The sequence below is a fragment of the Solanum pennellii genome, chromosome 3, assembly GCF_001406875.1.
Source record: "Solanum pennellii chromosome 3, SPENNV200".
Classification (NCBI taxonomy): domain Eukaryota; kingdom Viridiplantae; phylum Streptophyta; class Magnoliopsida; order Solanales; family Solanaceae; genus Solanum; species Solanum pennellii.
In genome coordinates, this window is record NC_028639.1 from 30,995,591 (window position 1) to 31,067,679 (window position 72,089).

Below are 72,089 nucleotides of genomic sequence, written 5' to 3' on the forward strand. Positions count from 1 at the left end.
ACAGATCGATAATGGTGATGTCGAGATGCTTGTTTTGTGAGAAGGGCCTACCAAAAAAGTTATGGATAGAAGAACCTAGCACTGTTGTTTTTTCTTGCTAATTTGGTTACCTACAAAAGTCGTGAAGTAATAGACACCTTTTGAGGTATGTCATACATCCTTAAAAAAAGTTAATAATGTTTGGTTGTTTGTGCTTCTTACATATTCCACGGGTTAAGAGGGACAAGTTAGATAAAAAAGTTGAACATGGAGTGTTTATTGGTTACAGTGCAATCTCCAAAGCTTACAGAATTTTTCAGCCTCATACAGAAAAAGTATTGGTAAGCAAAGATGTATTTTTTATGGAAAATAAGTAACGGGACTGGGAAGAAGTTAACCAGAAGAAGATCACAAGCAATCTAATAGATTCAGATGAGAATATTGATGATCAATATGTGAGAGGAACAAGGTGCACTCTGACATATACCCGAGATGCAATATGTCCATTTTGGAGCCTTCTAGATTTTAAGAAGTTGTTTCCGATTTCAAGTGGAAAGCTGTAACGGAAGAGGACATCGCTATTATTGAGAAGAGTGTGACCTGGCAGCTTCTGGAAAAACCATAACATAGGCAGATCATTGGTGTGAAGTGGGTTTATTGCACGAAATTTAATGTTAATGGATCTGTTAACAAGCTCAAAGCAAGACTTGTTGTGAAAAGTTACTCACAAATTTTTGGAGTTGATTATTCGGAAACCTTTTGTCCAGTTGCTAGGATTGATACTATAAGGTTGTCACTACCTATTGCTTCTCAAAAAGGTTGTAAAGTCTTTCAAGCAGATGTCAAGTCCGTGATTTTAAAAATGGTTTTCTATATGAGAAAATTTTTATGGAGCAGCCATAAGGTTTTTCTGTAAAGGGACATGACGACAAAGTGTATCTACTCAAGAAAGCCCTTTATGGTGTTAAAACAAGATCCAAGGGCTTGATACAGTCAAATTGATGATAACTTGCAAGGAATAGGTTTTAAGAAAATCCTAAGTGAATCAACTCTCTTTATTTAAAAAAGAGATTCTAATATTATGGTTGTATCACTTTATGTTGATGATCTTCTTGTAATAGGCAACAACCTTGAAATGAATGATGAATTCATGGAAGAGATGAAGAAAGAGTTCGAAATGACAGACTAGGGAGCAATGCCTTACTTTCTTGGAATGCAGATTTGTCAAACCCATAATAAAGTGTTCACTTTTACAAAGAAATATGCAAGGGAGACAACGGAGAAATTCTAAATGGAAGATTTTTAACCTATGAACACTCTAATGAATCAACAAGAAAAGTTATATCTTAGGAAGATTATGTTAGATATTGATCTGGAGCAACAAGAAGGCACAAAAGTGTTTGTGGATAATCAGAAAGCAATGGAAATTTCTCGTAATCTAGTTTTTCAAAGAAAAAAAACATTTGAATATCAAATGAAGTGCAAGCCGATAGAAAGGTGAAGTTTTTTGTTGCAAGTCGGAAGATTAAAATTCTGATGTTCACTAAGTCATTTCATGTTAATAAGATTGAATCCTTTAGAATGAAGATTGGTGTAATGCCCCGAGCATACACCCTAGACATGACTGGTACTTGAGAACAATTGTGGTCCACAAGCGAACCCTTGGTCTGGTTGACTACTTAGGAGAAGACTTACTCAAGAAAAATTGGGACTCCAAGTACCAACAATTAACTGAAAGCATCTCAACAATAGTCCAACTTAGTAAATATCTGAAATATTTAATTAAAAAAGTGACTCAAAGTCTCAAAACATCAACAACTAAAATAGGAAGAGACTCGTAAACTTCTAAACATATAGGAAACCGTTAAATCCTGCGAAAGCTATCGGGATAGGATCCTTGACAACTCAATAAAAAAGTAATAATAGTGTGAAGTCCTCCTGAAAGTATGGAGGCTTACCAAAACTAGTTGGAATTCAAATGGTATAAACAGAGCGTGTGTTGGTGACCCCGAACAACTGTATCTGCATCATTAAATGATGCATATCGAATGAAATTAGTAATGTGTTGGTGACCCTGAACACCTGTATCTGCATCATTAAATGATGCATATTGAATGACATTAGTAAATTGAATGTATGAGTATATAAGGGGAAATATGAAACATATATAAACTAACTAATAACATGGCAAGGCAATACTCACCTTAAACTCAAATACAATATGAAATAAATAATAATAAAGCCAATATTTAAAGCTTTTAAAACAGAAGATATAAACTAAAATGTATAAAAATACAATACCATACTCTTTACTTTGATTTGGGATATTCTTTAACGGGCAACCATCACTATGAGCTATGTGATGATACATTATCTTGTCCACGCTTCCAAAACTGTCATATACCTTGTTGCGGTATAAAACACCTCAACTAAGTGGATCAACTAAGTTATGCTTAAATCAATACGGAGTTGTCCAAAAGTACGGTCCCTTACCCATGTTGGTGAATTGTCTTATGAGAAATGTGAGTTGTCTGAGCTTATCCCCATATCAGTGCTCACTACTACTCCCAATAATGTATGACTCTTACTCAAATGTATAAAACATAACTCTTTTTCAATTGGAGGTAGTTACTCAACGATCCTCTTAAAAGAGGTAATGCTCTAAAGCTTCTCTAAACTCATAAACTCATTTTGAAATTGATGTTTCTCTATTTTAAAGGTAAAAGCATTACACTTGGGAATACTTAGTTGTCTTATACTCATTTTGAAATATTATGTAACACCCAGTAGCCAAAACAAATCAAAAACCAGCTTTACAGAAAAATTTGTACGTGCAACCAACGATGGCATCGATGGACCGTAGCCTGACCCACCGTCCGTCCTGCACAACCGTCGATGGGATCAAAAACTCCCAAAAATTTCAGCCCAGAAAAATTGGTTAAGTCTTGGACGACGGACGGGCTTACGGTCGTAGGTCAGACGACGGTCCGTAGTCCGTGACCGTCGATCAACACCCCCATTCACCCACTCTCTGGCAAGAGCTACGGATGACCAGCAGGTCCGTAGGTGGAAAATTTGCAGACAGTTAATGGGAAATGCAGTTGGGTCAACTTCAAATTTTCATAACTCTTAGCACAAAATAAATTAGGTGTCACATGACCTACCCACAGATTTATAATTTAATTATCTTTCCATAGCCACCAACCTTGCTAAAATTAGACCTCCAAGTAAAAAGTTATGCCCATTTTAGTAAAGGCCTGTCGAACAGGCCCAGTCGACGAACCCAAAGATGAGGCGTCGGTCAGACGACGGACCATCAGTCCTGACCGTTGTTTGGTCCAACAACAACTTTTCCAGGGGTCTTTTGACGTTTCCCACTTCGTTTAAACCTTAAGTTACGTCGTTTTGACCCTAAATAATCAGATTTTAGTCAGTTTAAGCCTAGAAACATATTTAAAACATCTAAGTCAAATAATTAAATCAAAAGTAGAAAATTAGAAACAAGAAAGGAGAAAAAGCTCAAGAACCCTAGTTCAAGAACACAATAAGTTCCAATAGTTCCAGCCCTGAAACCTAAGTATTTTTTCGTGGATTTCATCACCAGTTATGTGGGATTTTACTAGTGGGTTCCTTTCAGCCACGGGCTCCCTATTTTTTAGTCAGATTCTTGATTTCCATATCATGATTAGATCTAGGGTTTCTAGAACTTCAAGAGAACTTATTATTTATATGTTCCAAATCAAATTATCATGTTATTATTCAGTTTATTGCATGAATTTCAGAACCCTAGCTATGTATTTCTTTAGTTTTTGAATTACAGATGTTAGGTTTGATATTTCAGACATTTCAGATATACATGCCTCAGTTATAAATGCACAATTACCAGATTAATTTTTGCATTCTCAGTTTGCATGTTCAGTTTCGAGCTAGCTTGTATTTACAAAAACTCAGACATAATCAATTAATTTACAAAATTCGTTGGGAGTAGCATAATACCGAGTTGGACTGGGGTTTAGCTTACCCAAATAGTCCCAGAACTACCAGCCAAGTAGGTTGTAAGTCCCCTCTGTGGGCAATAAGTTTAGTGATCACGCCAGCATGCCTTTATACCTTTGACAGGGTATATTGGTTCCTCTCGATGGGGCGTATACATCGGACTCCACATTTAGCTCATGTGGTTTTATTATCGGTTATTAGTAGCTCCCACAGATCCGTCAGACTCTCTGTGTTGACCATTTATCACTATGTTCAGTATTCAGTTTTAGCATGTTATAAATTGGTCATTGCATCCAGTTAGCTCAGAATTCAGTTTATCATGTCAGATTATTGTACTTGCTTTTATGCTTGTTCATTTATGTTTTATTTCAGCTTTACTCTATCCTACATGCTCAGTACCTTTCAAGTACCGATGCGTACGTGCTCTACATTTTCTCGTGATGTAGGTTCAGGTTCTCAGCATCCAGATCGCGTAAATATTGATTTTCGATCTCCAGTTCAGTGGTGAGTCCTCATTTTCCGAGGACAACTGTTATGAGTTCATTTCAGTCTTTATTCATTTAGTTTCAGTTTTTGCTAGATTTAGCTGGGGCTTGTCCCAGTATTTCTAGTCCTGTTTAGAGTCTTATTTCAGACATAGTTAGATTCAGCTTAGTATTGTTAATATTTCCTTTGTATTAAACTCATTGTTTTCAAATATCTCAGTTATAGAATATTGGTGTTCCCCATCTTTTCAGATTTAATTATGATTTAGCTTCCGCATCAGTTTATTATCTTTAGTATGCTCATGATCATGCCAGCAGGGTTAGCTTGGGATCACTTGTGGTCCTAGGTTCCGTGTCCGTGTCTCAGGGTTAGCTCGGGGCATGAAATATTAAATATAACTACTCTCATTCTCATACTCATTTACTAAAGTTCAAAACTACAGTTAATTGCAAAAGAGTTCTCAAATATGACTCAAAAGAACCTCTTACTTTTGTCTTAACTTTACTTAAATTTTGAACTATAAATTAAATCAAGAGATGTGATAAGGATATGCAGGATCTCGCAAAGATTGAAAATATATTAAGAGTTAGTATAAGGAAGAGAGGAAGACACGATTTGAAAGAACACATACTAGATGAAGAATGGAGAAGAAAATGGTTAGGCGACTGAGGCCTAGTAGTGGTGCATCGCGCCAACCTCAACAGTCCTTGGGCTGCTTGGCGGAACACTATAGGCACAGGGTGCCACAAAGCTGAAGCGTCAAGTTACTGGCGCTTTAGTGGGGCTCTGCCCCACCCCGAAACTAGATTTTTGATGAATTTTCTTGTTTAATTTCTAACTCAAATAGAATCAATTGTTTTCTTCCAAATTCACTTTGATTCAGAAACCCAACGCAAATTCATTGATATACCACCCAAATACTAACAAGAAACACCACTTATTCGCAAGATCCTCACCTCAAGAACGCGAAACATCCAATAATAAAGAATGAGGCAACAAATCAAGAACTACTCAATAATCTTTACACATATGATGTCATAGACTAATTATTGGAAGAATTACATGTTTGGAGTGAGTATAAACAAGTCAATTACTATGGAGAACCTCACATACTGGAAAAAAATGATTGTTCTTGGAAACATTCCTCAACCCTTGAATGAACGCTTGAAACCCTCTTTTCCACTTCTTGAAACTTCGCCCTAAAGTTTTAAGTATTTAGGAATGTGAAAAATAATTTCGCATCTGATTAGAGCCTAAATTGGGTGGGAAAAATTCCCCTTTCTCAATTGAATGAAATGCCTTAATTAAGGAGGCTTCACTTAAACAATTATAACATTTAACCTGGATCTTGAAATTTATCAAACTTCGTGGTGTTTGAAAGAAGACTCAAAGACCTTCCATTTGACATTTACTGGGACACCTAGCTTTTTATGTTCTAAAAAATATAGTCATTTGAAGTTGGTCAAAAACTAAAACTAATGGAAATGTGAGTCTTCAAACGCAGGTCTTTGAGTCCTCTTTCCAACGCCAGCCATAGCGCCCATACTATTGGCCTGTAGTTTGGGGCCTGGAGCACTGTGCCATCAGTTCACCACAAACACTGCTCGGTGATTTGGGGGATGCGGCCCTGTGCCAATCAATAAGCCATGGTCGCCAGGTCATTACTCTTCCGTCGTTCTTTTTGTATGTGTTTATTCAAACTATGTGTATGTTTTCTTCTTAACATGAACTCTTAAAGTTTTCTGTAATTCTTGAGAGATCTTATATGTCATAATCACATGTCTTAATTCACATTTCGAATTAAAGTAAAGTCAAGAGGTCCGTTTGAGTCACTTTGAGAATTCTTTAAATTGATTATAGTTTTGAACGAAATCTTGAGTAAATGAGTATGATAATGAGAATAGCTTTATTTCATGTTTCAAAATGAGTATAAGGTAGCTATGATTTCCAAAATTATAATACTTTTATATTTAAAAGAGATAAACATATGAGCTACGAGTTCACAGAAATTTTAGAGTATTACCTCTTTTAAGAGTGTCTTTTGAATAATTACCTCAAATTGAGAAAGAGTTATGTTTAAAACATTTGCACATGACTCATATATTATTGGTAGTAGTATTAAGCACCGATATAGGGATGTGTTCAAATAACTGAAAATCTTCATAAACCATGTATGTCAACATGAGTAAAGGATCATACTTTTAAATGATTCCTTATTGCTTTTAACAATAGCTTAGTGGATGGATCAACTTCGTTGAAGTATTCTATACCCCAAAAAAGTATAGGACAATTCTAGTAGTGTAGGAAAGACACTGTATCACAACATAGCTCATAACGATGGTTTTCGCTTAGAGAATCTCTCAAATAAGAGTAAAGAGTGTGTTATTGTATTTTTATACATTTGAGTTGATATCGATTGTATTAAAATATTTAAATATTGGATTTCCCACTGTTTATTTCATATTAGAGTTGTGTTTGAGGTGTGTCACGCACCGAGATACCCTCGAGACCTGAACACGGAACCTAGGACCACAACTGATCCCAAGCTAACCCTGTTGGCAGATCATGAGCATACTAAAGATAATAAACTGACGCGGAAGCTAAATCATAGTTAAAATTAAAGTAGGGAATAACCATATATTATAACTGAGACATTTGAAAACTGTTGAGTTTAATACAATGAAAATATTAACTCAATATTGAGCTGAAACTAACTATGTCTTAAAATAGCCTCTAACTGACTAGAAATGTTAGGACAAGCCCCAACTAAGTCTAGCGAAAACTGAAACTAAATGAGTAAAAATACTGAATTTTAGACTCATGAATATTTTGCTCGGAGAATGACGACTCACTATTAATTCTACTAAAGAGGATATCAGAAATTGATCTAAGCGTGATCTGGATGTTGAGAACCTGAATTTACATCACGAGAAGATGTAACGCACGTATGTGTCAGTACTTGAAAGGTAATGAGCATGTAGGAGAGAGTAAAGCTGAAAAAAAACATATCTGAACAAGCACAAAAACAAGTATAATATTCTAAACATGATATACTAAATTTTGAGCTAAATGGATGCAATGACCAAATTTATAACATGTTGGAGACTAAATACTAACTTCGCTATAAATATGGTCAATGCAATAGAGTCTGATTGAGTGGAAGCTACTAATAACCGATAATAAATCCACATGAGCTAAATGTGGAGTCTAATGTATATGATCCATCGAGAGGACCCACTATACCCTGCCAGAGGTATAAAGGCATGCTGGCATGATCACTAAACGGATACCAGTAGAATGGACTTACAACCTACTTGGTTAGTAATTCTGGACAATTTAGGTGCGCTAAACCCTAGTTCAACTCGGTATTATGCTACTCCCATGTAATTTAGTGATTAACATCTTATTATTGAATTTTCGTAAATATTGGATAGCTCAAAACTGAACATGCAAACCAAGAATGCAAGAATTAATCTGATAATGATGCATTAATAATTGAGGGATGTATATCTGAAGTAACTGAAATATTTGACTTAGTATGTGTAATTCAAGAACTAAAGAAATACATAGGGTTCTCAAATTCATGCAATAAACTGAGTAATAACATGGTAATATTATTTGGAACATATAACTAACTAATTCATGGTAATCTGCTAAAGTTCTAAAAATCCTAAGTCTAATCATTATAAGGGAATCAAGAATCTGACTGAAAATTAGGAATCTAATGGGTGAAAGGAACCCACTGGTGAAATCCCACATACTTGGTGATGAATTCCACAGATAAAGCTTTAGATTTTGGTGCTGGAACTGATGGAAACTTACTGTGTTCTTGAACTAGGGTTCTTCACATTTTTTCTCTTCTCTTGCTTCTAATTTTCTATGTTTTGATTAAACAATTGACTTAGGTAAGTTCTAGTTATGTTTCTAGGCTTAAAGTGTCTAAAACCTCTTCATTTAGGGTTTAAATGACGTAGCTTAGGGGTCCAACAAAGTAGAAAAAGACCAAAAGACCCCTAACTTATCTATTGTCCGAGTGATCGATGGACCTGGTCCTAACTACGGTTCGTAGGTCTTATGTGTCGTCTGTGGACCAAAATTGACGGACCTGGTCCACGGGCCGTGGTTCTACCTATGGTCCATAAGTCATGGACATTGTTTTATTCTAATACTGGGTTTGTGGACCAATACCTGTTCTTGCCTCTCCATAATAAAACTGCTCTCCTTTTTCCCGTGGATGTAGCCAATTTATTGGTGAACCACGTAAATCTGTTGTCTTATTTTTCGCGTTTATATTTTCTCGTATTATATGAAATTCCGCACAACAAATTGGTATCAGAGCCTCTCGGTTAATCGGTGTTCTTGGAGAATTCGAGATGTCTGCTTTGAACGTGAAAATCGACAAATTCACAGGGAGGAACAGTTTCAGTTTATGGCAGATCAAGATGCGGGCTTTGTTGAAACAGCAAGGCTTCTGGGCGCCGTTGTCGAAAGACAAGAACGCCGTCGTTACTCCTGAGATGGCGATTCTGGAGAAAAAGGCGCACTCGACGATCATGCTGTGTCTCGCGGATGACGTCATCACGGAGGTCTCGGATGAAGACTGTTGCTGGTCTGTGGTTGAAGCTGGAGAGTTTGTACATGACAAAATCTCTAACCAACAAGCTGCTTCTGAAACAACGTCTATTCGGTTTACGAATGGCTGAAGGTACACAACTCAGGGAACATTTAGAGCAATTGAATACTTTGTTATTAGAATTGCGTAATATCGATGTGAAGATCGAGGATGAAGATGCTGCCCTAATTCTGTTAGTATCTCTCCCAATGTCGTTTGAGAATTTTGTTCAATCGTTCATTGTTGGGAAAGATACTGTGTCGCTGGAAGAAGTCAGATCGGCCCTTCATAGCAGGGAATTACGGCATAAGGCTAACGGCACAAGTACGGACATACAGCCTTCCGGTCTGTTCACCAGTAGCGGAAAGGGAAGGAAAAACGGCGGAAAGAAAAATAAGCCGATGTCGAAGGGTGCAAAGCCAGATGATGTTTGTAATTACTGCAAGGAGAAGGGACATTGGAAATTTGATTGTCCGAAGAAGAAGAAGCAATCGGAAAAACAATCAGTTTCTGCTGCTGTTGCTGAAGAAGACACCAATTCTGAAGAAGACATTGCCCTAGTTGCGGATGAGCACACTCATCATTCAGATGTGTGGGTTCTCGATTCTGGGGCATCCTATCACATCTGTCCTAGGAGAGAGTGGTTCACGACTTATGAGCAGATAGACGGAGGCAGCATCTCGATGGCCAACAGTTCTGTCTGCAAGGTGGTTGGGACAGGCTCGATCAAGATAAGGACACATGACGGTAGCTTCTGCACATTGAACGAGGTCAGGCACGTTCCATTGATGACGAAAAATCTGATATCTCTCAGTTCTTTGGACAGCAAGGGATTCAGCTGGTCGGGAAAAGATGGAGTCTTGCGGGTCTGGAAGGGTTCAAATCTGATTCTGAAAGGTGTCATGCGTGGTACTTTGTATTTTCTACAAGGTTCCACGGTTACAGGTTCAGCCCATGTTGCATCGTCAGAAGTTCACCAGGAGGATATGACTAAGTTATGGCACATGAGACTTGGTCATATGGGTGAAAGAGGGATGCAAATTCTGTCAAAGGAGGATCTTCTTGCTGGTCATAAGGTTAAAAGCCTAGAGTTTTGTGAACATTGTGTCTTTGGAAAACTACATCGCAACAAGTTTCCAAAGGCCATTCACAGAACAAAAGGCACTCTTGATTATATCCATTCTGATTGCTGGGGTCCATGCCGTGTTGAGTCTTTGGGAGGCTGCAGATTTTTTGTGTCCATGATTGATGACTACTCAAGGATGACTTGGGTGTACATGATGAAGCATAAAAGTGAAGCTTTCCAGAAGTTCAAGGAGTGGAAAATTTTGATGGAAAATCAAACAGGGAAGAAGATCAAGAGGTTGCGAACTGATAATGGGCTGGAATTCTGCTGGTCTGAATTTGATCAATTCTGTAAGGATGAAGGGATTGCTCGACATCGTACAGTCAGAAATACACCACAGCAGAACGGTGTAGCTGAGCGGATGAATCAAACACTTCTGGAGAGAGCAAGGTGCATGCTCTCTAATGCTGGGCTAGATAGAAGATTCTGGGCAGAAGCGGTTAGTACAGCTTGCTACTTGATTAACCGCGGACCACATACAGGCATACAGTGCAAAACACCTATGGAGATGTGGTCAGGAAAAGTTGCTGATTATTCAAATCTGAAAGCTTTTGGTTGTACGGCTTACTATCACGTCAGTGAAGGTAAGTTAGAACCAAGAGCTAAAAAGGGAGTATTTGTGGGCTACGGAGATGGAGTGAAAGGTTTCAGAATCTGGTCTCCAGCAGAAAAGAGGGTTATTATGAGCAGGAACGTTGTCTTTGATGAAAGTTCTCTGCTTAGAACCATTGTGAAGCCTACAACTACGTCAGAAACTGGGAGTCTTGATAAACAGGTGGAGTTTCAAGTCATTCAGAACGAGAGCGATTTGAAAGAACCTGAAGAGGAGGATCAAGAGCCACAGACAGAAACTGATATTCCAGAATCTATGCCATCAGATATCCATCGGAGTATAGCTCAAGATCGGCCAAGGAGGGTTGGAGTTCGGCCACCTACGAGGTATGGTTTTGAGGACATGGTGGGTTATGCACTGCAGGTTGCTGAAGAGGTAGATACATCTGAGCCGTCTACTTACAAAGAAGCCATTTTAAGTTCTGATTCTGAAAAATGGTTTGCCGCTATGGGAGATGAGATGGAGTCCCTACACAAGAATCAGACATGGGATCTGGTCATACAGCCTTCGGGGAGAAAGATTATTACTTGCAAATGGGTTTTCAAGAAGAAGGAAGGGATATCACCAGCAGAAGGAGTCAAGTATAAAGCCAGGGTTGTTGCCAGAGGTTTCAACCAAAGAGAGGGAGTGGACTACAATGAGATCTTCTCACCAGTGGTCAGACATACTTCCATCCGAGTGTTACTAGCGATTGTTACACATCAGAATCTGGAGCTTGAACAACTTGATGTGAAGACAGCGTTTCTACATGGAGAGTTGGAGGAAGAGATATACATGACTCAGCCGGATGGTTTCCAAGTTCCAGGGAAGGAAAATCACGTCTGCAAGTTGAAGAAGTCCTTATATGGACTTAAGCAGTCTCCAAGGCAGTGGTACAAAAGGTTTGACAGCTATATGGTGAAGTTGGGCTATACTCGGAGCTCATATGATTGTTGTGTCTACTACAATAGGCTCAAGGATGATTCATTCATCTATCTGGTGCTTTATGTAGATGATATGCTGATAGCTGCAAAGAAGAAGTATGACATTCAGAAGCTGAAGGGTTTACTTAGTGCTGAGTTTGAGATGAAGGATCTGGGAGCCGCTCGGAAGATTCTAGGGATGGAGATCATTAGAGACAGAGAGAGAAGGAAACTTTTCTTGTCACAGAGAAGCTACATTCAGAAGGTCTTGGCGAGGTTTGGCATGTCTTCATCTAAGCCTATTGATACCCCCAGTGCTGCCAATATCCATCTCACTGCCATGTTCGCTCCACAGTCAGAAGAAGAGAAGGAGTATATGTCACGAGTCCCTTATGCCAGTGCCGTAGGAAGTTTGATGTATGCTATGGTCTGTACAAGGCCAGATTTAGCACATGCAGTCAGTGTAGTGAGCAGATTCATGGGACAACCAGGGAGAGAACATTGGCAGGCTGTGAAGAGAATTTTCCGGTACCTTAGAGGTACATCTGACGTTGGTCTCATTTATGGAGGTGATACTCAGTGCTTGGTTACTGGCTATTCTGATTCTGACTATGCTGGAGATGTTGACACAAGAAGATCGATGACTGGCTATGTGTTTACCCTTGGAGGATCTGTCGTCAGTTGGAAGGCAACTTTGCAACCTACAGTGACTTTGTCTACTACGGAAGCGGAGTACATGGCCTTGACAGAGGCTGCAAAAGAAGGGATTTGGCTGAAAGGGCTGGTTAGTGATCTTGGTCTGCATCATGATCAGGCTACGGTGTATTGTGACAGTTTGAGCGCAATTTGTCTAGCCAAGGATCAAGTCCATCATGAGAGAACCAAGCATATTGACGTAAGGTATCATTTTCTGAGAAGTGAGAAGAGAATCAAGGTGAAGAAAGTAGGAACTGCTGATAATCCTGCTGATATGTTCACAAAGCCGGTTCCACAGAGCAAGTTTCAAAACTGTTTGGACTTGCTCAACATCAGAAGCTGTTAATTGCCCTGCGGGCCAACTCTGAGGAAGAGGGGGAGGCCTGGCACTATCATAGTGCGTCTGAAGAATCTGTTCGGAGAATTCAAGTCAAGGTGGAGATTTGTTGAATGCCTTGAATCGGACCCGTTACAAACAGAAAGGACGGGGGTCTCGCTGTATGTTGGGCCCAAGCCTGTTAGGGCGTAGCTTAGCACTATATATAGACGCTATGGCAAACCCTATTCTGTAATTCTGTTCTTGCCTCTCCATAATAAAACTGCTCTCCTTCTTCCCGTGGACGTAGCCAATTTATTGGTGAACCACGTAAATCTGTTGTCTTATTTTTCGCGTTTATATTTTCTCGTATTATATCGAATTCCGCACAACAATATCGATGCTCCTGGTCCACAGACCATGGTCCAACCTATGGTTCATACTGTTCCTTTGTCGTTTGATTCAGAGAATGGGTTTTGAGGACCAAGGTCGACAGACCTGGTCTATGGATCATGGTCCAATACACGGTCTGTCCTATTCCGTTTGATTGATAGAATGGGTTTTGAGGACCAAGGTCGATGGACCTGGTCCACGGTTCATAGTTCCTGGCCGTCATTTGGGATCTTTGGAATTTCTGTGGACCAAGATCGACGGACTTGGTCCACGGACCATGATTCCACCTACATTCCGTATATGGCACCTGCATTTATGAAAAAATCTAAATTTTGGTCTATTTAGGATATGGGTTGTTACATTATATCTCCATTGAGAACAATCATCCCCGAATTAAGACTAAACTAGCTTAAATGGAGGGAGAGGGATTCAATCCCTACAACTAAACACCAATAACTAAATTTCTGACTGAACTGAGTTCCAAGAACATGCAATAAACAGCAAGTACAATCTGCAGGAACATGATTCTAAGGTTGAATTCACTCATGCATGATTGAAACTGAAGATGAACTATTACCTCAAGCTGTAGTTGAATCGGAAGAAAAAAGATGAGGATACTTGGCTTTCATGGCTGCTTCTGCTTCCCAAGTAGCTCCCTCTACGTACTGACTCCTCCGCAAAACTGTGACTGAAAAGACTTATTTGTTTCTCAACCATCTAACTTGATGGTCAAGAATCTCAACTCGTACATCTTCATAAGAAAGACTATCTTTCATAGTTACACTCTCTAATGGAACCACAGAGTCTGGATAATCCACACACTTCTTTAAGAGCGAGATGTGAAAAATTGGATGCACTGCTGCAATTTTGTTGGCAACTCTAACTCATATGCCACTTTGCCAACCCTTTTCAAGATCTTGTAATGGCTTACATATCTAGGACTAAGCTTACCTTTATTTCCAAATCTCATTACCCTTCATAGGTAACACTTTCAGGAAAACCCAATCATCAACTTAGAACTGTAGTTCCCTTCTTCTTACATCTACATATGATTTCTGATGGCTCTGGGTTGTCTTAAGTCGATCTCTAATGATTTGCAGTTTCTTCGTAACATAAAGGACTCAATCTGGCCCTCTTAAAGCTGCTTCGCTAACTTCAAACAAACCAAAAGAAGATCTACATTTATGACCATACAGTGCCTCATAAAGGGCCATCTAAATGCTGGAATGGTAGTTATTGTTGTAGGAGAACTCAATTAGAGAATTATTATCATCCCAACTACCCTTGAAATCGATCACACAAGCTCTTAATATGTCCTCTAGGGTCTGAATGGTACACTCTTCCTGTCCATCCATCTATGGATGTAATGTTGTGTTAAAGTTAACTTGAGTACGAAGACCCTTTTGAAATGACTTCCAGAAATGAGAGGTAAACTAAGTACCTCTATCTAAGATGATAGAAAAAAAACCCCATGCACCTCACAATTTCATTAATGTAAAGGTTGGCATAGTCCTCCGCCGAATCTGTAGTCTTGACCGCCAAAAAGCGAGAAGACTTAGTCATCCTGTCAACTTTCACCCAAATGGAGTCATGTTGTCTGTGAGTTCGAGGTAACCCTGTGATGAAAATCATATTGATAACCCACTTCCACATAGGAATGTCGATCTCTTAAGTCATACCCCTTAGTTTTTAATGTTCTACCTTGACTTGCTGGCAATTGGGGAACTAACTCACGAATATGCTATATCCCTCTTCATGCCATTCCACCAATAGACTGCCTGCAGATTGTAGTACATCTTAGCAAAACCTGGATGAATAGAATATCTGGATTTATGGGCTTCTGCAAGAATATGTTGTCTCAACTCACCCACCTTAGAAACACACAATCTACCCTGGTAGCGAAGTACACCATATTCCCCTTGGGAGAAAAACTCCACTATCTGATTATGGACTGCACTGTTAAGTTCAAGAAAGATTGGATCACTGTCGTGCTTTTCCTCAACCTCCACTACCAAAGAAGATTTTGCCCCATTCGGAATTGTTACACCACTGTCTGATATGCTCGAAAGGCGAACTCCCAAGAGAGCATAACTCTGAACATTCTTCACTAGTTCCTTCCTTTCTTCCTTAACATGGGCTACACTACCCATAGATAATCTGCTAAGAGGATTTGCTACTACATTCTCCTTACTAGGATGGTAATGCACACTCATATCATAATCCTTAAGGAACTCAAGCCATCTCTCTGGCGAAGATTCAACTCTTTTTGGGTGAACACATATTGAAAGCTCTTATGGTTAGTGAAGACATCTACATGAACCATACAAGTAGTGTCTATAGATCTTGAGTGCAAACACCACTGCTGCAAGCTCGAGGTCATGAGTTGGATAGTTCTTCTCAATCTCCTTAAGCTGTCTAGAAGCATAAGCTATAACTTTATCTCGCTGCATCAACACACAACCTAGGCCAACTCTTGATGCATCACCATATATCACATAACCATCTAAACCCTCTGGTAGAGTCAATACAGAAGGTGTAGTCAATCTAGTTTCCAATTTTGGAAAGCTTTTGTCACAATCATCTGACCATTGAAACTTGACCATCTTCTAAGTCAACCTATTCAATGGTGAGGCTATGGATGAAAATCCTTCCACAAACCTTTTGTAATAACTCGCTAGACCTAAGAAACTTCTGATATCTACAGCAGAGGTAGGTCTAGGACATTGTTTCATTGCCTCTATCTTCTGCGTATCCACCAGGATCCCCTCACTAGATACAATGTGACCAAGGAAAGCAACAGATTGCATCTTGAACTCACATTTTCTAAACTTAACGAATAAATGGTTATCTTTGAGAGTCTGTAAAACAACTCTCAAATGACTCGCACATTCTTCCTCATTCCTAGAGTAAATGAGGATATCATCAATAAAGATGATAACAAACAAGTATATGTACTGTTTAAACTCTATGTTCATCAAATCTATAAAAGGTGCAGGAGCATTAATTAGTCCAAATGACATAACTACAAATTCATAATGACTATACTGAGTACTGAAGGCTATTTTTTGAATGTCTTTATCTCTGACTCTTAGCTAATGATAATCCAATCTTAGTTCTATTTTTCAGAAATGACTAGCACCCTGAAGTTGGTCAAACAAGTCACCAATCCTGGGGATGAGATATATATTCTTGATTGTGACCTTGTTCAACTGTCTATAGTCAATGAAAATTCTGAGAGAACTATATTTCTTATTTACAAACAACAATGGTGCACTCCATGGAAAAATACAAGGTCTGATGAAGCCTTTGTCAAAAAGTTCTTTCAACTGATCTTTCAATTTTTAAGCTCTTCTGGAGCCATTCTTTCAGGAGGAATAGAAATAGGATGAGTATCTAGAAAGAGATCAATTCCAAAGTCGATTTCTCTTTTGGGATGGACTCTGAGAAGATTTTCTGGGAACACTTCTAGAAACTCATTACCTATAGGAACTGACTCAAGAGTTGGGGTTTCAGATCTGGAATCCTTAACCCGAATTAAATTATAGAGATAACCCTTGGAGATCATCTTTCAGGACTTAAGCTAAGAAATGAATCATCCCATACGCGCTAAGCTACTACCCTTCCATTCTAAGATTTGTTCGTTTGGAAACTGAAAACAAAAGATCCTAGATTTATAATTGACTGAGGCATAACAGGAATTTAACAAATCCATACCTAGAATGACATTAAAGTCTACCATTTATAACTCTACAAGATCTGCTGACGTTACTTTCTGAGATACTCTGACAGGGCAATTTCTATATGGTTGTCTAGCTATAAATGGATCACCGACTGGAGTACAAACTGAGAAAGGTTCTGAGAGAGTTTATGGACTAACATTGAATTTGACTGCTATGTAAGGAGTTACAAAAGAAAGATTAGCCCCTAGATCTAACAATGCATAAACATCAACGTCAAAGACTCGTAACGTACCATTGCCTATATTAGAAGAGCCTTCCTGATTTTGGTGAGCCTGAAGAGTATACAACCTATTCTGGCGTTAACCGCCACCTATACCAGATGAGTTAGCCTGCTGAGTCGGGAGACTTGCTAGTGCTGCTAAAGTTGTAGATTTATCTCCACCATTATTACTTCCCTTGCCCTGTCTAGAAGGAAAATCCCTCAACATTTGACCAGACTGACCGAACCCAAAGCATCCTTCCTTTCTTGTGATACACTCGCCTGGATGGTTCTTACTACACTTAGGGAAAGTGTGGTAAGTCTTTGTTCCTGAAACACTTCCTTGAGACTTAGAGCCTGGTTCCCTAACCTTCTGATCATACATGTTCGTGGAGGAAGGAATACTAGCTGATGAAGGGCTGGGGTTGAAAATTTCTGCTGACTTTGTGAGCGGTTTCCACCACCCGATTTCTGCTAAGAGTAGTCATAGTTCCAAGTCCTAGCCTTCTTATTCTCCTTGGCCTGTTCCCTAAGCTTATTACCCTCAACCTGCTGACCATTAGTCATAATCATTGAGATGTTAATATCTCCTAGTAACATTGCATTTTTGCACTCCTTTTCCACCAAATCTGACACTCCATACAAGAACTTATTCATCTGAGCCGTGGAGTCAGCAACCCTGTGAGGAGCATAACTAAAGAGTTGGTTAATCTTGAGCCCATCTCTTGGACCTTCATGTTACCCTACCTTAAGTTCATGAATTTCTGGGCCTTTGCTTTTATCAACTATATTGGGAAAAACCTATCGAAAAAGGTCTCACTAAAGAAATCCCAATAATAGGAGTTGCATTTGCACTATTATTTTTCTTCCACTGAGTGTACCAGATATAATCAATATCTTTCAGCTGGTATGATTCCCACTCAACTGGATCATTTCCAATGACCTACATCACCTCAAAGATCTTCTTGATCTCATCCAAGAAATTCTGAGCATCTTCACTAGTTTGCGATCCTAAGAACTCAGGCGGATTCATCCTAACAATGTCGCAGACCCTTGTTGTTGTTGATCCACCATTAACATTCATAGCATCTTGAACCCGCTGATTATTCTAGTTAGCAACATGATGTACCGGGATATCCGAGTACAATTTAACACTTAAAAACAAAGAACTTATACTAGAATCGAGTGTATCTGGTATGATTTGATGTGTTTGTTAATGATGCAGGAAGAATGAGAAAGAGAAGAGAAAAAGTAGTAAATCACAACAATCCTGACGGTCCGTAGCTCACTTCACGGACCGTGTAAGTGACCATGAAGTGTGATGACAGTAGAGGAATTTTGAAGACCTATATTTGAGAAAATTAAGTAAAGATTAGGGAAGTCTTCATAGACCATAATCTCTTTTACGGTTCGTGGTGCAGTATGTGTACCAAATCCAGAGAGCAGTGCGAAGTGCTCAAAGTTTGAGAAAATTCAAGTGAAGACTAGAAACATCTTCACAGACCGTGATAATTTTGACAGGTCCATGATTCTACCCATCAACAAGATTCCAGAAGGCAGTGCAAAGTGTCTGGAGTTTGATAAAGTTGAACTAAAAACTACGTAGTCTTCACAGACCGTGGTAATTTTGATGGTCTATGATTCTTTCCATGAACAAGATTCAAGAAAGCAGTGAAGTGTTCGGAGTTTGAGAAAGTTGAAGTGAAGCTTACGGACGTCTTCACGGACAGTGATAATTTTTGTAGTTCGTGACTCTATCCATGAACCAGATTACAGATGCCAAGTAAAAGTCTAAGTTTGGAGATATGAAGGCAAGACCACGGACTACTGTACGGACTGTGAAGCCTTTCACGGGGCGTAATGGGGACCATAAAGGAAAGCGACAATGCAGTCCTAGTTATTTTATTTCTCTTTTTAAAAGGATTTTGGGATATCATTTAGGGTGTTTTTTTGCATTATTAATTGATTATGAAACATTTTCACGAATGAGGCAGAGAGAACTTGGGATTTTTTCGAGCTTATCTTGTTTTCGAACTACTTGGCAACAAGAAAAATTTTGACTCTTAGATTATCAAGTTTGATTTTGGATTTCGATTTGCTATTGTAAGTATTCAGATTTATGTTCTCAATCATTATAAACTGTTTTATACGCATAATTATGCATCACTAAGCATTCAAATCAGGTGTGTGGGATCTATGACGAGACTGTGAATTTGACCCTGTAAAACGAGCGTAGAGTAATCGATGTTCACATGCTTTAGATTCAAGCTTTGATTTTGATTTTTTCTAAGGAGTGCACACTTTAGACTACCTGAATCAAGTGGTTGTTCGAGGATAAAAGCATTTGTTAGTTAAAGCAGAAATCTATTTACAGTATTGAAGTTAAAGTTAGAGTTCAACAGAAAATAACTTTAGCTTCACATCCATTTAAGCGAGCTCTTTATGAAAGAATCAATTGTAGTTCGAGAGAATATAAACGATTATTGTCTAATAAGGCTGAGAAGTATTAGATAAACTTTAGTCGCTGAGCTTTGTGAAGGTATGATTGCTTGAAGATCAGACTGCAGAAGATTTTCATAAGTTCTTGTCATAGCGAACATAACCTGGTTTCTCTTAATCAACAGAAAAACCCATACCTAGTCATTTTTATAAAATAGATTTTAAATCAAAGTCTTATGTATAGAGGTTGATACTTCCTATTCATACCTAAAATTTACTTTAGGTTTAAATTTATTAGGATATAGTAACATCAATCGGATAAGAGCAACAATAAACATTATCTATAAAGAAGTTCTCTGTGGGAAGGATCTTAACTCCAGTTGAATTCTACAAAGTGACAACGACCGTTTACACTTTCATTTGAGGTGTAAGTTTGGACGTATCAAATTCTGGCGCCGCTGCCTGGGAATTTCATTTTAGGATTGTTTTACTAGCTTGTATTCGATTTGTAGTTATAATTTCCTAATTTTACTTGTGCTATAGTTTTTGATCTATTACAGATAAATCGGCTTGTGTATACCCACCATTAGAAGTAAGTGAGACACATTGCTACCTTACGATCCGGAACTCAAAAAAAATTATGCAAGATGGTTAATGTTCAAGAACTAAGGCTAAGAGGCATAGGTTGGGCCGAGAGGGTGAACTCGGTGCTGCACAACAAGTGCATTAAAATGCTGGATTAGCCCCACCTAGGGTAGTAGATGGAAACAGGGATGATGTAATCCCTCCTCATCGTCCACCGGTAGCCCAAAGGGGTAGAGTTCAACATCAAGCTCACTTGATGTATAAAGAGGATGATGCTGATTTTGACGGAGCTGGAGCTACTAGAGCTATAGTGTTACCTGCGCTACCTCCAGGGGTGAAATTTACTATCACCTGTACGATGATACAATTGTTAAATCTCAAAGAAATGTTTAGAAAGGCACCTGGTGATGATGCAAACCAACATCTGATGAATTTTGTGGGAATATGTAAATCTCAAGAGATTCCTGGAGTTAATCAAACTGCAATGAAGCTAAGGTTATTTCCCTTATATCTTACTGGAGAAGCAACTAACTTGCTAAATGAGACGCTAGATGACTCCATTCGAACTTGGAGTGAATTAAAAGAAGCTTTCCTAAAACGATTCTTTCCATAATCGAAAGAACTTTAAATGAAGGATGAGATCAATACACATAAGCAGTTACCAGGTGAAGTGATGCATGATAATTGGTGGAGGTTCATCAAAAAATTAAAGAAATTCCCTAACCATTGTCACGCCCCGAGCTACCCTCGAGACGCGGACACGGAACCTAGGACCACAAGTGATCCCAAGCTAACCCAGCTGGAGTGATCATAAGCATATTAAAGATAATAAACTGATGCGGAAGCTAAATCATAAATAAATCTAAAAAGATGCGGAATACCTATATTCTATATTGAGATATTTGAAAACAATGAGTTTAATACAAAGGAAATATTAACTCAATACTAAGCTGAATCTAACTATGTCTGAAATAAGCCTCTAAACTGGACTAGAAATACTGGGACAAACCCCAGCTAAATCTAGCAAAAACTTAAACTAAATGACTAAATACTGAAATGAAACTCATGACAGTTGTCTTCGGAGAATGAGGACTCACCACTGAATCTGCTGAACTGGAGATCGGGAAATCTATCTATGCGTGATCTGGATGCTGAGAACCTGAACCTACATCACGAGAAGATGTAGCGTACGTATGCGTCAGTAATTGAAAGTATCTGAGCATGTAGGATAGAGAAAAGCTGAAATAAAACATAACTGAACAAGCATAAAAGCAAGTATAATAATCTGACATGATAAACTGAATTATGAGCTAACTGGATGTAATGACCAATTTATAACATGCTAAAATTGAATACTAAATATATTGATAAATGGTCAATGCAGAGAGTCTGACTGATCTGCGGGAGCTACTAATAAGCGATAATAAAGCCACATGAGTTAAATGTGGAGTCCGATGTATACGCTCCATCGAGAGGACCCAATATACCCTGCCAGAGGTATAAAGGCATGCTGGCGTGATCACTAAACTGATTGCCTACAGGGGGGACTTGCAACCTACTTGGCTAGTAGTGCTGGGACTATTTGGGTACGCTGAACCCTAGCCCAACTCGGTATTATGCTACTTCCATGAATTATGAAAATTTACTGATTATGTCTGAGTTTCTGTAAATACTGGATAGCCAAATTTGAACATGCAAACTGAGAATGCAACAATTAATCTGGTAATTATGAATTTATGACTGAGGCATGTATATCTGAAGTATCTGAAATATCTGACCTAGCATGTGTAATTCAATAACTAAAGAAATACAAAGATAGGGTTCTGAAATTCATGCAATAAACTGAATAATAACATGATAATCTAATTTGGAACATAAAACTAATAAATTCATAAAGTTCTGTTGAAGTTCTAGAAACACTAGATCTAATCATGATATAGGAATCAAGAATCTGACTAAAAACTAGGGACCCAATGGGTGAAAGTAAAGCACTAGTGAAATAACACATAACTGGTGATGAAATCCACGAAAAAATACTTAAGTATTGTGGCTGGAACTGCTGGACACTTTTTTCGTTCTTGAACTAGGGTTCTTGAGCTTTTTCTCTTTTCTTGCTTCTAGTTTACTAACTTTTGATTTAATGATTTGACTTAGATATGTTTTAATTATGTTTCTAGGCTTAAACTAACTAATATATGATGATTTAGGGTCAAAACGACGTAGTTTAGGGTTTGAACGGAGTGATAAAGGTCCAATAGACCCCTGGGAAGGTTGCTGTCGGACCAAACGACGTCCAGGACTGACGGTCCGTCGTCTGCCCGACGCCCGTCATTGGGTCCGTCGTCAGGGCATGTTCGACAAGCCTTTACTAAAATGGGCATAACTTTTTACTCGAAGATCTGATTTTAGCAAGGGTTGTGGATCTGGAAAGATAATTCAATTATTTATCTATGGGTAGGTCATCGGACACCTAATTCATTTTGTGCTAAGAGTTATGATTATTTTAAGTTGAACCAACTTCTTTTCCCCTTAACTGTCTGCAAATTTTGCACCTACGGTCAGACCTACGGACCGTCGGTCCACCTACGGACCATGCTGGTCATCCGTAGCTCTTGTCAGAGAGTGAATGAAGGGAGTATTGATCGAAGGTCATGGACTACGGACCGTCGTCTGACCTATTTTTCTGGGCTGAAATATTTGGGAGTTTCTGATCCTATCGAGGATTGTGCAGAACGGACCGTGGTTCAGGCTACGGTCCGTCGATGCCACCATTGGTAGCACCTGTAGATTTTTCTGAAAAACTAATTTTTGGTCTATTTTGGTTACGGGGTGTTACTAATACGCTCAAATTTACTTCTTGAAAAGAAGTAAAAGCGGTCGCATCAAGTAAAGAACCCAACTAGTGAGGTTGGGATCGATCCCACGAGGAAAATGGTTCAGACTTAACTTTATTCTATTATTACTTCTATTTAGTCAATTATTTTCCAAAAACAAATAACTAAAAGGGATTTTGATTAATAAAAGCAATTAGCTAAATTGAAGTAAATAAGTGACAGGTTCAAGTATTGGAGTTTGATCACGTAATGAAAATAACTAGGGCGTAAGTGTTACCCCACAGGCTCCTAACTCGATAATTCTAACTATAACAATCCTTTCCTAGTATCTTGCATGCAAAGTGATAAGTTAGGTATCTCTAAATCTTTGGTCCGGCATCTAGAGAATCTCACTCCGCACCTTGGTCCCGCTACGTGTGTTCCTTTACTAAACCTTATCTTTACCTCATATTAAACACATATTTGATATTTGTCTAAGTTGTTACTTCGTACCAACCGACACTAGCCTATTAGATAGTATACACTAAATTTATTTTGATAATTCTTTTCCTATTATCTACCTCCTTGGTCCGGCAAATAGAAATAAGGCGAGTTCTAACGTTGGTCATCCGTTAAAAAGACTTCTAAGCAAAAAAGTTAGCAATACATGCAAGACACTATTCTAGAATTGTTATTTTAGCTAGATTTTACCTTATTATTTACCCATGGTTCCCACAACCCTTGTTATGGAGTTTAGTTACCCATGCTAATAATCACATATTTTATATTTTATAATATAAGAATCCATGCACTTACTTTTATAAGAATGAAGAAAATCCAGAAATTCACTTGAATAATTCACAAAAACACCAACAATTAATTCCGGAAAAGTATGATCAAATACCAAAATCAAGAGTTCAATACTTAAACAAGAGAACTAAAAAATATCCAAAAGTCTAACCCCAAAAACGAGGTTTTTCGAACTATTTATAATAAAATAAAACCTAATAAAAGGAGGACTCTATTTAAGGCAAATCTGTCCAAAATGCGTCTGAATCGACGATCCCTGCGACAGACTGTCATGGACACGACGGACCATCGTGGGCTCCGTCGTTTCATACTTGGAATAATTTTCTGCTACTTTCTTCATCAACTCGTTGTTACCCTCGACGGAAAAATATGACGGACCGTTGCAAGAAAGATGGTCCGTCGAGGGGTTCCATTCCACAACACTTAGAAACTTCTTGAAATTGGGTACTGGAACTATTCTCTGACAACCACGATGAATATGCAGGACGTACTGTCGTGGCTAAGACGGTTCGTCATGAGCTTCCGTAGTCCCACACTTGGTCAGACTTCCCCAACTTCTTTCAGCAGCCATTTTCATCTCACTACGGTGCCACCTACGGACCTTCACAGTCACGGCGGACCGTCATGGGCTCCGTAGGTGGTCACTTCTGCAATTTCTGCTCAAATCCTCCGCATTCTTCTTTGGATAGATTTCCTGTAAAATAAAGAGAAACCTACATCAAAAGTCAATACAAAAAGGCTCTAGACACTCAATAAACTTAAGGAAAAGACATTGAAAGTACCGTGAAACCACGGTACATCAACACCCTCAACTTAAATTCGTTGTTTGTCCTCAAGCAACGAACTATGACTCACTACAGAATCTTTGTACAAGAGTATCCGTCTTTTAGCTTTCGCATTCATTTGGCTATCAATCCTGATTATTCTCATTATGTTCATGCATGCTATCACTATTAGGCTTGAATTATGTGGATCAGACCATGACACAAACTCTTCACAACTTGACACCTATCCTCTTCGATGTTTGACCTAGGTGCTAATTTTACCAGTATTGCAACTAGTGTCCTTACTTCAAAATACCATCCTCATTTTTCAAATAATGATTTCAGTTTGAGTATAAGGATTACTTTTCAACACTCGCTCTTAGAACAACTTCACAACTCATTTATACATATTGCCATAGGCTTGCCCTTATTTTCACTACTTTAAGTTCGCCATAACAACTCTTAGGATCACGATAGGAATTTCATAGCTTGTAACATAGGCTCATGATCAGGTAGGGTATATTTAGATATATTGTAGTGACTTGTTCCCTCCTTGACCTATCGGTTAAGCGTCCTACCTTTTCATCATTTTATTCCACCCTTTTTCTTATATTCTTTCCCCTTGCTATTTTCCCTTCTTTCTTTTTTTGTGTAATTGATTCTTTTCTTTTCTTGCTTGTATTTATTATTATTATTTTTTATTCATTTTTCTTTCAAATTTTCTTGAGTCACTTTTCTTTTGTTCTTTCTCTCTCTTTGTTCTTTCAACTCCATTTTCCGGAGCATTCCTCATAATAGCCACCCTCAATTCATGGCTTTGCCATGAGTCAAAGTACACAATACCCAAAGTTGGGTCAGGGCCACGACAAGGTTTTTTTCTGCATTAGCCACCCTCAACTTATGCTTTTGGATTGAACAAGGGCCTATGATTCTTTCCTAATTGTCTATTACGACTTACTTTTAGCATGACTAACCAGGCAAGTTCTAGCTCAGTACAAATAGTGGACTATTCAAATTTTCCTCACACTCACTTGACATCTCATTACTCTACCAGATTACCAGACACCTAATTTGAGTCTTAGATTTAGGGTCATCTAGTGGTGTATCTCTATGCCATGCTTAGAGATACACATTTCTCCGTTACTATGCCTAGTCATGCATCATTTTCATTACATTAGGATATCATTCTGTTTAGCCATCATGCTTCAGAGTTATACTATGTACACAAGATATAGACATGTCGGTTCAACAATAAAAATAATCAGTCTCTTGGGGAAAAAGAACACAGGAAAGAAAACTCCAAAAGAGGATCGTGAATCCAAAATAATAGAGTGGTAGGTGAAGCAAACCTGAGGCGCAAAGAGCCGTCGATTAACAAGCTGGTGGGTCCGGTGTCCGGGAACCCACTCCCTCTGTAGTGTGGACACCCTCAGTAGTCTCCTCAGCATCAACATCACCCTCAGTAGTGCCTCTCTCAACAATTGCAGCACCATCAATAGTGCTCTTCTCTGCCTCAACAACTTTAGAGCTAGACGCCCCAGCAGCCAACTCAATAGCCCTCGACTGACGGGTCTCCTCATCAGCAATTGAGGCTCTCCTCGCAGCCTCTTACTCTCGCTTCTCCCTCTTCTGTGCCCTAGCCTCATCCTCATTTCGACCTCTATGCCTCTTGGCATGCTCTCATGGTGGAGGTGGTGGCACTGCAGCAGTGGAGAATAAGGCCGCCAAAACAGTATCCTCGGCGGGCTCTGCAGAAGGGGCCTCAGACTCGGGCACCCTAGCCTCTAGAATCATGTCCAGGTCCGCTCTTAGACTCTCTACAGTAGCCTGAAGGGTCGACACGTCCACCGGAGGAGCTATCCGGGCTAGCACACGCAACTCAAAAGTGTCCAGGCGCTGATAAACCTCCATGATCTTCCTCTCCGTGTGCTGGGCCATCTTCCGCTCCAGGCGCTCCTCCGCCTCAGCAATAGACCTCTGCATCTAAGGTTGGATGTGATGCAGAAGAGTGGCCATTTGGGCCTCAAGTTTCTCGACCAGGGTGGTGTCAGTAGGATCAGATGTAGCCTGGGTAGCCGCTGGGGCTTGCTCTACAGTGTCTGCCAGGTTCTCACCAAGTGGAGGTACCTCCCGGCGGGGCCCTCTGCATGGGGCCAACTCATAGCCTCATCCCTGATAAGCCTATATCAACAGTGCCCGGCGGGGTCTTGATCTGATCGATGTGCCAAATAGGCACACTTGCAGAGCTGCACAAAGCGAACACCATGCACAGAAATGGGTAGGTGGTAGTGATCTTGAAGGACCTCTTGTGCATGACTGCATGAAAAAGCCAACCGAAGTCCACCTAAAACCCTGCTATCATCGCCGCCATCAGAACTGCGCGATCCAAAGTGACAATATTCTCTACAGCTGTGGGGGAAAGGCAGTGGCGGACTATCAACAACAAATACTTGGCCGTGAAGGTCAGGTTAGCCTTCTTGATGGCTCCCTTCGGCTCAAGTACCTAATCAGCAGCCTCTCCATCAACAGACAAATACCGGGTAATCCACCTCTTGGTGGTCTCTCTCAACTCTGGCTCACGCAGGAACTGTCCCTCTTTAACCAATTTCCGCCGTTAGTCGAACTCGGCAGTGAGAGGAGTCCTGTTGGCATCAATAATCTCGCAGTATAGATACCGGCGGATGGCGTGCAAGGAGATGTCTACCCGCTTGCCGTGGACTCGGATGTGCTCTAGTGGGGACTGTTTGGCGGGGCAGCCCGCCTGTCTATCTGGGCTTGGAGAGTCTCCACATACGAGGCATAGAACTCTGTAACCAACTCCTCACTGTATCGGCCCACATCACGAGCCGTCCATTCTAGCCGGTGCTTGGTGAAGAGGGCATGAATTGCTGGCATGGTGGGGAGACTCCCCGTGAGGACCCGCCTCTCCTGTGTAAGGGTCCGAGTCATAATCCCTTTATAAATTGGCAGCTTGGCGTCTGAGTACACCTGACACTGACCCTCAATATACCACCGATTGGTCTGGTCGGCAACCGGGGCGGGGACTCCAGTCAGTGGTGCTAGAGTGGAATCAACACTATCGTTCTCATCAGACGAGGCGGGCTAAGATGTAGTGGCTGGAGCAGAAGCCTCCTCAGACCCGAAGACTTCTTCTGAACCCGATACTTCCTCAGAGCCGGAAACATCCCTGGAGTGTGTCGCAGACCTAGAAGGTGTGCCGGTCAATATGCGCTCCTCGTTAGACTAGGAGACAGTAACTACGTCGGGCGCCACCTTTGTGGGGGTGGCTCTGGTGGTACGTGCAGCCCGTGCAGCAGTGACAATGCGTGGGGGCACGTATTTGGGGTAACGCTCATCGCAGAGCCAATGACTAGTCGGGCAGATGGGGCAACGGACTTTGAGCGCCCTCGTGCGTACACGCGATCTAGCTATGGTACCATAAGTGTTTGTACCCGAAAAGAACAACAATCAGTACCAGTGGAAACAAAAAAAGACATGCAAAGAAGAAACAAAAACGTAAAAAACGTAAAACCAAAACTGAAATGGTATTGCTATTGTTTCTGTGCTGGACGAAGGAACAGTTGATGGTCCGTCGTGAGCATGACGGACCGTCATCACGGTCCGTCATGAAATACTTAAGAAATTTTATTGGAGACTCTCAGAAAGAAAGTCTCTAACAATCATGACGGTTGTGCAGGACGGACCGTCGAGAGCACAACGGTCTGTCGTTGGACACTTAGAAAAGATTTTGAGACCCTGAGGAATAGGGTCTCTGAAAACCATGACGGTTGTGCAGGACGAACCGTCAAGGGTAGGTCCATCGTTGGACACTTGGAAAATTTTTTGAGACCCTTAGGAATAGGGTCTCTGACAACCATGACGGTTGCACAGGACGGACCGTCGAGGGCACGATGGTCCGTCGTAGAGGTCGTCAACCAACACTAAGAGAAAATAAATGGGAATTGGTGGGACGGACCCCACGAAGGTCCGTCGACGGCACGACGGTCCATCGACGGTGTCTCGTTCTGTCCTTTAGTGACAGAACTGGGGGTGCCTCAATAGTCCCCTAAAATTCTAATCGAAAGAATACTTATCAACACACAATTTCTAACCCAATTACCCAGCCTACTAGCAATCCTAAGGCAATAATTTCTCGAGTTTTAGCATGCCAATTTGGAGGACTATCAACCTAGGTCAAAAACAATTATCAGAAACATACACCCCCATTTGATTTAGTTAACACAACACCCCCATTCTGTTTACTATGTGAAGGGTCTTAAGGCATGTAGGATTAACGGGGTGAGTTCTTAGCATGCAATAGGGGTCAAATTTCGAAGATCCAACATTCAGAATCAAGCATGTAGCATAGGAAAACAAGAAAGAAATGTAGATGGTTTAGAGATCAGAACCACACACCTGATTTATGGAGAAGATGAAAACAAAGTAAGGCACAGAACTCTGGTGATCAGCATAAGAACAGTTGACTCCAACCCGCAGATTACTTGAAGAAGCAGGGAGATTGTAAGAGGGAAGATTAGGGGAATTTGGGAAGGGATGGGGAATATGATGTTTTGGGGAGAGGAAGAGAGTGTTAGGGAGTTGAATAGGGAGTAAATAGGGGAAGTGAGGGAAAGAAACGGTTGGAATGAAGAGGTGGGAAGTTAAAAGGTTTAAAAAATTTTAATATTTGCCGGTCGGGTCGGGTTTACGGGTATTGATGCGATGAGTCCCCGTCGACGGTCCATCATAGGCGTGAAGTTCCGTCATGGGTGCCCTAATTTAGAAAAAATGGAAAAACTTACCTGGGCACGACAGATCCTTGCGACGGTCCATTGCAGGCGTGACGGCCGTCGATGGGTCCGTCAATGAGATTGCAGACCAATTTTCTGTTGATGTGCTACAGGCAAATTTAACACCCATGAAGCTATTCTTTTTGTATTTTGTGGACACTTTTTGGACACGGACCATAAACTACGCTCTAGCCAACACTTCTAACAAAATGCAACTATTACTAGAAAGTCATAAAAAACCTATAGTTGGCTTAGAGGATACATATTGGGTTGCCTCTAACCAGCGCTTGATTTAACGTCGCAGCACAATGGAGGACACTTGATTACCAGACTTCATCAACATGGTACGCCTCAATCACTTCATTCGGCGTTTCAGCATGCCCCAAATAGATTTTGAATCGTTGTCCGTTCAGCTTAAACAGCACACCCTCCTTGTTTTCCAACTCAACCGCTCTGTGAGGGAATAGTTGGATGATCAAGTAAGGGCCAGTCCATTTGGACTTGAGTTTGCCCGGAAACAAGCGCAATCTAGAATTGAATAAAAGCACCAAATCCCCAACCATAAAATCGCGTTTCTCAATCTTTTGGTCATGGTACTTCTTCATCTTTTCTTTGTAGAGTGATGAACTTTCATAAGCTTTTAGGTGAAATTCATCGAGATCATTCAACCCATTTAACCTCTGTTCTGCATCCTAATTCCAATCCATTTTCAACTTCTTCATTGCCCACATGGCTTTATGCCCTAATTCGACCGGTATGTGACAAGCCTTCCCATATACAAGTTGGTATGGGGACATACCTATGGGAGTCTTGTATGCTGTCGGGTAGGCCCAAAGAGCATCATCAAGTCTCCTTGACCAACGCGTTCTACTAGCATTCACCATTTTTGACAAAATCTTCTTAATCTCCCTATTTGACACCTCAACTTGCCCACTAGTTTGAGGATGGTAAGGAGTGGCCACATTATGGCGAACCCCATATTTCTCCAATACTCCCTTAAATAATTTGTTGCAAAAGTGGGATCCCCCATAACTAATAATAGCCCTTGAGGTGCCAAATTGGGAAAATATATTCTTTTTCAAGAACGGGGTGACAGTCTTCCCTTCATTATTTGCGAGTGCGATATCTTCTTCCCTTTTAGACACATAATCAACCGCTACTAGAATGTACTTCATCCCATGAGAACTCACAAAAGGTCCCATAAAGTCAATATCGCCATTTCTTTGGCATCTATCACATGCCTTGGCAAACTCATGAGGATCTTAATGAATAGTTGGACAATAATAGCCACATTGTAAGATCTTGTGAGCGGTCCTGATACCACTATGATGTCCACCTACGGATGAAGAATGGCATGCCTCCAAAACACTCAACATCTCAACTTCTGGCAGACAACGCCGAATATGCCCATCGGCACAACTCCTATACAAGTATGGCTCATCCCAAAAGAACTTTTTCACATCATAAATGAACTTTTTCCTTTGATGAAAGGACAAGTCCGGTCGGATGATATCACTAGCCATATAATTCGAAAAATCTGCGAACAATGGAATCAAGTCTTGAGAGGCGGCCAATACATGCTTGTCGGGGAAAGTATCATCAATTTCAGTTTTATCCCCCAACTCTCTCATTGCTTCATCTTCTAAACGGGACAAGTGATCAAAAATTTGATTTTTGGTCCCTTTTCTATCAATCACCTCAAAGTAAAATTCTTGCAATAGTAATACCCAACGAATCAACCTCTGTTTCGCATCCTTCTTTGCCATCAAATATCTTAAAGCAGAATGATCAGTTTGCACTATAACCCCAGTGCCAAGCAAATAGGAGCGAAGTTTCTCAAAAGCAAAGACTACTGCAAGGAGCTCTTCCTCAGTCACGGTGTAGTTCTTTTGGGCTTCATTTAGGGCTTTACTAGCATAGTAAATGGGGTGAAGGATTTTGTCCCTTGTTTGCCCCAATACCACACCAAGAGCAACCCCACTAGCATCACATATTACCTCAAATGGCTTGCTCCAATCCAGCGATATAATGATAGGTGTAGACACCAACTTTTCTTTCAACTCACCAAAAGCCTTAAGACAGGATTCATCAAAATAAAATTTTGCACTCTTTCTCAAGCAACTTGCACAAAGGATGCACAATTTTTGAAAAATCCTTGATGAACCTCTGGTGAAAACCTGCATGCCCAAGAAAGCTTCTCACACCTTTGACAAAGATAGGTGGGGGAAGTCTCTCTATTACATCGACTTTAGCTCGATCAACCTCTATACCCTTCTCTGAAATGTGATGACCCAATACAATACCCTCTTTCACCATGAAGTGACATTTTTCCCAATTTAGTACTAGATTGCAGTCTTCACACCTCTTAAGAACCTCAGACAAATAACTCAAACACCACTTAAAGGAGTCACCAGCCACATGAAAAATCATCCATAAACACCTCAATAATTTCCTCCACCATATCGTAGAATATCGACATCATACATCTCTGAAATTTGGCGGGTGCATTGCACAACCCACATGACATTCTCTTGAACGCAAAGGTCCCATATGGACAAGTAAAGGTGGTTTTCTCTTGATCTTCCGGTGCAACAGAAATCTAATTATACCCCGAATAACCATCAAGAAAACATAACCACCCCTTTCCGGCAAGTCTATCCAACATCTGATCCATGAAGGGCATAGGAAAATGGTCTTTTTCGGTCCATGCATTTAATTTTCGGTAATCCATACACACCCTAAAACCAGTCACCGGTCTCATTGGAAAAGCTCATTTTCTGATTGGGGAGCACATTCATTCCGTCTTTCTTAGGTACACACTGAACAGGGCATACCCAACTACTACCAGCGATTGGTATATCACTTCGGCATCCAACCACTTAATAATTTCCTTCTTCACTACCTCTTACATAGGTGGATTTAGACGTCTCTGATGATCAATACTTGGCTTGTGATCGGGCATGAATTGGATTTTATGAGAACAAATACTGGGAGGGATCCCAATAATATCCACAATAGTCCACCCAATAGCTCTTTTGAACTTTTTTTACACTTTCATCAAACTCTCAACTTGATGCACATTCAAATTTGATGCAATAATAACCGGCATAGTGTCATCTTTTCCCAAGAATACATACCTCAGATGAGGTGGTAGAGGCTTAAGTTCAAATTTTTGAGCCTCCTCAATACACGGTTTCGTGGGTGGAGATTCGCGATGTTGCATATCTAACTCAAGTTTCATTGGTTTAAAATGAAAATTACCTCGATCAAGTGCCGCGACCAATGACCCATACTCTTCAATGCCATCACTATCAAAATTCATGATCACTGCCGCCAATGCTTCTACACCCAGACACTCTTCAATTTGTTCCTCAGATGAATCTTCAACTCTATAGGATCAGATACCAATTGGAGCTCACCACTCTGCCTCATGGACCTACAAATGTTGAAGGTCACTTCTTCATTGTTCAACCGAAATTTATCTGCCCCTTTTCCATATCAACCAAGGCTCTACCCGTAGCAAGGAATGGCCTCCCAAGAATAATAGGCACCTCAAAATCGGCGTCACAATCAAGAATCACAAAATTGTCTGGAAATAAGAATGACTCCACTTTTACTAGCACATCGTGGAGTATACCGATGGGCCTTTTTACCATTTGATCGGCCATTAGTAGCGTCATCACAGTGGGCTTTGGGTCACCCAAACCCAACTTCTTGTAAATCTAGAGGGGCATGAGATTTATACTTGTCCCAAGATCACATACTGCTTTCACAAAATGTAATAGCCCGATTGTACAAGGAATAGTGAAAGCACTCGGATCTTCTTTATTTTGCACTAGAGATCTTGTAGCAATGGCACTACAGTGCTGCATTCTATCATCATCCTCAAAAGTGACTGATCTTTTCTTTGTAACCAAATATTTCATGAACTTGGCATAAACGGGCATTTGTTCAAGAGCTTCTACCAAAGGGACATTGATAAAAGCTGTTTCAACATCTTTATAAAACGCCGGTATTTTCCATCCTCGGTCTTTTTTACTAACCTTTGTGGGAAAGGAGGTGGTGGTCTAGGCATGGGGGTCACCTTTTAGGGCACCTCAACATCATTTACCGTTTTATCTTCTAACTCACCACTAACGTCCACCACTGTATCATCATCTCTTATCACCTTTTCTACACCAGACGGCTTAGGTGGATCAATGGTTTGCTTACCACCCCGAGTAGTGATTGCCATACAATGCCCATCATTTTTCAGATTTTGGACAATGTTGCTAGGAAGAGTGCCCAGTTGCCGTGTGTTCACAGTTGCAGATAATTGGGCCATTTGCAACTCAAGATGCTTAATCGAGATTGCATGTGTATCAACTTTCTACCCTATACTTGCTAAGTCATTCCTTAACTCTTTAGTGTGCTCATTAATAGCATCGAACCTCCTCAACATTTTTTGCATCATATCCTCAACTCGAGCCATACTACCTCCACCATCCCTAGGAGCAACTTCACGATTTTGAGGTGGAACATAGGGTCCACTCCTACCATATCTGTTACCATAGTTACCCCGGTTTAAGTTGTTGTCGCGGTTGTAATTCCCATCTCGGACATAATGACCCTCGCGATTCTAATTACCATAGTTCCGACCTTGGTGTCCTTGACGTTTGCACCAATTCTCCTGATTGGACCCTTGGGCGTTCGGTCGGAAACCCCCCGTCTGATCTTTCACTGCACAGGAGTCCTTCTCATAATAATATTCATCATTTGGCGGTGGTGGTTTATACAAGTAGTTCACCGCATTTACCTTTTCCGCACCCCAGCAACATGTTTCAACACCAACCCAAGCTCGGTTCTCATTTGAGCCATCTCCTCACGAAGATCATCTGCGACTGAGTTGTGTACGGATTGTACTGCGAAGGTGTTTCTCCCAGTATAAGGCTTCCTATTACTCCAAGCTTTATTATTTCGGGAGATTTTCTCTAACTTTTCAGCAATCTCGGCATAAGGACACTCCCCATAAAAACCAACCGCTATTGTATCCAACACCGCTTTGTTATTATCATCTTGTCCCCGATAGAAATACTCTTTCATAGACTCATCATCTATGCGGTGATTTGGGAAACTTCGCAAGAATGAAGTGAACCTATCCCAAGAACTTCTAATTGATTTTCCCGGTAGTGCCACAAAGTTTTCACTCTGTCCTTGTAGTTTAGTTTCTTAGACACCGGGTAGTAGCGTGCTAAGAAAGCATCCCTCAGTTGATTCCAAGTGAAGTTTGAGTTATAGGGGAGCTCATTAAACCAGATAGCAACCTCTCCCGTCTGTGAGAGAGGAAAAACTCTTAGCCAAATTAAATCCATATTCAAATTGGGCCTCCCTACACAACTTTTGCACATTGCCGTTACCTTAGCGATATGGGCATGTGGATCCTCAGAAGGTAGCCCTGAAAACAAACCTCTGGAAGTGAGCATTTTCATCAGACTACTAGTTACCACAAAAGTGTGGCCGTGTGGTAGAGGGGGCAAGACGAGTGGCCCATCAGAGTCTGCGATATTTTCATAGCCCCTATAGTACCCTTGAGGGCGAGGAGCGGGAGGTTGTCTCCGTATTTCACCTTCCCCAGGAATATCAGGCATTACAGGGTCACGTGCGTCGACCAATGGTGGCATTTGTAGGTCGACCTCATCACCTTGAATGCCCAAATTCTGATTCATTCTTCTAAAAGTACGCTCCAGTTTGGGTTAAGGTTCAATTACGGGTATTCCTCTACTCCATGAGTTTGGCATGTAAGGAAGCTAGACCTGCAGGAGACAAAAACAAAAAGAAAAACTCATCACTAGCATCAAACCTCCTCATCATTTTCTGCATCATATCCTCTACTCTGCGCCATACTACCTCCACCATCCGTAGGAGCAACTTCACGATTTTGACGTGGAATATCTCCCCCTTAGGAACATTCGTCCTCGAATGAAGACTAAACTAGCTGAAATATAGGGATAGAGCTGCAAACCCCACTACTAAACACTGAGAACTAAGTTTCTGATTGAATTGAGTTTTGAGTACATGCAATTACGCTAAAAATGCAAGTACAAAATTAGGGAATACAATTCTAAAACTGAATTGACGCATGAATGACTGTAAAACTGAAGAGGGACTATTACCTCAAGCTGGAGTGGAATCGGAAGGAAAGAGGTGAGGATACTTGGCTTTCATGACTGCTTCTGCTTCCCAAGTAGCTCCCTCTACGAACTTACTCCTCCACAAAACCTTGACTTAAGCGACTTCTTTATTTCTCAACCTTTTGACCCGACGGTAAAGAATCTCGACTGGTACATCCTCATAAGAAAGACAATCTTTCACCGCCACACTCTCTAATGGCACTATAGAGGCTGGATCACCCACACACTTCTTCAAGAGTGAAATGTGAAGATCGGATGCACTGCTGCTAATTCTGCTGGCAACTCTAACTCATATGCCACCTTTCCAACCCTTTTCATGATCTTGTAAAGGCCTACATATCTAGGACTAAGCTTCCCTTTCTTTCCAAATCTCATCACCCCTTTCATAGGTGAGACTTTCAGAAAAATCCAATCATCAACTTGGAACTCTAGTCCCCTTCTCCTTACATTTGCATAAGATTTTTGACGACTTTGAGCTGTCTTAAGTCTATCTCTAATGAGTTGCACTTTCTCCATAGCATAAAGGACTGAATTTGGCCCTATTAAAGCTGCTTCACCTACTTCAAACCAACCAACAGGAGATCTACATCTACGCCCATATAAAGCCTAATAAGGGGCTACCTGAATGCTGGAATGGTAGCTATTATTGTAGGAAAACTTAATAAGAGGAAGGTGATCATCCCAACTACTTTTGAAATCGATCACACAAGCTCTCAACATATCCTCTAAGTTCTGAATGGTACGCTCTGCCTGCCCATCCGTCTGTAGATGAAATGCGGTACTAAGGTTAACTTAAGTACAAAGACCTTTATGAAATGATTTCCAGAAATGAGAGGTAAACTGAGGACCTCTATCTGATATGATAGACAAAGGAACCCCATGCAACCTCACAATTTTATTGATGTAAAGCTTGGCGTAGTCCTCCGCCGAATCTGTTGTCTTGACTGCTAAAAAGCGAGAAGACTTAGTAATCCTATCAACTATCACCCAAATTGAGTCATGTTGTCTGCGAGTACGAGGTAATCCTGTGATAAAGTCCATATTGATCACATCCCACTTCCAAGTAGGAATATCGATCTCTTGAGTCATACCCCCTGGTTTATAATGTTCTACCTTGAGTTGCTGGTAATTGGGGAACTTACTCACAAAGTCTGCTATATCACTTTTCATGCCATTCCACCAATAGACTTCCCGCAATTTTATTTGCACCTGGGTGAATAGAATACTGGAGTTATGGGCTTCTACAAGAATATGTTGTCTCAACTTGTCCATATCAAGGACACACAATCTAACCTGGTAGCCAAGTACACCATATCCCCCTTGGGAGAAAACCTCCACTCTCAGATTATGGAATGTACCTTTAAGTTCATGCAAAATTGGGTCACTGTCTTGCTTTTCCTTAACCTCCACTACCGAAGAAGATTCTGCCCCATTCTGAACTATTACACCACTATCTGATATGCTCATAAGGCAAACTCCCAAGCGAGCAATCCTGTGAACATCCTTCACTAGCTCCTTCCTTTCTTCCTCAACATGGGCTACACTACCTATAGATAATCTACTAAGAGCATCAGCTACTACATTTTCCTTACCCAGATGATAATGCACACTCATATCATAATCCTTAAGGAATTCAAGCCATCTCCTCTGGCGAAGATTCAACCTTTCTGGGTGAACACATACTGAAGGCTCGCTCTTATAGTCAGTGAGCACATCTACGTGAACACCATACAAGTAGTGCCTCCAGATCTTGAGTGGAAACACCACTATTGCAAGCTCGAGTTTATGATTTAGATAGTTCTTCTCATGAACCTTATGTTGTCTAGAGGCATAAGCTATCACCTTACCTCGTTGCATCAACACACAACCTAGGCCAACTCTGGATGCATCACAATAGATCACATAACCATCTGAACCCTCTGGTAGAGTCAAGACAGGAGTTGTAGTCAATCTAGTTTTTAATTCTGCGAAGCTTTTCTCACAATCATATGACTGTTGAAACTTGACCATCTTCTGCGTCAACCTAGTTAATGGTGAGGCTATGGATGAAAATCCTTCCACGAACCTTCTGTAATAAACCGCTAGACCTAAGAAACTTCTGATATCTGCAGCAGAGGTAGGTCTGGGCCATTGTTTCACTGTTTCTATCTTCTGTGAATCTACTCGGATCCCTTCGTTAGATACAATGTGACCAAGGAAACCAACAAATTGCAACCAAAACTCACATTTGCTAAACTTAGCGAATAACTGGCGATCTTGAGAGTCTGTAAAACAATTCTCAAATGACTCGCATGTTCTTCCTCACTCCTACAGTAAATGAGGATATCATCAATAAAGATGATAACGAACAAGTCCAAGTAATGTTTGAACACTCTGTTCATTAAATCCATGAAAGCTGCAGGAGCATTAGTTAGTCCAAACGACATAACTACAAATTCATAATGACCATACCGAAATCTGAAGGCTATTTTCAGAGTGACACTATCTCTGACTCTAAGCTGATGATAACCCGATCTGAGGTCTATCTTTGATAAATGGCTAGCACCCTAAAGTAGGTCAAGCAAATCATCAATCCTTGGGATGGGATACTTATTCTTGATTGTGACCTTTTTCCACTTTCTATAGTTAATGCACATTCTGAGGGAACCATCTTTCTTCCTTACGAATAACACTAGTGCACCCTATGGTGAAATACTAGGTCTGATGAAGCCCTTTTCTAAAAGATCTTTCAACTGCTCTTTCAATTCCTTAAGCTCTGCTGGAGCCATTATGTAAGGAGGAATAGAAAGAGGCTGGGTATCTAGATGGAGATCAATTCCATAGTCGATTTCCCTTTCGGGAGGGACTCCGAGAAGATCTTCTGGAAACACTTCTGGAAATTCATAGACTACTGTAACTGACTCAAAAGTTGGGGTTTCAAGTCTAGAATCCTTAACCCGAATTATAGAGATAACCTTTAGATGTCATCTTTTTGGCCTTCAGGTAAGAAATTTATCGACCCATAGGCGCTAAACTGCTACCTTTCCATTCTAAGATTGATTCGTCTGGAAACTGAAAACAAACAATCCTAGTTCTGCAATCGCCTGAGGCATAACATGAGTGTGACCAAACTATTCCTAGAATAACGTCGAAGTCTACCATTTCTAACTCTACTAGATCTGTTGAGTTGACTTTTTGAGAGACTGTTACAAGGCAATTTCTGTATACCCGTCTAGCTATAACTGGGTCGTCGACTGAGTAGAGACTAACAAAGGTTCTTAGAGAGTTTGTGGACTAACACTGAATCGGACTGCTATACTGAGTTACAAAAGACAAAGTCATGTCCGTTGTATGGGTGAACCATATGTGATTCCCAGCCTTGAGTTGGTAGGATGCCAATCTAACCTATAACTACCAGTTATTGACATCACACCAAATATTTTCTTGACCTCGTCAATGAACTTCTGTGGGTCCTTACCAACTTGTGACCTTGAAAACTTAGGCGGATTCATCGTAACAAAATCATAAACTCTAACTGCCACTAATCGATCATTTATATTAGTAGGAACTCAAACCTGCTGATTCTTCTTGTTGTTCATACTCAGAGCCAAAAGCTGAATTGGCATTCTGAAACTCTACATTTGAACTTCCTTATCTGGTATTAGAGGAACTGCGCTAGCATTGCGTGCATTTGAATTCCATGCCTAAGCTCTATGAGAAGGCATGATCTGAAACGTAGAATGTCAAGTTTGATTGGAATAAGATCATACCTTACGCACGATAACAGTAACAAGAAAATGAAGTTTTCCTAAAACACTTCATAGCCTCCGTCTCATTAGATGTGGTTCACTTCACACCCATGAAAAGGACTCTACTTAGTGCGGATTTTTCGGACTTCCTTGGACTCTTGAACCTAGTGCTCTGATACCAAGTTTTGTCACACCCCGAGCTACCCTCGAGACGCGGACACGGAACCTAGGACCACAAGTGATCCCAAGCTAACCCTGCTGGCGTGATCATGAGCATACTAAAGATGATAAGTTGATGCAAAATTTAAATCATAATTAAATCTAAAAAGATGGGGAATACCCATATTCTATAACTGAGATATTTGAAAACAGTGAGTTTAATACAAAGGAAATATTAACTCAATACTAAGCTGAATCTAACTATGGCTGAAATAAGCCTCTAAACTGGAATAGAAATACTGGGACAAGCCCCAGCTAAATCTAGCAAAAACTGAAACTAAATGACTAAAGACTGGAATGAAACTCATGACTGTTGTCCTCGGAGAATGAGGACTCACCACTGAATCTACTGAACTGGAGATCGGGAAAATCGATCTATGAGTGATCTGGATGATGAGAATCTGAATCTACATCACGAGAAGATGTAGCGCACTTATGTGTCAGTACTTGAAAGGTACTAAGCATGTAGGATAGAGTAAAGTTGAAATAAAACATAACTAAACAAGCATAAAAGCAAGTATAATAATCTGACATGATAAATTGAATTCTGAGCTAACTGGATGCAATGACCAATTTATAACATGCTGAAACTGAATACTAAATATACTGATAAATGGTCAATGCAGAGAGTCTGACTGATCTGTGGGAGCTACTACTAACCCATAATAAAACCACATGAGCTAAATGTGAAGTCCGATGCATATGCCCCATCGAGAGGACCCAATATACCCTGCCTGAGGTATAAAGGCATGCTCGCGTGATCACTAAACTGATTACCCACAGAGGGGACTTACAACCTACTTGGCTAGTAGTTCTGGGACATTTGGGTACGCTGAACCCCAGTCCAACTCGGTATTATGCTACTCCCATGAATTCTGAAAATTTACTAATTATGTCTGAGTTTCTGTAAATACTGCATAGCTCAAAACTGAATATGCAAACTAAGAATGGAACAATTAATCTGGTAATTATTCATTTATGACTGAGGCATGTATATCTGAAGTATCTGAAATATCTGACCTAGCATCTGTAATTCAAGAACTAAAGAAATACAAAGCTAGGGTTCTGAAATTCATGCAATAAACTGAATAATAACATGATAATCTGTTTGGAACATAAAACTAATAAATCTAAAAAAGTTCTGTTGAAGTTCTAGAAACCCTATATCTAATCATGATGTGGGAATCAAGAATCTGACTGAAAACTAGGGACCCAATGGGTGAAAGGAACCCACTAGTGAAATCCCACATACCTGGTGATGAAATCCACGGAAAAATAATTAAGTTTTGTGGCTGGAACTGCTTGACACTTGCTTCGTTCTTGAACTAGGGTTCTTGAGCTTTTTCTCCTTTCTTGCTTCTAGTTTTCTTGAATAATTTAGATTTGTTTTAACTATGTTTGCAGGCTTAAACTTACTAAAATATGATGATTTAAGGTCAAAACGACGTAACTTAAGGTTTAAACGGAGTGGGAAAGGTCCAAAAGACCCCTGGGAAGGTTCCTGTCAGACCAAACGACGGCCAGGACTGACGGTCCGTCGTCTGCCCAACGCCCCGTTGTTGGGTCCATCATCATGGCCTGTTCGACAAACCTTTACTAAAATGGGCATAACTTTTTACTCGGAGATCTGATTTTAGCAAGTTTGGTAGATACGGAAAAATAATTCAATTATCTATCTGTGGGTAGTTCATGGGACAACGAATTTATTTTGTACTAAGAGTGATGACTATTTGAAGGTTACTCAACTGCACTTCCCCTTAACTGTCTGCAAATTTTCCACCTACAGACCGTCGGTCCACCTATGGATCGTGCTGGTCACCCGTAGCTCTTTTTAGAGAGTGGGTGAAGGGAGTATTGATCGACGGTCACAGATTATGGACTGTCGTCTGACCTACGGACCGTAAGTCCGTCCGTCGCCAAGACTTAACCAATTTTTTCTGGGCTGAAATTTTTGGGAGTTTATGATCCCGTCGACGGTTGTGCAGGACTGGCCATGGTTCAGGTTACGGTCCATCGATGCCACCATTGGTAGCACCTGCATATATTTCTGAAAAACTAATTTTTGGTCTGTTTTGGCTACGGGGTGTTACATGATCTTACTGAGAGACAACTTAAACAAGATTTCTATAGGTTTCTTAATTATGTGACTAAACTTGTTGTTGATGCAGTCTGTGGATGTTCTTTTATAGGAAGCCATTTTCAGAGACCATGCAACTGTTCGATGAAGTTTCCAAAAACAATTGGTTATGGTACACCAAAGATCCAGAAGCAGGGGAATTACGATATACATATGAGATTTTAGCTGAACAGAAAAAGAAGAAAGAAGAAAGAGATTAGGATATGGCACATCTGAGAACTCAATTTGATTTTCTAACGAAATATATTGTGTCGAAGTCCAAAAAAGTCAATGTTGTGGGACAATAAAGCATATATGAAGATCAAGGTAATGACATTGATGAGGAAGGTATCTACTTGGGAAACAAAGTAGGTTCACGGAATTATAACTCTGGACATCAGGGGTATAATTCAAAGATGGTCAATATTTAAGACCACGAAATAGAGAGCAAGGAAACTGGCAGAATATAGATAGGTATAGAAATTACCGTAGTGATGTACATATGCCCCCAGGTTTCATATAAAGAACGAATGGTAATTCCAGCGGATCTAAGCTAGAAGACATGATAGCCAAGATGCTTCAAAATGTTGAATCAACAGATGCAAGAGTTAAAGAAATGAGGGGTGAGTTCTCAAGCATGAGTCAGCTGGTTAACTCTCACACCACCTCTATTAAGCAAATAGAGAAACAGTTGGGACAATTCTCAACATCCCTCAATTAGAGAAAGAATAGTTCATTACAAAGTGATACCATTTAAATCCCAACAAGGATGGATATTGAATAACCATCACTACTAGGAGTAGTAAAGTGGTATCTAACCAAAACCCTACAGGTACCAAGGATGAACAAGTTAAGGATCAAGTTGGAACAGAGGAGGATGAAAGTGCACCTGTAAATGACTTGGAAGAGGTTCAGAAAAGAGCAACTCCTATAAGAGGACAAGAGAAAGAGATAAAAAAAAACAGCTTTTACAGCAGATTCCTAAACCTCCTCCTCCTTTACCTCAAAGACTCAAAAAGAAAATTTAATATGGGAAGTTTAAAAAGTTCATATCCATGCTGAAGTAGCTTTCATTAAATATCCAACTGGTAGAAGCTCTTGAACAAATGCAAGGATATGCCAAGTTCACGAAAGACTTGGTTACCAAGAAAATAGCTGTAGTCTTGATTTTTCTAATGCATTGTAGTGCTATTGCAACCAGATATTTGGTTCAAAAAAAGAAGTCCTGGTGCTTTCACAGTTCCATACAACGTTGGGTCAATCAAGTTTGCCAAAGCGTTGTGTGATCTAGGAACTATCATAAATTTGATGCCATTACCCGTCTATGAAAAGTTTGGTTTGGGAATGCCAAAACCTACAACAATAAGATTGATGATGGTTGACATGTCAGTTAAGCGACCAGTGGGAATCTTGTGCAATATTTTTGTTAAGGTGGATAAATTTATCTTCCCAGAAGATATTGTTATCCTGGATTGTGAAGTAGATTTTGAAGTGCCTATAATTCTGGGAAGACCATTTTTAGCTATAGGAAGAGCTTTGGTTGATGTTGAGCGAGGTGAGTTGAATTTTAGACTAAATTCATAAGAAGTCAAGTTTAACATATGCATATCAACGAAACAACCATGAGAGATGGAAGTGGTATCTGCAATGGAAGTTGTTACTGATGATGACATACGAGTACCTATAGAAGAGAGGGTAGTTGTTGAAACATTAGTTGCAGTGTTGATAAACTTTGATGTGGATTTCTTATTTGATTATGGAGTAACTGCAAATGCTTTACAGGGTATAGGAGAACATTCTTATTCTCCCAAGAAACTATATCTGGATTTAAAAAATCGACTAGATCCTCTAGCTAAACCTTCAATCGAAGAACCACCAGTTTTGGAGTTGATACAGTTGCCCAGTCACCTAAGGTATGTATTTTTGGGTACTAACAACATTTTACCTTTGATATTGGCTACAAATTTAAATGAAGACAGGTAAAGGAGGTGGTTAAAGTGCTTCAAAGGTTTTAAAAACCTATTGGCTGGACTAATATTGATATAATTGGAATTCCTCCATGCATTTGCACACACAAAATTCTTCGTGAGGAAGATTGCACACCCAACATTGAGCATCAAAGAAGATTGAACCCACTAATACAAGAGGTGGTGAAAAAGGAAATAATCAAATGGTTAGATGTTGGGGTGGTTTACCCGATCTAGGACAGTCACTGGGTCAGTCGAGTGCAATGTGTGCCAAAAAAAGGAAGGCATGATTGTGGTGGCAAATGCAAAGAATGAACTAGTTCCACAGCGCTCAGTGACTGGGTGGTGAGTATGCATGGACTACATGAAGCTGAACAGATGGACCTTGAGGGACAATTTCCCTATGTCATTTATGGACCAAATGTTGGACAATTTAGAAGGTACAGGTTGATATTGTTTCTTTGATGGATACTCTGGTTACAATATGATATTCGTTGCTCCTGAAGATCAGGAAAAGAATACATTTACATGTCCTTAAGGCAATTTGCATTTAAACGCGTGTCATTTGGATTATGTAATGCACCAGCTACATCATAATGATGTATGATGTTCATATTTTCAAACATGGTCGAGGACACTCTAGAAGTATTTATGGACAATTTCTCTATAGTAGGTGATACTTTTGATGACTGTTTCTTGAATCTTAGCAGGGCATTACTAAGATGTGAGGAAGCCAACTTGGTGCTGAACTAGGCAAATGCAACTTCATGGTTAAAGAGGGCACATTTCTTGGACATAAAGTGTCACAAAAAGGAATTGAAGTTGACAAGGCAAAGATTGAGGTGATAGAAAAATTGCCTCTGCCTATTTGAGTGAAAGGTGTTCCAAGCTTCTTGGGACATGCTGGATTCTATAGGAGTTTCAGCAAGGACTCTTCCAAAGTTGAACACCCCATGTGCAAGCTTTTGGAGAAGGAGGTGAAATTCGTCTTTGATGACGCCTGCCTAAAAGCCTAAAAGAGAAGCTGATCTCAACACCTATAATCATTGGTCCAAACTAGGCAGAACCAGTTGAAGTGATGTGTGATGCCAGTGGAACTTGATTAGGTGTTTTATTTGGTCCAAAGCGCAACAATATGTTCTATCAAATTTACTATGCTAGTAAAGTCCCTAAATTGAGCACATCAAAATTACACAATCACTGAACATGAACCATTGGGTGTAGTGTATGCATTTGAGAAATTAAGAGCATATTTGCTGGGCACCAAAGTAATAGTTTATACAGATCATGCTGCGCTAAGATGTATCATGGCCAAGAAGGATGCCAAACCATGGTTAGTCAGATGGGTGTTACTACATTAAGAATTTGATATTGAAGAAAAATATAGAAGAGGTTGTGAAAATCAGGTAGCGGATCACCATTCAAAATTGGAAGACACAAAGAGAGAACACAGTGAGTCTGAAATAAATGATGCATTTCCTGATCAACATGTATTGGCTGCTAATCTTGATATCATCCATGGTTTTCTGATTTTGATAATTTCTTAAATAGTGATTTGATACCCGATTGGCTGACTTATCGTTAAAAGAAAAAGTTCTTACATGATGTGGGTATATATTTTTGGGATGAGACTTATTTGTACAGAGTATGTGTTGATAACATCATCAGCAGATGTGTTCCTGAAGGTGAAATGTTATCTATTCTAGAAGCCTGTCATTCCTCTCCAATAAGGGGCATCATGGTGGAGCTCGTACAGATCATAAGATATTTCAATGTGGGTATTACTTGCAAACTATTCACCAGGATGCAACTTAGTTGGTACGAAGTTGTGATGTATTCCAAATGCAAGGAGCCATATCAAGGCGTCATGACTTACCCAAGTCACCCATTTTGGAGGTAGAGACTTTTGATGGGTGGGGAGTTGATTTTATGGTCCCCTTTGTGAGTTCATATGGATAGAAGTATATTCTGGTAGCAGTGGACTATGTACCTTACTGGGTGGAAGCTGTAGCATTACCTGAGAATAATGGCAAGAGTGTTGCAGCATTTCTAAAGAAGAACATTTTTGCCAGATTTGGTACACCTAGTCGTTCTCAATTTTGCAACAAAGTATTAAGCGCTCTTTTAACCAAGTATGGGATTAAACATCATAAGGTAGCTACACCATATCACCTGCAAACCAGCGTCCAAGTGGAAGTGTATAACAAAGAAATCAAGACAATTTTGGCCAAGTCAGTAAATGCTAATCGGACACACTGGGCAAGAAATCTAGATGATGCACTGTGGGCGTACCAGAAACCTTTCAAAACACCCATTGGTATGTATCCTTATCAACTGGTGTTTGGAAAAGCATGTCACTTGCCTATTGAACTGGAACATAGAGCACTCTGGGCATTGAAGAAGATGAATCTCGACTGGAATGAAACAACTTATTTAAGGATAGATCTGATAAATGAGATGGATGAGTTTTATCTGAGATCATATGAGAGATCAACATTTTATAAGGAGAGAATGAAGCGATACCATGAAAAGTACATTGAGAAACAAAGTCATTCTTGGGTGTAATACTCCGAACGTATAAAGCCTAATCCAGAGCATAACATGAGGGTATAATAGTTATAACATTGTTTTAATTCAATTATAATGTATATAAGTCATTTAGAAAGTTCTAGAATCAAAACGTCAAGGAACGTCCATGACATCCAAAAACTAGTTCAAGAGGTGCTGGTGTGCCTTAGCCTATTTAACTAAGTTTTAAGAGTTAGAAAACGATGAAATTTGGTGGTGAGGGTATAACACGTATTAGAATTAGTTTATAGTGGAAAAGTCCGGGTACGAATTTCCAAGGACCAACCAACGGCCCTTGAGGAGGACCCTTGCAATTTGGCAAAAAGTTGCCATGAGGTAGTGTCCAATGATGGATTCCAGGCAACGTGGCATTGGTGAATCGACGGGGCATTTATGTTTCCGTATTTGAAGAATTATCCAATATCATGATAATTCGTTTTGGACAAATCTCTAACCAAAACAATAGACGTGCATCATGGAGGCCACACTGCCCGTCGACTGACCAACGACCCGTCAGTCGGAGTCTCGTAGGTAGGTCTGTGGTTGACTTTTTTTTAGCTTATTTCATTTGGTTAATCAAGGTGTTAGTTATGGGTTAAGGTAGGCCTAATTATGTTAGTTAATAACTCCTATAAAGACCCAAAACCTAATTAGACTAAGCCCAACTCTTATAATTCCCAAAACCCAATTGCTATTTCTTTGGTAAGTCATGACGCCTATGCTAGTAAAGTCCCTAAATTGAGCACATCAAAATTACACAATCACTGAACATGAACCATTGGGTGTAGTGTATGCATTTGAGAAATTAAGAGCGTATTTGCTGGGCACCAAAGTAATAGTTTATACAGATCATGTTGCGCTAAGATGTCTCATGGCCAAGAAGGATGCCAAACCATGGTTAGTCAGATGGGTGTTACTACATTAAGAATTTGATATTGAAGAAAAATATAGAAGAGGTTGTGAAAATCAGGTAGCGGATCACCATTCAAAATTGGAAGACACAAAGAGAGAACACAGTGAGTCTGAAATAAATGATGCATTTCCTGATCAACATGTATTGGCTGCTAATCTTGATATCATCCATGGTTTTCTGATTTTGATAATTTCTTAAATAGTGATTTGATACCCGATTGGCTGACTTATCGTTAAAAGAAAAAGTTCTTACATGATGTGGGTATATATTTTTGGGATGAGACTTATTTGTACAGAGTATGTGTTGATAACATCATCAGCAGATGTGTTCCTGAAGGTGAAATGTTATCTATTCTAGAAGCCTGTCATTCCTCTCCAATAAGGGGCATCATGGTGGAGCTCGTACAGATCATAAGATATTTCAATGTGGGTATTACTTGCAAACTATTCACCAGGATGCAACTTAGTTGGTACGAAGTTGTGATGTATTCCAAATGCAAGGAGCCATATCAAGGCGTCATGACTTACCCAAGTCACCCATTTTGGAGGTAGAGACTTTTGATGGGTGGGGAGTTGATTTTATGGTCCCCTTTGTGAGTTCATATGGATAGAAGTATATTCTGGTAGCAGTGGACTATGTACCTTACTGGGTGGAAGCTGTAAGCATTACCTGAGAATAATGGCAAGAGTGTTGCAGCATTTCTAAAGAAGAACATTTTTGCCAGATTTGGTACACCTAGTCGTTCTCAATTTTGCAACAAAGTATTAAGCGCTCTTCNGGTTAGTCAGATGGGTGTTACTACATTAAGAATTTGATATTGAAGAAAAATATAGAAGAGGTTGTGAAAATCAGGTAGCGGATCACCATTCAAAATTGGAAGACACAAAGAGAGAACACAGTGAGTCTGAAATAAATGATGCATTTCCTGATCAACATGTATTGGCTGCTAATCTTGATATCATCCATGGTTTTCTGATTTTGATAATTTCTTAAATAGTGATTTGATACCCGATTGGCTGACTTATCGTTAAAAGAAAAAGTTCTTACATGATGTGGGTATATATTTTTGGGATGAGACTTATTTGTACAGAGTATGTGTTGATAACATCATCAGCAGATGTGTTCCTGAAGGTGAAATGTTATCTATTCTAGAAGCCTGTTATTCCTCTCCAATAAGGGGCATCATGGTGGAGCTCGTACAGATCATAAGATATTTCAATGTGGGTATTACTTGCAAACTATTCACCAGGATGCAACTTAGTTGGTACGAAGTTGTGATGTATTCCAAATGCAAGGAGCCATATCAAGGCGTCATGACTTACCCAAGTCACCCATTTTGGAGGTAGAGACTTTTGATGGGTGGGGAGTTGATTTTATGGTCCCCTTTGTGAGTTCATATGGATAGAAGTATATTCTGGTAGCAGTGGACTATGTACCTTACTGGGTGGAAGCTGTAAGCATTACCTGAGAATAATGGCAAGAGTGTTGCAGCATTTCTAAAGAAGAACATTTTTGCCAGATTTGGTACACCTAGTCGTTCTCAATTTTGCAACAAAGTATTAAGCGCTCTTTTAACCAAGTATGGGATTAAACATCATAAGGTAGCTACACCATATCACCTGCAAACCAGCGTCCAAGTGGAAGTGTATAACAAAGAAATCAAGACAATTTTGGCCAAGTCAGTAAATGCTAATCGGACACACTGGGCAAGAAATCTAGATGATGCACTGTGGGCGTACCAGAAACCTTTCAAAACACCCATTGGTATGTATCCTTATCAACTGGTGTTTGGAAAAGCATGTCACTTGCCTATTGAACTGGAACATAGAGCACTCTGGGCATTGAAGAAGATGAATCTCGACTGGAATGAAACAACTTATTTAAGGATAGATCTGATAAATGAGATGGATGAGTTTTATCTGAGATCATATGAGAGATCAACATTTTATAAGGAGAGAATGAAGCGATACCATGAAAAGTACATTGAGAAACAAAGTCATTCTTGGGTGTAATACTCCGAACGTATAAAGCCTAATCCAGAGCATAACATGAGGGTATAATAGTTATAACATTGTTTTAATTCAATTATAATGTATATAAGTCATTTAGAAAGTTCTAGAATCAAAACGTCAAGGAACGTCCATGACATCCAAAAACTAGTTCAAGAGGTGCTGGTGTGCCTTAGCCTATTTAACTAAGTTTTAAGAGTTAGAAAACGATGAAATTTGGTGGTGAGGGTATAACACGTATTAGAATTAGTTTATAGTGGAAAAGTCCGGGTACGAATTTCCAAGGACCAACCAACGGCCCTTGAGGAGGACCCTTCCAATTTGGCAAAAAGTTGCCATGAGGTAGTGTCCAATGATGGATTCCAGGCAACGTGGCATTGGTGAATCGACGGGGCATTTATGTTTCCGTATTTGAAGAATTATCCAATATCATGATAATTCGTTTTGGACAAATCTCTAACCAAAACAATAGACGTGCATCATGGAGGCCACACTGCCCGTCGACTGACCAACGACCCGTCAGTCGGAGTCTCGTAGGTAGGTCTGTGGTTGACTTTTTTTTAGCTTATTTCATTTGGTTAATCAAGGTGTTAGTTATGGGTTAAGGTAGGCCTAATTATGTTAGTTAATAACTCCTATAAAGACCCAAAACCTAATTAGACTAAGCCCAACTCTTATAATTCCCAAAACCCAATTGCTATTTCTTCTCTCTTTTTTCTGTCTTTCAAAGAAACTCCATAGAAGACCAAGCAAAGGAGGGATCTAGGGCTTCAAAGGATCAAGTTTTATTCATAATTCTACATCAATTTCTAAGGTATGAAATTTTTTTCACCTTTGGGATCTCTTTCCCCAAAGGGTTCCTCCATATTGATTTCACAAAATTGAGTTCCAAGCGGGTTTCCTTCCAATACGAAATTTATCTTGTGAATTGCTTTGCTTATGATTTGTTTTGGTTATTATGAGTAGATTAACATGTATTATGATTCCATTGTATTACTTCTTGATGAAATGACCTATTTTATGGTAGATGACCTTTTCCCCTTAACCCTAGGTTGTGATCTTGAATCGAATTATATTGTATCGATACAATTGTCTTGGTTAATGTGTGAATTACTATCCTATGTTGTTATACGCCAATTTATGAGTATATTGTGATATATTTTAATACAATTACGCTCGTTCTTGAGTAATTGACCTAGGTTGTGAAGTAGATCATGAATTTGACCTAAGTCTCTAACCCTAGGCTATGAACTAGTAAGGAATTGTTGTGTAGTGATTAAATTGACTTCATAATTACGTTAATTATTATTTTGTGATGATATTACACCCATTTTTGGGTTGAATTGGATGGTTGATGGTAAGACCTTGATAATGGCTTGTGAAAGAGAGTGGGGTAAGTCTTGTGATCTCAATTCTTTACTTCAATTATGATTTCTTGTGATTAAGTGATGAAGTTGTATTGAAGTATATCTTAAGTTAAGATTGATAGGGTTGGTATGATGTTGAATTGGAATATCTTGAACTATGGTTTGTGAGTTGTTGGCTAAGATGTAAATGTTATATGTATGGTGATAATTCACCATTGTGCCTTATCATGATGTTATGTAAATGTTATAACCTCACATGTATGAATTTTAATAAAAGGAAAATACTCACCCAATTCTTATTGAGGTATGATGATGATGATTATATAAGGGATAGACCCTATGACCTACATTAATCTATGATGATTAGTAAAGGCATTAAAAACATTTCCAAAGGGACTCTAGCTTAGCACCGAGTGAACTAGAGTGAGGAGTGTCCCTGCACATAGGGAAGGTCGGATCACTAATGATATCATGAGATTGGAGATAATAATTCATGTAGTATAAAAGAGGGTTCCAAGTACATCGCTTAGTTCTTGAACTATATTGCCCCCATAGGAATACTAGCTAGTGGATCCACATATATTTTATGTTCATGTTTTGGTACTACCTTGGAAAGTAGTCTGCCTTCTTTCAGTGTAGGTTCCATGACACTTGATTCTACATTAGCTCATGTGGTCTATGTCTGTTAAGGTAAGATGTTCCCAAAAGGTAAATAAAGTAATGGAATGAACTCAAACTAGGATGACCTAAGGGGTTTTTCTTAGTATAGGTAGGGGTATGGGACTCTACCTATAAATTGCACTAATTAGTCTTGAGGGAAGTCTTAGAAGAATTTTCTTATGTATGTATATGTTTATAAATGTAAATGATTTGTATATGATTGTCTTACATGTTGATGACACTATATGATATTGGTTTCACTTATGAACATGTGTTTGGTCCATATTGCTAAAGTATGATGATGTTTACTCTTAATGATATGTTATGTGAAGTTGGACATTGTTTATGGTTCTTATTAGGTTTGCTTGATTGAGTAAGTTATGGGGCTTTGCTTAGTCATTGCATCTAGTGGACTTAATGAGGGTTCATGAGTAATGATCTTGCTTTGGTTATGATGTTATGAACTCTTATTCCTGCTTGTTGATGTTATGACTTGATGATAGAGTGTCTTTATTATGTGCTCAATTATGTTGATATACATGTTTACTTGACTAGACTTAGTATTGATTGGTCTTGTGATGAACATGGTCTTGACTTAATGAATATGTACTATTGACTTGAATTGGTTCTTCAATGTGCATAAGGATTTTCAAAGTAAATTAGCATGCTTTAATGAAATTTCCCTTTTTAGCATGATTTCTATGTTGTGTGTTCATATGGTCCTATACTTAGTACAAGTGATGTGCTAACCCCATTTCTCCCTTTTCCCTAATATTTTAGTTTAAGTGGTTGAAAGGCTTGTGACAACTTTGAAGGAAGGCTTGGAATTCTTATTTTCCAAGTAGGGTAGGTCCTCACTACTTCCAGGACAATGCCATTTTATAGCTTTGGATATTGATTAGTCTTAAAGATAATATGTTCATTTCCATTGATTGAGTACTAAAGATTGTATACCCTATATGGGGATTTTATTGTATTGATGTATGGGATAATGCCCAATTCTTGTACTCGTGCTAATATGGTTATGAGATGAGACATCTGTTTTAAGAATATATTATATCTTATATATATGGGTGCAATAAAAATAGAAGACGATGTAATATTCTTATATTAAAAGTCTATGTATAATCTATACGAATATATTATGTGTATGCGAGAGGTCCATGTAAACCTCATGATCGATAGAAAAACAGTTTAAATTTCCGCATTGTTAACCTATGAATGTAATGATGTACGATAAGAGGCTAGTGTTAGTCCTCTTCGAGGATGACGATGTCGGTTACGTTTAGGGGTCCTCCTCGGATGTGACAAACTGGGTATCAGAGCATGAGGTTGAATATCTTTAGATTTTATGTCTCATTTAACCACGTCTATGTAGATTCTTATTCATAATTTTGAAGCGCCCCCCACTTATGAATAGCAAACTATGTGATGCTTAGGAAATTCTCATTTTCTTGGAAATCCAATGTCGTGCCTCTAGAGTCTACTTTATGTGTTCTTTCACCTCAACCTTGTATGGTGGTTATTGGTATGAATACTCGAAGGGAAGCCGCTCAAACACTTCATGAAGATATTGCTAATGCAGGAGTTCCTCCTCGTGGCAATCAAGAGCCTCCTCTTGATGAAGTTGCTATTGATGATCAAGCTCCAATCAATCCCCCGCCTTTGACGGATAGGTACATAAGGGAATACTTTCTTCAAATGTCCCAAGCCATTACTACACAAGCACAAGTCGTCACTGCTCAAGCATAAGCCATGACGACCCAAGCTAACCGGGAGGAAGTAACCTAGGGAAACCAACATGTTGGCACCATGGCCTCTCGCTTGAGGGATTTCAGAAGGATGAATCCCCCTACTTTATATGGGTCAAATGTGGAGGAAGACCCCCAAGAGTTCATTAATGAAACCGACAAGACTCTCTATGCTATAGGGTTGACTACTAGTGAGAAGGCCGAGTTAGCCACTTACCAACTCAAAGATATCACCCAAACTTGGTACGTCCAATGGAGAGACAATACGCCTTTAAGGGATGGACTGGTGACATGGGAAATTTTCAAGAAGGCTTTCCTTGATAGGTTCTTTCCTCAGGAGAAAAGGGAAGCCAAAGTGAAAGAATTCATCAACCTCAGTCAAGGAGGTATGAGTATATTTGACTACTCTTTGAAATTTACTCAATTGTCAAAGTATGTTTCTTCTTTCATTTCCGACCCCAGGGATGAAATGGGTCGCTTTGTGACAGGGGTTTTGGATGACTTGAGGGAAGAATGTCATTTGGCTATGCTACATGATAATATGAACATTTATCGTCCATGGTTCATGCTTAACAAGTGGAAGAGACAAGGGTTAAGAGGAAGAGTAAGGATGCAAAAAAGGCAAGGTCTTATGATGGTGGTTCTTTAAATGGTAAGCTTGATATCCAAGACAATCCTAGGTTCAAGAAGAAGCTTTCTAATAAAGTTCCTACCAAGTTTCCCAAGACTCATGATGATAGGGTTTCTAACCCTAAGTCTCAAAAGGGAAGAGGTACTAGCTCACCAAGCAAGAAGCCAACTTATGGAAAGTGTGGAAAGAAGCATTATGGTGATTGCCTTGTTGGGACGGACAATTGCTTTGGGTGTGGAAAGAGTGGCCAAATGTTAGGGATTGACCAAATTTAAAGGAGCAAGAAAAAGTTAGTGGCAAGCCCAAAGATGAATCGCTTTTATATACTTCGCTCTAGAGGTGAACAAGAGATTTCTCCCGATGTGGTGACGGGTATGTTACAAGTCTTCTCATTGATGTATTTGTTTTACTTAATCCGGGAGCTACATTATCTTTTGTTACTCCCTTTATAGCTAAGAATTTTAATAGTTTGCCCAACAAAATAAATGAACCTTTCATGGTAACTACCCCGATAGGTGAGTTGGTTTTGCAAAGAGGGTGTATAGAAATTGCCCTATAATGTTGACCAATAGAGTTACTCATGTTAATTAGTCGAACTTGATATTTTCGATTTTGATGTCATTTTGGGGATGGATTGGTTGAATGATTGTTTTGCTTTCGTTGATTATAGAATTAGAATTATCAAGTTCAATTTTCCAAATGTACCAATTTTAGAGTGGAAGGGGGAAATTCTATTCCTAGAGGTCGTATTATGTCGTCTTAAACCTTGTAAAATGATCTCAAAACGGTGTCTATACCACATTGTAAGAGTAAAAGATTTAGACTCCGAAAATCCTCCCATTGAGTTAGTCCCCAAGTAAGGGAATTTCTGAAGGTCTTTCCTAATGATTTTCTTGGAATCCCTCCCGAACGGGAAATTGATTTTCATATTGACTTGCTACCGGATACCAATCCCATTTCAATTCCTCCTTATCGGATCGCTCCGCCGAATTGAAAGAGTTGAAGACTCAACTCAAGGACTTACTAGACAAAGGATTCAATAGACCTAGTATTTCTCCATGGGGTGCTACAATTTTGATTGTTAAGAAGAAGGATGGGTCCCTTAAAATGTGCTTTGATTATCGCCAACTCAATAAAGTCACTATTAAGAACAACTATCCTCTACCTCGGATTGACGACTTGTTTGATTAACTCAAAGGGGCAAAGCTACTTTTCTAAGATTGACTTGAGATCGGGGTATCACCAACTTAGGGTGGGAGCTGAGGATATACCAAAAGCGGAATTCCGAACTAGATATGGTCATTATCAGTTCTTAGTAATGTCCTTTGGTCTCACTAACTTCCGGTGGCGTTTATGGGTCTCATGAATAGAGTGTTTCGAAGTTACTTAAATTCATTTGACATTAATTTCATTGACCACATCTTAGTATATTCGAAAATGAGGGTGAACATATGGACCATTTGAGGGTGATGTTACAAGTGCTTAAGGAGAACCAACTATTTGCCAAGTATAGCAAATGTGAGTTTTTGTTGAGGTCGGTGGCGTTTCTCGGGTATATCTCTATAGTAAGGGAGTTGAGGTTGATCCTAGGAAAACTGAGGCAGTGAAATATTGGCCTAGGACATTGACTCCAACTGACATTAGGAGTTTCTTGGGTCTAGCGGGTTATTATAGGAGGTTTGTGGATGGTTTTGCATCCATTGCATCTCCTTTAACTACTTTGACCCAAAAGAGTATGAAATTTCAGCGGTCAGAGGCATATGAAAGAAGCTTCCAAATATTGAAAGATAGGCTTACTTTTGCTCCGGTGTTGACTTTATTGAAGGGTACTAAGGGATTTGTTATGTATTGTGATGCATCCCGAGTGGGCTTGGGGGGTGCTTATGCAACATAGGAAAGTAGTATTCTATGCCTCTAGACAACTTAAGGTGCATGAGAAGAATTATCCAACTCATGATCATGAGTTAGTGTCCGTGGTATTTTCCTTGAAAATATGGAGGCATTATTTGTATAGTGTTCATGTTGATGTGTATACCAACCACAAGAGTCTTCAATATGTGTTTACTCAAAAGGAGTTGAATCTCCGACAAAGAAGGTGGTTGGAATTGTTGAAAGATTACGACATGAGTGTTCTCTACCATCCCGGCAAGGCCAATGTGGTTGCGTATGCTCTAAGTCGTATGACCATGGGTAGTGTGCCTTATGTAAAGAATCCAAGAAGACCTACTGAAAGATGTTCATAGGCTGGCTTGTTTGGGTGTTATATTGGAAGATTCTACGAATGGAGGTTTTATGGTCCATCATAACTCCAAGTCTTCTTTGGTGGTTGAGATGAAGTTCAAGCAACACCTTGATCGACCATTGATGGATTTGAAGGATTCGGTTATTGGTAAGCTTAATGAGTCTTCTCCTTTGGGGGATGGTGTCTTGTGGTATCAAGGAAGGTTATGTGTTCCCAATGTAGATGGCGGAACCAAATTCTTGAGGAAGATCATGCATACCATTACTCCATTCATCTGGGTTCTACAAAGATGTACCATGACCTTAGAGAGGTGTTTTGGGGGGAAGGCTGAAAGAAGGACATAGCGGAATTTGTTACAAAGTGTCCAAATTGCCAACAAGTGAAAGCCGAACACCAAAAGTCGGGTGGTTTGCTTCAAGAAATCTAGTTCCTACTTGGAAGTGGGAAGACATTAATATGGATTTTGTGGTAGGTTTGCCTCGGACACTAAAGCAATATGACTCCATATGGGTGGTTGTGGATAGGTTGACCAAATCCACTCATTTTATTCTCGTCAAGTATACTTACTCGGCGGAGGATTATGCAAGGATCTTAATAAATGAGATTGTGCGTCCTCATGGTATTCCGTTATCCATCATATCAGATAGAGGTGCACAATTCACATCTAGATTTTGGAGATAATTCCAAAAAAGGTTGGGTACCAAGGTGAAGTTAAGCACCACTTTTCATCCTCAGACGGATGGTCAAGCGGAGCATACTATTCAAACCCTTGAGAATATGCTTAGAGCTTGTATAATTGATTTCAAGGGAAATTCGGATAAACACATGCCTTTGGTTGAGTTTTCTTACAACAATAGTTACCATTCATCTATATCTATGGCTCCTTATGAAGTCTTTTATGGTAGGAGATGTAGATCTCCAATTGGATGGTTTGAAGTGGGCGAGTCTTCACTTTTGGTTCCCGAATTGATTTATAAGACTTTGGAGAAAATTCATATCATAAGGAACCGCTTGAAAACATCCTATAACAGGCAAAAGTCTTATGCCGACCATAGGAAAAGAGACTTAGATTTTGAAGAAGGTGACAAGGTGTATCTAAAAATATCACCTATGAAAGGGGTGGTGAGATTTAGGAAGAAAGGGAAGTTGATTCTTCATTATGTGGGTGCCTATGGAATTTTGCAAAAGGTTGGCAAGGTTGCATATGAGTTGAAATTGCCTAGTGAATTGGCTTCGGTTCATTCGGTGTTCTATGTTTCCATGCTTAAGAAGTGTATCGGTGGTCCCGAGTCCATTCTTCCTATTGAAGGCTTAGGTGTTCAATATAACCTCTCCTATGAGGAGCATCTGGTTGAGATCCTTGATAGACAAGTATATAAGTAAACAAAGAGGTGGCTTTCGTAAAGGTGTTATGGAAGAACCACCTAGTTGAGGGTGAAACATGGGAGGCCGAGGCCACATGAAGTCCCGTTACCCTCATCTATTTGATAAATAAGGTTAGTTGTTCCTATTTGTAGTGAAAATAATGAGTTTATTTGAAATTGCCTTTATTTTTTGGTGAAGTTGTGCAATGCGGTGCATGTTAAAGTAAGCTACATCGAATTTCATGCCTAAAAATGAAAACGTTATTTTTTACTTGTTTTGAGTTTATGTTTTGCATTATGGTGTATTATGCCTTCATGAATTGTATTGAGCATGTTGATATGTGTTGAAGAAAGCTTTGACCTAATGAATAAGCATGTAATGAATGTTGAACTCTTATGATTTGAGAATGATGTTTTTAGTTTCATTGTGTAAAAATGTCATGTGCTATAATGAATTTGATTGTGACTCATGTTTTAATATGTTGTTGGTGGTTGGGATGCTAGTCTTGAGTCTATTCCTTCCTTTTAAAGAATTTTAGTGTCACTCGGGGACAAATGTTCCTAAGGGGGGATAATATAATACTCCGAAAGTCTAAAGGATAATGTAGAGCCTAACATGAGGTTCAAAGAGTTGTAACACTATTTTTAAGTCAATTATAATGTATATAAGTCATTTAGGAAGTTCTAGAATCAAAACGTCAAGGAACGTCCATGGCATCCGGAAACTAGTTCAAGAGGTGCTAGTGTGCTTAGCCTGTTTGACTAAGTTTTAAAAGTCAAAAATCATGAATTTGGTTGTGAGTTTCTAATACGTATTAGAGTTAGTTTATAGTCAAAACATCCAGGTACGACTCCCCAAGGACCAACCAAGGGCCCTTGAGGACGACCCTTGCAATTTGGCAAAAAGTTGTCATAAGGGAGTGTCCAACGGCATATTGCAGGAAACATGGCGTTGGTGAATCGACAGGGCATTGATACCTCCGTTGATGAAGATTTAGATATTTTCATGATACGTCATTTTGGACAAATCTCTGACCAAAACCACGGACGTGCAGCATGTAGGCCACGCTGCCCGTCGGCTGACCTACAGCCCGTCAGTCGGGGTCTCGTAGGTTTGGTCTGTGGTTGATGTTTCGTTTTACTTATTTCATTTAGTTAATCAAGGGGTTATATAATTAGTTAGGGGTTAAGGGAGGCCTAATTAAGTTAGTTAATAACTCCTATAAAGACCCCAAACATAATTAGACTAAAACTAACTCTTATAATTCCTAAAACCCAATTGTTCTTCCTTCTCTCTTCTTCCTTTCTCCCAAAAAAATTCCATACAATACCAAGCAAAGGAGGGTTCTAAAGATGCAAAGTATCAAGTTTTATTCATCATTCTCCATCAATTATTAAGGTATGGTATTCCTTTCATCTTTGGTATCTTTTTCCACAAAGGGTTACTCCCAATTGATTTCAACATGTTGAGTTCCAAGAGGGTTTCCTTCCAATACGAAATTTATCTTGTGAATTGATTTATTTATGATTTATTTTGGTTATTATAAGTAGATTAACATGTATTATTGTTCAATTGTATTACTTTCTGATGAAATGACCTAGTTTGTGGAAAATGACCTTTTCCTCTTAACGATAGGTTGTGATCTTGAATTGAATTGTATAGTATTGATACAATTGGCTTGGTTAATGTGTCAATTACTATCCTATGTTATTATGTCAATTTATGTGTAGATTGTGATATGTGGTAATCCAATTATGCTAGTTCTTGAGTAATTGACCTAGGTTGTAAAGTAGATCATGAATTTAACCTAAGTTTGTAACCCTAAGCTATGAACTAGTGATGAATTGTTATGTAGTTATTCAATAGACTTCATTATTATGTTGATTACTATTGTATAATGATATTACAACCATTTTTGGGTGGAATTGGATGGTTGATGGTAAGACCTTCATGATGGCTTATGAAGAAGATTGGGGTAGGTCTTGTGATCTCAATTATTTACTTCAATTATAATTACTTGTGATGAAGTTATGAAGTTGTATTGAAGTAACCTTATGTTAAGATTGATAGGGTTGGAATGACTGTGAATTGGAATGTCTTGAATTATGGTTTATGAGTTGTTGTCTAAGATGTAAATGTTATAAGGATGGTGATAACTTACCAATGTGTCTTATCATGATGTAATTATGTAAATGTTCTAACCTCACATATATGAATTGTAATGAAAGGATAATACTCATGCAATTCTTACTGAGCTATGATGATGATGATTATATAAGGGATAGACCCTATGACCTACATTAATCTATGATGATTAATAAAGGCATTAAAGACATTTCAAAAGGGACTCTAGCTTAGCACCGAGTGAACTAGAGTGAGGAGTGTCCCTGCACACATAGGGAAGGTAGGATCACTAACGATATCATGAGATTGGAGATTATAATTCATGTAGTATAAAAGAGGGTTCCAAGTACATCGCTTAGTTCTTGAACAATATTGCCACCATAGGAATACTAGCTAGTGGATCCACATATATTTTATGTTCATGTTTTGGTACTACCTTGGCAAGTAGTCTGCCTTCTTTCGGTGTAGGATTCCATGACACCGGATTCCACATTAGCTCATGTGGTCTATGTCGGTTAAGGAAAGATGTTCCAAAAAGGAAAAATAAAGTAACGAAATGAACTCTATCTAGGATGATCTAAGGTGTTTAGCTTAGTCTAGGTAGGGGTATGGGACTCTACCTATACATTGCACTAGTTAGCCTTGAGGGAAGTCTTAGAAGGATGTTCTTATGTATATATATGCTTATAAATGTAAATGATATGTATATGATGATCTTACATATTGATGACACTTTATGATACTGGTTTCACTTATGAACATATGTTTGGTCCCTATTTCTAAAGTATGATGGTGTTTACTCTTAGTGATATGCCATGTGAAGTTGGACAACTTTTATGGTTCTTACTAGGTTTACTTGATTGAGTAAGGTTATTGATCTTTGCTTAGTCATTGCACTAATGGACTTAATGAGGGTTCATGATTAATAATCTTGCTTGGGTTATGATGTTATGAACTTTTATTCATGCTTGTTGATGTTATAACTTGATGATAGAGTTATCTTGATTATATGATCAATTATGTTGATATTCATGTCGACTTGACTAGACTAATTATTGATTGGTCTTGTGATGAACATGGTCTTGAGTTAATGAATATGTATTATTGACTTGTATGGTTCTTTAATGTGCATAAGGCTTTTCAAAGTAAATTAGCATGCTTTAATGAAATTTCCCTTTTTAGCATGATTTCTATGTTGTGTGTGCATATGGTCCTATAGTTAGAACAAATGATATGCTAACCCCATTTCTCCCCTTTCCCCAATATTTTAGGTTCCGGTCGTTGAAGGGCTTGTGACAACTTTTGAAGGAAGGCTTGGAATTATCATTCGCCAAGTTGGGTAGGTCCTCACTACATCGAGGATAATGCCAATTTATAGCTTTAGATATTGATTAGTCTTAAAGAATATGTTCATTTCCTTCCATTTGAGTACTAATGATTGTATAGCCTATATGTGGCTTTTATTATATTGATGTATGGGATATACCTAATTTTTATACTCGTGTTTAGATTGTTATCAGATGAGATATTCGTTTTAAGACTATGCTATATCTTTTATATATATATATATATATCTGTGTGTGTGTGTGCGTGTGTGTGTGCACGCGCATGCGCGCAAAGTAGAAAACTATGTAATCTTCTTATACGAAGGGTCTATGTATGCTCGATATGAATATATTATGTGTATGCGAGAGGTCTATGTAAATCTCATGATATATAGAAGAAAAGTTTTAAATTTTCCGTATTTTTAACCTATGAATGTAATGATGTAATCTAAGAGGCTATTCTTAGTCCTCTTCGTGGAAGACGATGTCGGTTACGTCTAATTCTATATTGCGTTTATTTCCACGAAAATTGAGATCCAAATGGTTTGGCCCTTTTAAGGTCACTCAAGTATTTCAATCTGGAACTGTTGGGCTGGAAAATGAAAAAGGGGAAATGTTTAAAGCAAATGGACAACGAATAAGGCATATCTAGGTGTTCAGGAAGAGACCATGATAGTTGAAGACTACATGCTTGATGAAGCCTAAGTAATCAAGGAACTTGTGTCGCGCTGCGACGTTAAATTGTGCACTGCTTAGGAGGCAACCCAATATTTCTTAATTTAGGTATTTTTGCATTTCTTTTTGTGTTATTTAAGTGTGAAGAGTTAATGAGTGCTGACATGTGTATGAAGACTTAGCAAGAAAGTGCAGAAAAATAGGTGCAATCTGGATCTAACGAGAGACTTCACGGACTGTGGTAGCCTCTACGGGCAATTTCATGGTCCTTCTAAGTGAAGATCTAACAAGGAAGATACTGGAAAGCAGCAAAATAAAGGGTTCATAGTTCATAGTAATGTATATGGACCCTTTTTACCTACCGTAAATTTTAGGTGAAATAGAACAAGGCATAGTGCCTTCTTCAGGAAACCTCACGGGCCGTGAACTTCTTTTTGGGCGACTTTACGGATCGTCATCTGTCCCAGGTAAGTCTTATATCTAAAGTATTTCTACGGAAGGGTGGATGGGCCGTGATTTCCACAGGCTATTCCATGGTCTGTTGTTAAGGCAGGTAATTCAGTAAACACAACCCGACCCACCACGTGATTAGACCCGTCCAATAGGCACAATGTATATAGGTCTAATAAACCGCACCTTTTCAAAAAAAATCTTCTTTCTTTCTTCTACATTCTTCCGTTTCTTCTATAATGTTTGCACCAAACATCCCACCAATAATCCACTAAGTGTAAGCCGCGGGAATTCGTCTCTTTGCTTACAACATTGCTACATGTACAGTTCAAGATCCCTCCAAGTAAGTACAATGTTGTGTGTTTGATTCTTTCTATTTAGTCCATTCTTTTTCTCAAATGATCATTTTTCTTGGTTGAATATAGTAGTCGAGGGGCTTGTTGTAGGTGATTGGTTGGGGTTATTGGGGTTAAATCGGTTAGTTAGTTGTTTGGGGGTAAGGTAATTAAGTCTCCATCAACTGTTGTTCTTATGTGATTATTTAGTTAACAATGATTTTGCCCTTAAACATGGGACAATGAGTAATTTGAGTAGGAATGAAGATGATCCACACTCAATTTTACGGATCATATAAATGCTTACGTACTGTGACCCTAGTCGTAGACCATGCATATAACAGAGTATGGGTGAACTGATTTCACGAACAAGATCATAGCCTATGGTTTTCTCCAGGTATCGTGACCTTGTCCGTGTATGTTCCTTGGGAAAGTATGAAGCTTGTTATTTCTATTTTGATTCTGTCCAGAGATCATGGAGGACTTCACTGTCCGTGGTCCATTCCACGGTCCGTGAAGCCATCTGTGAACATTAATTGCCCATATTTCATGAAGGACTTTACGGTCTATGGTCCACTCCAAGATCCATAAATTCAACCATGAACATTACTCAAATGAAGTTTTATTTGATTGATTCTGTGAGCCTTCACAATGAGAGATTGAGTGATGTCATTTTTAAGGCAACGCGTCACGATTTTGTTAAACATAGGGGAAGTCTAAGTACTCGATAGTGTGTAAATAATTTTCACTCATACTAACTCTGGTCATGTCTACAAGTACCACGCTACGCCGAGTAAGAATGAAAAATGCCAGCAGGCCTGTCCCCTACAGCTTCTTAATCTGAGGGACATGTCATATTTGAGGCTAGTGGCTCAGAGGTTCAATTAGATGCCACTCCAACAAACCATTCATCTCGTGCCACTAGATTGCAAGTCAAACGACGCCTGCTCGAGAACACTCCTTCTCAATCTAAAAAAGGGGGCAGCGCTGAAGATGAAGGCAGTACTCAGTAGAACTTTCACACCTCTCCAACAACCCATACAAAAGGAAATAACAGCTCAACAAGTTTCTGATCATAGAGAGCTCGATGAGATACTCACAAATGAAGAAACCATGATACAATATGTGCATGCGCATGAACCTCATCGAGACCGCCGAGAACAGCTCATTGCATGGTACCATACTATGTTGACTATGGACCATACCAAAAAATTCTTCCACAGAAGGATTGTGACCAAGACTGGCATCTTCAAGAAGTGGGTTATTTTACCTTAATTTAGGGTGGTGTGCAGTGACATCAAGGCAATTCCAAATAGTTACCATACGTTTCAATTTCACAAGTTCAAATGGATGGACAATGCATCGGGTGATTGATCTAGTCACCTGACAAAGGAGTTTTATACATCGTATGCAGTTATGCTTATGAACCTTGCTGCGACCACCGAAACCACCAAACGAGGGCAAAAATATTTGGCTGCTACACTAGGTCCACTTGACTCAATCATTATTAGGGGCAAGTCCATTGATATTTAAGAAAGCTCTATCAACCGAATGTTACATGGATTGGACCACATGGCTCCATCATCACTGGGACTTTTTGAAGGGAAACACCATGACGTCACCAATGCATCCAACATGGAAAATCAGGCTTCTCGAGAAAGGGTGTTGTGGTGGATCGCCAAGAAGATTTCCATGGATGGGAAACAGGCTAGTTAGGTAACTACTACTCCAATAACTATTTCTAAAGCTACATTGACCTTCAATGCTAAAGTATAATGGGCTATTTTCTAGGCGCAATTGTAACCAACGACAAATGACAACACACTTTCCCCATCCCTTGGCTAACTTGTAGCGTGCTTAGTGAATACATGGAGGATCATAGCTACTGAAATACTAGACAGGGCTCTAAATGAGAGAGCGACATTTCTTTTCCCTTGTCTGATAGGAAAATTATGTTGCCAAGCAGAGATTCCTCCCAACTGCTTAGTTGATTGATGGGATGAGGCATGTAGACTCATTCAGGTGTCAAAGATAAAGGATTTTGCAAACCACCTGTTTGGTGATAAATTTGCAGCAATAAGTCGTCTTCCTATTGCTCCGCAAGTTCATTTAGAGTTGCCATAAACTGACAGAGTGCCGTAGCAAGGCAAATCATCCCAAACATCCACAAAAGCACCACTTCAAACCAACCCTGCACAGAATTCAGGTACTTTTGTGTCTATCCCTATCACTTTTCATGAAAAATTGATTGCAGATCAAGACGAAAGCATTAGTAGATGATATAGTTTGTCGGATGCCTCAAATGATTGAAAGCAAAGTATTTGTCGCCAAGAAGGACATCACTAGTCAGTTTCGGAAGGAGTTGCAAACACTTAAAGAGCGACTAGATAGCATTGATAATTTGGTGCAAGACCAATTCCCAGGAGCCAGCCAGACATAGACTGATGAGCTAAAGGCACAATTGGCTAACATGCGATCTGAGATTGCTAATTTATCCAAGTAACTGGTGCAGCCTCCTCCTCATGCACTACCTGAGTCACTGATGCAGATTCTAAATCAGGCACCTCCAGTACAATCACTTAATGAAATTATGGTGAAGAACTACCTGCCAAATCAAAAAAGCGGAAGCATAAGGATCGTGACCTCGACCAGGAAACTCATCTTACCCCATTGCTCGAGGCAAAGAAAGCAGAGAAGAGAGCTCACAAAGAATCCTGGAGGATGGAAAAAGAACAAGCAACCCGTGCAAAGGAACAACAAGACGCACTGTTAGCTGGCACATCTAGAACTGGAGCACCTGGTCACTCTGAAAATACAGCACCCATTCCTGATGTGTCTGATGTACTCCCTGCACCACTCCATTCTGAGAAAGCACCTTCTGATAAAGGTACCGGCACAGATCCCGAGACTGGCACCTAGAGCGTTGTAGGTGTGTCCCCTCCTCATCGCCCTTTATATGTAGCATGCTATATCGACTTTGATGGCAAAGTCCTTTCTTGTTGGGAGGGTGTGGTCGACAAACCTTCCATAACTTTAGAAAATGGAGGTTGTCTTCGTCTGCTAAGTTTCTTTGTATGTATCATAGTAAGTTGAGATATGCAACTGCTAGTTAACAAACAAAATGAATAACCAATTCTGAACATGTTTTTTTACGGTTAGGATCTTTAAATGACATTTGAAATACTAAATTTTTAAACATTGATGAGTTTGAATGATTCATAAGAGAATTAGGAAACTGGATAATGCACTCATGTATAACTGTATGTGAGAATTTATTGATGTCTAACTCTATGAGCATAAACTAGAACTTTCCAGAGTAGTCTTTTGAAACCTAGGAGAGTTGGATAGAAAAGAATCAGTAGGCTATTTTTGTTTGTAAAATAATAAAAATAAATAATAAAATATTACCACTTGAACCCATGTTGAGCCTGAAATAGACTTTTATTTTCACCTACAACAGTTCATTACCTTGGTTTACCCAAAGGTACATTGGCACAACTCATGCTAAAAGCCTAAGTTGAGGGTGAGTACAACCCGAGAGAGTTCAACCAGCAAGCTAAAATGCAAGTGGTGTGTGTATATATATAAAAGGCCTAACCCATCGGTGGCCCCCTAAGATTGACATCAATTTTCAGTTAAACACTTTAACTAGGCTTTGTTCATTTTAGACATCTTATATCAGGTTTTGTTGTGTCATTTTGACACTTTTTTCAACAGCACATGTTGACTTCAAGTGCGTGTTAACCAAGCGCGTACACGTGGATTGAATGTCCAATCATATCATGCCAACTCATTAAAAGTCTAATATTAAAGAGAAGAAATAAGAATTAAAATACATGACAAAGTAACCAAAGAGAAGAAACAAGAATTAAAATACATGACAAAGTAACCAATGAATAAATGACATGTGGTCTTCTTATCCCTAAAAATGAAACAATACTTACCAAATTTAAAGATAAATGCAAACCCCCACAAATTTCCCTGTCATCTTCCTCATTCATCTTCCCCGTTCATCTTCTCCATTTTATTATATTTAAGCTTTATTTTTTTTCATAAATCCACGCCCACCTAATTTACTCTATCATATTCCTTTATTTTCATTATCTTTTCTATCACACCTACACCCACATAACCATCTTCACCATTTTATTCCTTTTTTTCATGATTTTTTTCTGTCATAATCCCCATTCTTTGCACCCTCCCTTCCATTTCATTATTTGATTTAGGGCTAAAAGGTGCAAATCTATAACAATAATGGTTCATATTTTTAAGATTGCAATGTTCTTTGATTTTGTAATATTTATAGTTTAATTAGATCACAAGATTAGTGAGACTAACATTTACATAGTAAAAATTAAATTTTTTTGCTCATATTTTAGGATTATTGTGGGTGAACTTTACATGATTTGGGGTGTTGTTGATATGGGTTCGATTTATTGTTTGTTTTTGGGTCTATATGTGTTTGTAGTGTGAAATTAAAATTGAAATTGAAATTGAAATTATTATAACAAAAGATTTAGGATTTAACCTCCATTGAAGTACATTAAGCTTTGAAAAATAAAGGAAGAGATAGTGGGTAAAATGAGAAAGAAGAATAGAAAAAATAAAGTAAAATAGACTAAATAAGTTCGTCACGCGTCACTAGCGAGTGTATAACACTTACTTTGCCATGTCAGCTGAAAGTGTCAAAATGAAACAATGAAACCTGACATGGGGTGTCTGAAATGAACAAAGCCTAGTTAAAGTGTCTAAGTGAAAATTGTTGCCAAGTTTATGGCGCTGCCGATGGGTTAGACCTATATAAAAAGAAAGAAGAGAAAAAAAAAGAAAAAGAAAATGAAGGTGGTTGTTGGGATGACAGAAAGAAAGGAAACAAAAGATTTGAGTAGAATAGGGTTTGTGAAAACAAAAATTTGGGAAACCAAGGGATTAATCACTCACTAACTCGAACATTCAGATATCCTTTCCCCAGCCTCGAGCCTATACTATAAGCCAATAAAAGTCCTGCAGTGATCCTAGTCCAATTTTCTGAACGATAGAGTGTAGAAAACGAGGGCAAGCCTATAGTAGTTGATGTTAGTGCTAGAAGTTCTTTTAGAGCGTGAGAGTACTACTCGATCCCAAGCATTCTGAGCGAGGGACTTCTTTGTTGTGAGTACACTGTGATTGCATTTGAGAATACATTTAGTAAGCTAATAACTCATAAACATGGGCATGATTGACCGTAACTAATGAAATGTCATATATAGATCCTTATATGTTAGATTCAGTGACTTGGGATACAAAAGGTGTGGAAAATAGTTGTTGCATATTGTCAATGATTGGAAAAAATTTTGAGAAGTAAGGGGATAATAAATCTCATCACTTGAGGACAAGTAATGGTTCAAAGTTGAGGGTGTTAATGTATTGGGATATCCAAGTACAGTTTAACGCTTAAAGACAAAGAACTAATACTACAATAGAGTGTATTTGGTATGATTTGATGTGTTCGTTGATGATGCAGGAAGAATGAGACAAGAATAGAACTTGGGATTTTTTTCGAGCTTATCTTGTTTTCGAACTACTTGGCAAAAAGAGAAAGTTGACTCTTAGATTATCAAGTTTGATTTTGAGTTTCAATTTTCTATCGTAAGTATTTAGATTTATGTTCTCAATTATTATCAACTTTTATATACGCAGAATTATGAATCACTAAGCATTCAAATTAGGTGTATAGGATCTATGACAAGAGTATGAATTTGACCACGTAAACGTGCATAGAGTAATCATTGTTCATATGTTGTAGATTCAAGCTTTGATTTTAATTTGGTCTAAGGAGTGCACGCTTTAGACTAGCCTGAATCAAGTGGTTATTCGAGGAGAAAAGCATTTTTTAGGAAAAGCAAAAATCTCTTTACAGTATTGAAGTTTAAGTAAGAGTTCGAGAGAAAATAACTTTAGTTTCGCATCCATTTAAGTGAGCTCTTTATAGAAGAATCAACTGTAGTTTGATAGAACATGAACGATTATTGTATAATAAGGCTGAAAAGCATTAGATAAACTTTAGTCGTTGAGCTTTGTGAAGGTATGATTGCTTGAATCTCAGATTGCAGAAGAGTTTCACAAGTTCTTGTAATAGTGAACACTAACCTGGTTTCTCTTAATCAACAGAAAAACCCATACCTAGTCATCATTTATAAAATAGATTTGAAATCTTAGTCTTATGTCTAGATATTGATACTTGTTATTCATACCCAAATTTTACTTTTGGTTTAAATTCATTAGGAGATAGTAACAACAATCGGATAAGAGCGACAGTAAAACATTATCTGTAAAGAAATTCTCTGTGGGAACAATCAGAACTCTTGTTGAATTCTGTAAAGTGACAACGACCATTTAAACTTTCATTTGAAGTGTAAGTATGGACGTATCACAACACTCTGAGTTAGCATATGAATGGCATTCTTGAATTCAGCATTGGAGACTTTTTGATCTGGGACTGGAGGAGGTGCATTTGCATTTCTAGAATTCGCATTCCTGGCCTTAGCTCTATGAGGAGGCATGATCTAAAACATATAATGTCGATTTAAAATGGAATTAGATCATACCTAACTCTGATAAGAGTAACAAAAAAAGTGAAGTTTTTCCTAAAACACTTCATAGCCTCCCTATCATTAGATGTGGTGCACTTCACACCCATGAAAAGGACTTTACTTAGTGCGGCTTTTCAAACATCCTAAGACACTTATACCTAGTGCTCTGATACCAAGTTTGACACGCCCCAAGCGACCCCTGAAACGCGCACACGAGATCTAGGACCACAAGTGATCCCAAGCTAACCTTGCTGGCATAATCCTGAGCATACTAAAGATAATTGACTGATACAGAAGTTAATCATAATTAAAATGAAAAGATGAGGAATACTCATAAACTATAACTCAGATATTTGAAAACTGATGTGTTTAATATAATAAAAATATTAACTCAATACTGAGCTTAAACTAACTATGTCAGATAATAGTCTCTGAGTGACTAGAATTGCTGGGACAAGACCCAGCTAAGTCTAGCAAACACTGAAACTAAATGACTAAAAATACTGAATTTTAGACTAATGAATATTGTCCTTGGAGAATTAGGACTCGTCACTAATTCTGCTGAACTGGAGATCAGGAATCAATCTAAGCGTGATCTCGATGCTAAGAACCTTAACCTACATCACGAGAAGATGTAGCGCATGTATGCGTCAGTACTTGAAAAGTACTGTTCATGTAGGAGAGAATAAAGCTAAAATAAAACATAACTAAACTAGCATAAAAGCAAGTATAATATTCTAAACATGATATACTGAACTCTGAGAAAACTGGATGCAATGAACAAATTTATAACATGCGAGACTAATACTAACTGAACTGTAAATATAGTCGATGAAATAGAGCTTGACTGAACTTTGGGAGCTACTAATAACTTATAATAAAACCACATGAGCTAAATGTGGAGTTCGATATATATGCCTCATCGAGAAGACCCAATATACTTTGTCAAAGGTATAAAGGCATGCTAGCATGATCACTAAACTTATACCAACGGAAGGGACTCATAACCTACTTGGCTAGTAGTTCTAGGACTATATGGGTATGTTGAACCCTAGTCCAGCTCAGTATTATGCTACTCCCAATGAATTTAGTGATTAACATCTGATGACTGAATTTTTGTAAATACTGGATAGCTTAAAACTGAACATGCAAACCGAGAATGCAACAATTAATATGATAATGATGCATTAATGAATGAGACGTGTATATTTGAACTACTGAAATATCTGACCTAGCATGTGTAATTTAAGAACTAAAGAAATACATTGTTAGGGTTTTGAAATTCATGCAATAAACTGAGTAATAACATAGTAATCTGATTTGGAACATATAACTAACTAATGGTAATCTGCTAAAATCTAAAAACCCTAAGTCTAATCATGATAAAGGAATCAAGAATCTGACTGAAAACTAGGGATCTAATGTGTGGAAGGAATCCACTAGTGAAATCGCACATGCTTGGTGATGAATTTGATGGAGAAATCTTTATATTTAGGGGCTGGAACTGATGGAGCATTACTGCGTTCTTGAACTAGGGTACTTGACCCTTAGTCTCTTCTCTTGCTTCTAATTTTCTATGTTTTGATTAATGATTTGACTTAGGTAAGTTGTAGTTATGTTTCTATCCTTAAACTAACTAAAATAGGGTCTAAACGACGTAGCCTAGGGGTCCAACGAAGTAGGAGAAGACCAAAAGACATCAAACTTATCTGTTATCTGAGTGACAAACGGACCTGGTCCACGGACCATTGTCCTAACTACGGTTCGTAGGTTTTGACAGCCGTTTGTGGACAAAGATCGATGGAACTGATCCACAGACCGTGATTCTACCTACGGTTTGTAGGTCCTAGCCGTCTTTTGGTTGTTAGAATGGGTTTGTGGACCAAGATTAAAGAACCTGGTCCACGGACCGTGGTCTAATCGATGGTCCGTCATGTTCCTCTGCCATTTGATTCAAAGAATGTGTCACGCCCCGAGCCTACAACCTGGGCGGGACTAGCACTGGAAGACTATTGATGGCTCTCAATTGAACCCTTGGTCTGGTTTACTTAACTCAATGGAAGACTAAACTCACCTTAAAAAAGAAATAAACATGTTCTAAAAAAACGCTTCATGTAATATTTGGCCATGACAGCAGTTAAGTCTCCACCACCAACAATAAACTCTAAACTGGAATACTAGCGTCTACGAAGCCTCTAAACTGACTGAAGAGGTATGTTGGACAGACCCCATAACATCCTAAAACAAAATTACTACAAGTAAAAGAAATAAATGTCCTCTAGAATACAAGGAGGCTCACCACTAACTCTGGAGCTCGATCTGGATCAACTAAACACCGCGTGTTGATCCAGGTTACCTGTGTCTGCATCATAAAAATATGCAGGCCAACTGGCATCAGTACATTGAATGTACGAGTATGCGAGTTGGAAAGCTATACAAATCTTAGGCTTGAAAAGGAGTAAGAATGAATATTTCCCTTGGCTCTGTTCAACTCATGATCTACTAAATCTTAATAAATATGAGCAGTTAAATTAATGCAATATAAAGAAATGTTAACTGAAACATGCTTAAACCTCTGAGTATATTTATATATATACAAGTACACAATATTGTTTGAGATGTATATAAAATACAATATTGATGTCTTATAAAAATACAATACTGCTGTGTGTAAAAATACCATTTACCTGAGGGATATTCTCTAACTGACAACCATCACTTAAGAGCTACAGTGATGATACAGCGGTCTACCGCACGCTGCCAGTGCATCTTATACCTGGCCAAAGGTATAAGACCTGAACTGCCTAATGGATCCACTAGTAAACTGTGAAAAGGAATCATCTAAGAAGTATGACCCTTTTTTACACATGGTGGCTAACATGGTTTATGGGGGCTGTGATTTACCTGAACTCTCCCCCATATCGGTGCTCAATACTACTCCCAAAAATATATTGGCTCTTATGTTTAAAAACATACTGATTCTTTGGTTTGAGATTAGTGCTCAAAACTTAGCTTTTAAAAAACTCTCTTGGAAATCATTGTTTCCTCTTCCTTCTATTAAAACTAGCCATAGGCTCTATGGTAGTCTAGTTTCTCTTCCTTCTCAAAAGTTAGAAAACATTTTTGCTTAAACCCTTAGGGACTACTTAGTTCCCTTATAACTCTTGAGAAGTGAACTCAACTTCATACTCTTTGCTTACTTGAAACTTAAATCTTAGGGAATACTTAGTTCTCTTATAGCATTTGAGAAATGAACTCAACTCTTTACTCTTTCTTGACTTGAACTTTAAGTCTTTTAAAACAAAGTGAAAACATTTGTGAAAGACTTTAGAAAACTTGATAGCTTTACTTTGACTTGCTTCTTAGCTCCTAGACTTGGCTCTTATATTCCTTGACTTTGATCTTAACTTTCCTTGAATTGAATTATGGATTTGAGGATCATGATATCATGTTTATGGATGATTTTATGATTTTTAGATGTACTCTTGAGTGTTGGCAACAACTAGGAATTAAGGGTACATCACCTAGGAACTAGTATGAAAATATAGGGAAAGAACACGGTCTCCAGGGGGTCCTTGCGCTCTGAGAGGCGTGGAGCGCCATAGCCTGACAGACAGAGGCTGTCCTCAGGCGCTTTGAGAGG

The 72,089-nt window shown here is 39.1% G+C and overlaps 1 protein-coding gene across 1 annotated transcript; it reads left to right on the forward strand.

The window, feature by feature from the left end:
- Positions 1-42,054: 42,054 nt before the first annotated feature.
- Positions 42,055-43,076, forward strand: LOC107013313. The gene is made up of 2 exons (XM_015213254.1): positions 42,055-42,115; positions 42,679-43,076. The coding sequence occupies exons 1-2, from the start codon at positions 42,055-42,057 to the stop codon at positions 43,074-43,076; spliced, it is 459 nt and encodes a 152-aa protein (XP_015068740.1).
- The last annotated feature ends 29,013 nt before the right edge of the window (positions 43,077-72,089 follow it).

Bases quoted from the DNA above. Each gene is read 5' to 3' on its own strand.
- LOC107013313 (XM_015213254.1), top strand. From the start codon at position 42,055: ATGATAGCCAAGATGCTTCAAAATGTTGAATCAACAGATGCAAGAGTT. The intron at 42,116-42,678 runs GTGAGTTCTCAA...AATGCATTGTAG, and splicing joins AAGAGTTAAAGAAATGAGGG to TGCTATTGCAACCAGATATT.